The sequence below is a fragment of the Alligator mississippiensis genome, chromosome 2 (assembly GCF_030867095.1).
Source record: "Alligator mississippiensis isolate rAllMis1 chromosome 2, rAllMis1, whole genome shotgun sequence".
Classification (NCBI taxonomy): domain Eukaryota; kingdom Metazoa; phylum Chordata; order Crocodylia; family Alligatoridae; genus Alligator; species Alligator mississippiensis.
The window spans coordinates 13,294,361-13,358,683 of record NC_081825.1 but is presented as its reverse complement, the minus strand read 5'-3'; the positions used below and the strand labels follow the sequence as shown (position 1 = coordinate 13,358,683).

The 64,323-nt window shown below is 49.4% G+C and overlaps 2 protein-coding genes and 2 gene segments (V, D, J or C); all 4 read right to left on the bottom strand.

The window, feature by feature from the left end:
* Positions 1-1,672: 1,672 nt before the first annotated feature.
* LOC109280841 (immunoglobulin kappa variable 3-11-like) lies at positions 1,673-2,385 on the bottom strand. The segment is given in 2 exon segments: positions 1,673-2,142; positions 2,318-2,385. Coding segments are annotated over 2 exon segments (519 nt in total).
* A 1,205-nt stretch (positions 2,386-3,590) lies between these two features.
* On the bottom strand, positions 3,591-23,362 carry LOC106737957 (immunoglobulin kappa light chain-like). Its single transcript, XM_059723449.1, has 4 exons — positions 23,302-23,362; positions 22,732-23,067; positions 7,745-7,984; positions 3,591-3,688 (listed from the first exon to the last, which is right to left on the bottom strand). The coding sequence occupies exons 1-4, from the start codon at positions 23,348-23,350 to the stop codon at positions 3,591-3,593; spliced, it is 723 nt and encodes a 240-aa protein (XP_059579432.1). The 5' UTR covers positions 23,351-23,362.
* An 8,043-nt stretch (positions 23,363-31,405) lies between these two features.
* LOC132248899 (immunoglobulin kappa variable 3-15-like) lies at positions 31,406-31,891 on the bottom strand. The segment is given in 2 exon segments: positions 31,406-31,788; positions 31,882-31,891. Coding segments are annotated over 2 exon segments (393 nt in total).
* A 10,064-nt stretch (positions 31,892-41,955) lies between these two features.
* On the bottom strand, positions 41,956-49,777 carry LOC132248476 (fibrous sheath-interacting protein 2-like). Of its 2 annotated transcripts, XM_059721447.1 has the most exons (5): positions 49,716-49,777; positions 47,579-47,704; positions 43,126-45,969; positions 42,574-42,649; positions 41,956-42,109 (listed from the first exon to the last, which is right to left on the bottom strand). In XM_059721447.1, exons 2-5 carry the CDS (start codon positions 47,639-47,641, stop codon positions 41,970-41,972), a joined length of 3,123 nt encoding a protein of 1,040 aa, XP_059577430.1. In that variant the 5' UTR covers positions 47,642-47,704; positions 49,716-49,777; the 3' UTR covers positions 41,956-41,969. The 2 variants fall into 2 exon arrangements, with proteins under 2 accessions (XP_059577430.1, XP_059577429.1); XM_059721446.1 differs by lacking the exon at positions 41,956-42,109 and having other exon boundaries at positions 42,120-42,649.
* Positions 49,778-64,323: the final 14,546 nt, after the last annotated feature.

Here is a 64,323-nt window from a genome sequence, read left to right as displayed (position 1 = left end):
CAACCATGGAGGAAGAGGGCAGGGAGGGACCTCTGGAGGTCACCTAGTCCAACCTCCCGCCTGAGGCAGGATCCTTGTCCAGCCCATTATCAAAACTGCTCAGTCAAATGATCACTGCAAGGCTGTTCCCTGCCCTCAGCACACAGCTCTGCTCTCCCCATGACAAGCCCCCTCCCCGAGACCCAGCTCCCCTCTCCCCCTGCCCCACACTCACCCCCCAGTGTTGTGGGGCAGGGAGCAGGCCCTTGCCAGTGCTGAGGAGATGACAGCACCTGTCTTTATGGGAAGGAGATGGTGCTGTGCTCCCAGAGAGCATCCAATCCTTCCCATTCTCACACCATGCTGACCAGCCCTTGCACGGGGCCGGGAGCCCTCAGCTCTCTGTGACCCAGGTTCAGCTCCTCACAGGTTTCTCTCTGTGCCCTGCAGGTTTGGCCTTGCCTTGCACCAAGGATGTGCAGCCCGACTGCCTCCTGCTGTCATGGGCTGGGAGTGACCCCTGGGGATGGATGTGCTGCACCGGAAGGGGCACATGTACAATTTCTGGTCTCCATGAGCTGGTCCTGACCAGTTGAGCAGATCCAGACACCATGAGACACATGCTGCAGGGACCGTGGGGAGGGGCTCTGCCCCAGGTGAGAAGGGGCTTGCCAGGGGACTTTTGGAGCAGAGACATGCATTTCCAGGGAAATGGTTTCCATTGTGTGCTGTAGCGGGAGCAACTGGGAAATGAGGAGAAGGGTCTTGTTGTGAGGAGCCCTGGACACCAATGAACAATACTGCACCCTGCGTTGGGGCAGTGGAGATACCCTTGGTCATCAGGAGAGCCGTGGAGGTGGGAACAAGCAGCAGCTGATGGAGACAGACAGCTGGCTTCATCCTCCCCTGTAGTGGAGCTTCAGAAATACTTGGCTATGCAGTTGTTCCTCCTCCTTTATCTGATCACAACAGCAACCCCATCATTGCTGAATCACTCTAAAAGCTTGGCATGGGTAATAGATGCATTTTAACAGCATTGACTTTCAATGTGGATTGATTTGTTGGTCTCCCAGCAAGAAGGAGGATTGTCTATGTAGTTGCTAATTTGTGTGATTTGAGAGCTTCCAGGCATGGAGCCCGTGGTTCCTGACCTTTGGGTTAGCAGACTGGTTTGAAATGTCACAGCGTTGCTTGGTGGCTGGGACCATTTCATATTCAGGGCTGTAGTGAAGGCTTCTCCTGAACCCTGAATGTTTAAGGGAAGTTTCCACTATAGCCCTGAAGCTGCAGGGGTTGCACACATCAGGTGTCACAAGCCAGTAGCTGTGGGTCAATGGCACTGAGCTGATCACCTGTGCTCATGGGAGATGTGCAGATGAACCATGTCACCTGCTGTCATGGGTCCAGCAGGGCTGGGCTGCTGAGCATTTGACAGGCGTTTGCCCAGAAAAGTGACTGTGGTGCTGGAAGGGGCATCAATAGTTTAGGAAGCAACACTTTGGCCTCTAGCTCTGCACTCAGTCTGTGAATGCCTGTGCCATGGGGAGCTGGGGACCTGCCCTACAGGAAAAAAAAATCAAGTCTTCACCTCTCAGGGCCCTCAAATGTCCCACTAGCTGGCTGCCAAAAATATTCATCTGGCTCCTCTTCCACTTCCAGTGGGTGCAGCAGTCTCAGGCACTATTGCAGCACATCAGTCTCTCTGTGTGCCGGGGCTTGGAGGTGCTTGCTCCTGAGTAGTTTGCATAACTTCCTGCTCTTTGTTTGCATGAACTCCCTCGCCCTGGTCACAGCTGCAACCAACACCAAGCACAGAGACCAGGCTGCATAACCAGGAGGTTTTTGTATGGGTCTGTAGCACTGTGATGGGGGAGCTCGCACGCTGCTGACAGTAATAATCTCCAGCATCCTCGGGTTCAACCCTGCTGATGGTGAGAGTGAAATCAGTGCCAGACCCACTGCCGCTGAACCTGTTGGGGATCCCAGAGACACGGCTGGTAGAGTCATAGATAAGGAGCTTTGGGGCTTGTCCTGATTTCTGGAGGTACCAGCCTATGTAGTTGCTAATGCTGGTACTGGCCTTGCACTTGATGGTGACTGTGTCTCCAGGGGATGCAGCCAGGGTTTCTGGAGTCTGAGTCAGAACAACTTCACCCAGGGAGGCTAGAGAAAGAAAGAGAAGGTGTTCAATATTGGCCAGTTATTAGAGTCCAGGCATGTTTAATACTGAGATCCATGCTTCCTGCCAGGATTCACTAAAAAGGCAGTGCAAGCAGAGCAATTTTATTTGGGCATGGTGCTGCCAACAAAGCCTGTTCCCTTTGCAGAGATCTCTCACCGGGAGCCCACAGCAGCAGGACCCAGAGGAGCTGTGCCGAGCAGATCATCTTGTCAGGCCTCAGTGAGAAATGCTGGTCAGCTCCGCAGGCCCCGCAGAGAAGATCAGTTATAAGCACTCAGCCCGGCTGCAAGAGCACTCTCCAGTATCCATGCAAATGAGCCCTCACACAAATTGGCAGCACTGAGCAGTGCGGGTGTTTTGTGTTCCTCTGGGCAGGACTGGTGTCTGTTGATGGGCACATAAAGCTGATGTTGTAACATGGCTGGTTTTGAGCCTGGAATAGTAGAAGCTGCTCCCCGGATGTTTCCATGATGCTGAACCTTGCAGGTGACTCTCCCAGGCCATGAACCAGGAGTCCTGAGCATGTTTTGTGTCCTGTTGCCTTTTGGCTCTGTCCCCACACATGCTGGTGTCTGTATATTCACCCCAGGATCCCAATCCCAGGAGGATGTCAGCCTGATGCCCTGCCCTGACCCTCCTGACAAGCAGGCCCTTGCTGTAGGACCATTCACACTGGTCCCTGCATGGGGCTGCAGGGTCAAGGCTGTGGGAGCTCCCCCAGGCTGTGCTGGACACAGCTGCAGTCCTTGATCCCTCACCAACCCCAGTGTTGGGTGGAAATAAAACTGAAAAGCTCTTGGAAAGGGGCTGGAAGGGCAAAGCAGGTGAAGGTGAACCCTGGAGGAGAGCACGCTGGCACCACTCATCCCAGGGCCCAACAGGGCTGTGATCCTCTTTTTGGCTGAGGGGCTTGTGGAGGTGCTGTGCAGTGGGATGGCTGTGCTCTGCTGTGCTCCCAGTGCCAACCAATGGAAAGGGATCCCTTTCATGGGGGACAGTACGGCCTAGTGCAACCCTCCACAGGAGACTGTGGGTCTGTGCCCCCTTGCAGCTGCACAAGTGGTGTCGGTGTCTTGGGCACGCATCTGCAGGCAGCAGGTTTACTTCCCCTGAGGGCCAGCTCACAAGCCCGCACACATGGACTGTGCACACACAGGAGGCTGCTCACATATGTGGCGGTGCGTGGTCACTGTTTCTGGACACACTCATGTCTAAGTCATGAAACTTATTATTAGCAGGTGCTAGGATCACAGGAGAAAGGTGCTCCTCTGTGTTAGGCCCAGGAGCTGAGCCTTGGGGCACCTTCCTAGAAAGCTGGGTTCTGGGCACCCCACACTCAGATGGGGTTGGAGCACATGTCTCTCTTCCCTCCTACACAGGGCTCTGACCACTACACCACCGATGAGGCAGCATCCAGCCCCTTCTCCATCTAACCCTGCCCAGCAGGCTGGCACACAGTGAGCTCTGAGTGCATGAGCGGTAACAGGACATTGGGCTCCTGTGGGACCGTGCACACTGGATGTAGATCTAAGGGGGAACAAAGCAGAGATAAAAAGCAGAGGACAATGGGCCCAGGAGTCAGGAACCACAACATGGCAGCCAGGCCTGGGGTCCAAATGGGGATGGTGGTTAACAGGCTGCAGGGACAGTAACCTCAGAGCTGTGCAACCAAACCCTGATCAAAGCTGGGAAGCAGAGATGAAGAGCAGGATGGGCGAGGAGCAGAGAGAGATCAGAGCTGACCCTAGGGCTGCCTGGCCTGGATACATTTCCATCCTCTCCCCAGCCTAAGGTAAGGGACATGGTCGGTCATGTGTTGCTGGCTAGACTGTAGCGGCTGGGTGGGGAGTCAGGGGTGATAAGCAGGCTGAGCCTCGTATGCCAATGGGGGCTTATCTAGATTTTCTGTATCCACAGGTCATCATTACAGACTGGCTGTGCTGCTCCTGGATAAAAACCTAAATCAAGGGCTCAAGGATGCAGCTTGAAGGCAAGTTGTGAAATCTCTTTCACTGGGGGGATTTCAAGACTGGTAGACATCTGTCCAGGGCAGCTTGGACATAGCACACCCTGCCCCTGTGCAGCAGATGGGACAAGACGGCCCTTGAGTTCTCCTCCGACCTCAGGGATCTATGATTGCATGGTGGGCGTTTTCCTCGCTGAGGAGCTGCCTGGCAATGACTAAGACCTTGACATGTGGGTATCACAGGCCCTGCGTGAGAGATGCCATCCATGAATATTTTCTCCTGGGAAAAGGGATTACCCACAAATCAATGACTCCATCTGAATCTAACCAGCCTTATTACCATGATTGTTCTTTCCATATTTTTCATGCACATTGTGTGAGAAGCAGCCTCCTCTGCTCCTTTCCACCTCATTCTCCAGTTGCTGCAGCACTCAGGAGGTTTTTGTACTGCAGTGTATCACCGTGAGAGGGCGATTGTAGACCTGCCCACAGTAGTAGTCACCAGCAGCTTCCACCTGCACCCCGCGAATGGTGAACTCACGAGAAGAGTCCCAAAGGCCTTTGTTACTTGCTGTTCAGCATCTGGCAAGGTTGCTCCCACATTCAGCAGAAGGAGGGCTTCCACATGGTAGGAGCTGCTGTGACCTGCACGGGGGACGTCAAGTCCCAGGGCACTGGGCAGGTGCAGAAGAGCGAATGTGCTTGTTTTGCCTCAAATGCAGCCTTCACTTACAGAGCTCAAAGACAGGACTGGAAAGTGCACAATGAGGTGTTTGTAGCTGCTCAAGACAAAGAGGAAATGCCAGCTGATGTGTTTGGAAAGCAGTGTGTCAGCATAAGCACCTGGCCTGCAGTTCCTGGCCACACATCACCTCTGATCTGATTTGGGCGGAAGATGCCTGCCCTGCTCTTACATCGGTCAGAATGAACCAGGTCCGGAGTAGCCTGCTGGGAGGATTCGCAGTCACATCGTGCCCTCTCCTGGCCAGAGGCTGCTATTAGATGAACCCGTCTGCTTTCCAGGAGGTCTTAGTGCATCTTTCTCTGATAGAATAAAGACCCATTGGGAGTATGCAGGGCTTTCTCCTTGGAAAGGTGTTCACATAATGAAACTCAGTCACCTCTCAGCCTTCTTCCCAGGGATGCGTGTGATGTGATCAAGACAATCTTTGTGACTATCTGAAGAGCCTGTCGGTGGAAGAAGCTGTCTAGGGAACTTGTGGATTCTCCTTTGCTGGAGGTTTCAAAAAGAGATTGGACAAGCATTGGCCCTGGACAATCAAGGAGCAGCAATGCCTGGAGTTTGCTGTGAAGAGCAATAGCTGGAAGTCCAGGAGAAGCCCCCTCCCCTCGCCGACACAGCGCTGGGAGATGATGGGAAGAGCTGTGCAGCCCAGAGCAGGTGACATTGGAGAGGACCATGTTCAGCAGCAGAAGAATGAAACAGTGCTTCAAAACTGACTTAGTTAGAAAAGAAAAGTAAAGAGATGGGACAAGTGTGCAGAGATGACAGGATGAGAGAAAGGGGACTTATGGCTCTCTAGTTAGGGTCTGTGATGTGTGGAGCTTTGTTTGCTGTCCCCGTGTTGCAGAACAGGGTGGAGGGAATTCGGTCTCCTCCTGCCTCTGGGCTTTGCTGGTGGCCACATGGGGCCACGGGGGAATTGTTTCCTTTCCTGCTGCCACAGGTATTAAGGGCTTTTTGGGTTTTTTTACACTTTCTTTTTTTTTACACTTTCTTAGAAACCCAAGAGGCACCTGAACACTGTGCCAGACACCTCTGGGCATGTGGACTATGAGATTCCAGTAATTATCCATAACCAAGTGAGAAAGCCAACATGTGGCTCAATGTTCTGTGACGGGTCGGCAGAGTCACTGGCCTGGGACTGCAGGAAGCAGCTGGTGCCGGGAGCAGCAGGACTGAGCAGAGCAGGGGATTTTGTACGGGGCTGTAGCACTGTGAGTGGGGTATCATAACACTGCTGACAGCAATAATCTCCAGCATCACCAGCTTCCACCCGGCTGATGGTAAAAGTGTAATCAGTGCCGACCCACTGCCACTGAACCGGTCTGAGGCCCCAGGTGGCCGTGATGTAATGCCAGAGATAAGGAGCTTGGGCGCTTGTCCTGATTTCTGCTGGTACAAGGCCATGGCTTCATAGGTGTTGGAGCTGGCATTTGCAGCTGATGGTGACTGCATCTCCTGGAGACACTGTTAGGGCTTCTGGGGACTGAGTCACAAGGATGTCCCCGCTGGACTCTGCCTGGGAAAATACTATCAAAACAATAACAATAAAAAAAAGACAAATAAAATCAGGTGTTAGTCTTAGGAAAAGGATTTTCCATTACAAGTATGACACCAGCTTTTCCCAGCTTTATTTACAAAATATTATCAAACAGGGATGTCAAAGCCAGATGATTACCCCATTGCTAAATTCACCTGTATTGTAATTATGGCAGCAAGTTTTTATTCTGGTGGCTAATCTCTCTCTTGCTGCTCTTACACTGAATCCAGAGTATGAGGAGCCAGAGGCGCTGTGTCTGTGATATCGTCTTGACTTCTCTAACCCAGCCATAACCTGAGGGCATCAGGCATTAAACTGGACTGTTTATAGCAGCTCCCCAGAGCAGGTCGCAGTCACTGGGGCAGCCGTATGCAAACCAGCAGCTCTACATATACGCTTCCCTTCCTGTGCCCCTTTGCAGACAGGAGAGTGCAGGAGCTGTAGACGACTGGACAAGAGCAGAGCAGTCCTGTTATTTCCAGTCCACGCATGTGATTATTGTCTCTCTTAGGACCAGATCTGTGTCCATCTAACCCCGGTGCCCTCCGTGTTGTCACTGCTCATCTACAGGGGGGTCAATGAGAATCCAGTGCAATGTGTCCTTAAAATGTCTTCCTCCATTTTTCAGGTCATTACCTCCCCTCTCTCCAGCTTTGATCAGTCTCCTCTGCTTTCCTCTGAGCCCTTGTCTGACTTAGCAGCCCCATCGCAGCCTAACTGCTCCCTTCAGCCTCAGTATCACCTTGTCTCATGGCCATCAGTATTAACATGCTCCTTTGTGTATACAGACATGTAGGCTAACAGGATCAATAACATCTATGCAGGTTTTTCTGAGTTGTGTAGATTATATCAGGAGCAAACAGAAGTCATGTTCACCCTTCGGTGGAGGGAGGCAACCAGATGCCAGCACTGGATGAGGCCAGAAGGCAGGGTCGCAACTGCCTGCATGCTGCAGATTGCCCAGGGCAGCTGATTGCAGCCCAGCGGGGATATCCCGCATTGTCTATCAGGTGTACGACTCCCCCCGCTGCCATCTGTCAGGCAGGTCTCAGCTGCAGGCAGCTTGTGGAGGGAGGCGTGTTCACCCCCACTTGGTGGCATGGGGGTCCCTGGCTTTGTCCAGGGCGGAGGTGACAGGGGTCCACCCCCAGGAGGACATAGGCAGGAGGAGTGGGTTCTGGTTCCCTGGCCTATGACTGCAGGAAGCAACTGGTGCTAGGAGTAGCAGGACTGAGCAGAGCAGTAAGGTTTTTGTACGGGGCTGTAGCACTGTGTGAGAGGCACTATAACCCTGCTGACAGTAATAAACTCCAGCATCCCCAGCTTCCACACGGCTGATGGTGAATGTAAAGTCGATGCTGGACCCACTGCCGCTGAACCGGTCGGGGACCCCCGAGGGGCGGTTGCTTGTGCCATACAGAAGGAGCTTTGGAGCCTGCCCTGGTTTCTGCTGGTGCAAGTTCATGTAGCTGCTAACACTGGAGCTGGTTTTGCACTTGATGGTGACTGTGTCCCCTGGAGACACCGCCACGGACTCTGGAGTCTGAGTGATGACAATGTCCCCGCTGGAGCCTGCGATGAGGGAACATGATAATATGAAAAATACATGAGACAATTTAAGTGTGACCCTGTTTATGTGAATAAATAAAATATCTTTTAAATTGATGATGACCTTTTAGAAAACAGTTATATTTATGCCCGTGAAGACAGCCAGTGGACTGAAGATCTATCCTGCAATAGTTAAAACAATTCAGTCATTTGTAAAGTATCATAATCCTAATCCACATTCTGGCTGCATATTTTCCACTAATTTCTCTGCTATTCCTGTCTTACCCTTTGCCCAGAGCACGAGGAGCCAGAGGAAGTGCGTCTGCCACAGCATCTTGCTGCTTCTGCACCGACTGACACAGAGCTGAGAGACACCAAGCGTGAAACCAGACCCTTTATAGCTGCTCCCCAAAGCAGGGCGCAGTCACTGGGCGGCCGGATGCAAAGCAGCAGCTCTACAGGCGCCTCCCTGGGGCCCAGGGCAGATCCTGCAGGGCAGGGGCTAGAGACAGCCCTGATTCCTGGGTGCAGATGCCATTTCCCAGCAGGGAAAGCTTCACTCACCTAAATGGGAAGACACGACTTTTCCATTCCAGGAGCCTACAGTCTTGGCACAGCTCTGCAACCGTGTAACCCCGTAGCCTCCAGTGGCTCCACTGCTGATCCACACTTCAGTCTGTCCAAGACTCTCCTCCCTGCTGCCTGCCCCGTTTTCCCTCTCACTCGGGCTGAGGTTTCTCTTCTCTCCCCAGTCTCTGTGTCTGCCAAAGCACCTCCATCCCACTCTTCCCCACTATTCCTCTGGCTCCCTCCTTCCTCTTAGCCTCTCCCTTTCCTCCAGTTTATTCCCTCCCTGATATAGGTACACTATCTGCTCTTCTGTTGCAAACCTCCTCCCTGCTACTCCCAGTGTGACCCTGTCTCCTTTTCCACATTACCACAGGACATCACACACATGCTGGGTACCGTCTTTGCTGTGATTTCCTCTCTTCCAACCCAGCCTTGCTCCTCCAAACAGGGTTCAGCTGTTTAACTAAATGGATACTGCTCCTCCCATAGCGTCAAATCTCTGCCCATTCCTCAATCCTCACGTTGTGCTAGACGTCTACACCATAAGTGTGTGAATGTAGAAAGACTTACTTTGTACTTTAAGGGAGCCCAGACTTCTCCACACCCTCTGCCGTGTGGTCACTGCTCTTGTCCCACAGTAAGTGAATGCTAACCTGGGGCAGCTTAGCCATTACTGCAATAGCCCGGGTCACATACCACTCTTCAGCCTCCACTTACTGTGGGATAGGAGCTGGCACAGCGCAGGAGTGGTTATCACAGAGTACTGGATATGCAGTACTTCTCCCTCACCTTTTAACCTGCTGCAATGTGCTTGTCTGCTTGTCCCTTCTGTCTTGGGACCAGGTCTGCAGCTGTTGCAGCACTTCTGGAAGCCCATTACCAGAAACACAACTCAAAATAAAGTCCTAACCAGTCTGAAGCCATGGGTGTTTGCTGGATCTCACAGGGGTGGGGAGACTGTGCCATGTCTTTCTCTAGCAGGGACATTGCGACTAGGAGCCAGCATCAGGCACAGATTGAATGTGGTCTCCCTGCTGCTCCGCTCCAGCTCTTTTGTGTACACTTGTCTGAAAGGAAACAGGAGCAGACTGTGCCAATAGTGACACCAATGGCAACAGTTTTGAACCTTTTCAGCCAAGTTCTGCCCATCTTGACCCAAAGGGGCCATTGTTACCATTGTAAATGCCACCTGAAAGACCATCAGGCAGGGTGTTTTGATTGTGACAATTATTTGGCACTAAAGATAAAATGGATAAAGGGTATCATCAAAATGAAAGTCCAAGTCATGCTTTAAAATGTTAGTGATCTCATTCTTTCCCCTCCTTTCCCCTCCTCTATCTATAAAAGGCGAGTAGATGTTTATTGGGGATGTTTGCCAAGGGAATAGGCTGGCTGGCTACTCAAAGCCCCTGTTTGAGTGTTTGGTTTTGTACAGTGCCAGGTCACGGTAAGACATGTGACTTTCTGGGGCTGTTTTTACCACTGGGATTCACACACACAGCTCCTGGAGCTTGGAGCAGCTACTGAAAGTGTCAGCAGCCTCTTTTCTCTTGATCCCATCCTCTGCTGTCTCTCCTAAGTCCATCTCCTACCTCGCTGTCTGCTCCCTCTTCTTCCTATTTGGTGGGTTCCTTCCCCACCAAGGTCTCTCTTCTTTCCATCCCCATGGGGTGCACCACAGACCTTCCTGTCACTCAGGTCAATAATGTGGCTGTAATTTCTCCCCACACATGGCCAAGATTTGTAACTCTAAAGAGGGGCAGTGTCTGAATGGGCTGCACCTCTCAGACAGTGCTGAACAGAGTCTGCTGCTTTGAGTGTGCAGGTGGAAAGGAGGTGTGAGCTGAGTGACAGCAGTCACCTGTGTGCATCTGGACCCTCGCGGAGGGGCTTATTGCTTCGGTGGCATGCCGGATAACCTCCCTGTGCAGTGGAGATGATCCCTGGTTGGATCACACATGCTGCACTGTTACTTAGCACTGAAAAGAAACCCAGGTTGTGTTATGGTCTTTGACTTGTGATGGGGTTTGCACTAGCTCCACCCTCGCACAATGATATGAGGATGTTGGCTTTGTCATTGCTTCATCACTGCAGGAGGGATTGTCTGAACCTGATTCAAAAGTCCTGATGTTAGCAGACAGATTTTCTGGGACCCCCATGGGCTTTGGGGCCTTCAAGGCTTTTGGACTCCTTCCTAGCACTGAATCCAAAGTAGAGCAGTCCAGTCGTGTTTCCTTTCCAGAGCTCTTCTCAAGTACCAAACGTCTGGGTATGGGTCAGGCACAGCTGCTGTGTCCTGCTGTCTGTGCCAACCCTGCGGGAAGGAAGAGGTTTTTGTGCTGAAGTGTAACACAGTGAGAGGGAAGCTGTAATCCTGCCCACAGTAGTAGCTGCCTGCATCTTCCACCTGCACCCCGCGAATGGTGAAGGTGAGGTCACTGCTGCTGTGTGTGCCGTTGAACCACTCAGGGACTCCGGGGATGCAGCTCGTTGCATGGTGAATCATGAGCCGGGGACTTGCCTCTCATCTGAACAGGTACAAGTTCATTTCTTTGCCGACGGGGCTGGAAGGGTTGCACCGAATGGTGACTGTCTCCCCTGGGGACACTGCCAGGGAAGCAGGGGTCTGAGTTACCACAATGTCTCCGTTCAGCCCTGGAAAGGGGAGAAAGAAGACGGCTGTTAGTGAAGAGCTGCTTCCAGCTCCTGCAGGTGCCAGCCCTTGGGGGTCATCACAAGGCAGTTTAAACAGATTTGCTTCTAATGCTTTTTAAGTCCGAGCCTTTCAGATTCCCAGAGCACCTGAAAACCTGAGCATCTGAGTTTAAATTTACAACCAGATGTTTTCCAGCTCCTCTGGTTGTGGTGAAAACTTGCAGACATGCCTGAGTGCATCCTAACGGCTCAGAAGTGAGGATGCAAAGAAAAATAAGCCAAGGGTTGAAAATAGCTTCATGCTCAAGACAGTCTCATCTTTTTTGTGGGGAAGGTGCCTGGCCCATAAATCTTGAGCTCTTGATGATGACACTACAGACCTGCTGGAGCTGTGAAACCTGCAGAAGAGCCCTGATCTACCTTCAAACACAGAGAAAAGGAGCCAGAGCACATGCAGTTGTAAAATTATCCTGCTTCAAGCTGACTTTTCCCACTAACAACTGTTAACCTGCAGTCAGGGTTTTGAGAAGTGCCTTGAAGAGTTGCCAATGCTGTTTGGCTTCATTGTTCTTGCAGCAGATGTCTGAAAAATCTCAGTCTCTCATCATTACCATTGCATAGCTTCAGGACAGCTTCAAGAGGTGCAAATCTATGGGACTGGGGAGCTGAGCCCCTGGGAGCACAGCCCTGCTTCTCCCCTCTCTCCCACCATCTGCCTGCTGGCTGCTTCAAAATTCAAAACAATTGATTTCACTGTTTTCAAGCTCAAAAATGAGTTGAAACATTGTTGAATCAAAACAGCTGGTGACTTTCCCACAGCCCTAATATGCACCCAAAGGATGACCCTGTTCCAAAGAGTTTCACGTAAAGATGCAGAAAAGTGCCCAAGCTGCTTCAAAAGGTTTTAATTTGAAAAACCCAATCAGGAATCAAAATCATAACCGCTCCCACCCTTCCAAAACCAAACCAAACCACATCAAGCCACTCCAGCAGGTGCTGGAGCAATGAAGAGTATCAAGGCAATTGGCACCTGCTTCTAAGTCATGAGTGTCCTTTAGGTAGCTAAGCTTCGGCTGCTGAATAGATGCAGAGATGCCATGGTCTGATTTGCCAGGCAAATAATAGATGCAGAGACCCATGCCACTTCTGGATCTATTCAGAAGCCAAAGTTAACCTCCTTTGACATGCTATTCTTATCCAATATATACAGAAAAGTAAAGGAAAATTTCCAGTAAGTATTTCCAATGATATCATTCAACATCACTAAGGGTATACAGATAAGTAGTTACTATATGGTAAGCCAGGAACCAGAACCACATCCTGGGGGTGCTTGTCCTAATGGGCAGCCCACCTCGGGGATGGCTTTTTCAACCCTGCACTCTACAGAGGCCTGGCACAACTGGGGAGTCCTCAGGATGCCCGCGCGAGGAGGAGGGGTGATACCCAGTTGGGTGAACCAGGAAAGTTAGGGTCAACAGCTAGTTTACAGTGAAGCCAGAGGAACCATTGGCAGAGTACAACTGGATATAAAAAAGAAGGGGGGGGGGGATGTGGGGGGAGGTGTCAGGAGGCAGCACACCAATGAGGAACCAATTATACAAAACTAAACCAATCCCATCAGATATCGTACAACATATCCACAATCAGGATAAAAGTCTTACAAAGTCCAGGCACAGCTTTACACAATATAAGACACATCTACCCCTGGATTCCAGTTAGCGAGGGGGACCTCAACTCCTACGGGTTTAACCAGGAGGGATCCTTTGTCCCAGGGCTTCCCTCCAAGGGGAGGGGGCTTGTTTCAGCAGCGCCTCCCCTGCGGGACCCGACTCCACCAGCAACTCGCAGTCCTCTCCAAGGAGCTGTCGACCGGGCCTCAGGGTCCTCCGCTCAGTCAGATGCCCCCCAGCACTGTCTGCCTCATGCCTGGCTCCACTGTTCCCCCCACCCCCCACCCCTGATGCCCACCCAGTCTTTTATATGACTTCCCTACGACATGGGGCTTGCTGGGGCTTCCCCAGTGGCTGGGGGATGCAAGCCAGGGTGGGCACTGCTGCAGGGCAGAAGGCCAGGAAAGGGAGTGCCGGCACTGTGGGAAGGTCCAACTGGCCCAGGAGGCTGGGGTTTGAAGATGAGGTCCCCAGCTGAGACCCTGTGCATGACTTTGTGGCCCCAGTGCTCATGACAGGGAGACAGTGTGTGCGGGGCGGGGAAGGGTGGTAATGAGGACTTGCAGGGATGTTTGATGAGCAGCTGTACTCTCAGCCTGGGATGTGATGACAGCTCCTGGGATCAGCACTCATGTCACTGGGCACAGGCTCCATCCCTCAAATTCTCCTGTGGGGAAATAATTAGGATTAAAATCAGTGGGTGCCTCTACATGTGCTCTGATGAGTTCAGGTATTGCCACAGCAACATGTGCATATTTCATAGATTTCGCAGATTTCATAGACATGAGGGCTGGAAGGGGCCTCGGAAGATCATCGAGTCCTCCCCCTGCCCAAAGGGCAGGAAGTCAGCTGGGGTCACAGGATCCCAGCAAGATAAGCATCCAGTTTGCTCTTGAAGGTGTTCAATGTGGGCGCTTGAACCACCTCCGGTGGCAGGCTGTTCCAGACCTTGGGGGCTCAGACAGTAAAGAAATTCTTCCTTATGTCCAGCCTGAAATGGTCTTGTAGTAGTTTATGACCATTCGACTCAGTCGTCATCCCTTGGGGTGCTCTGGTGAACAAACGTTCCCCCAGATACTGGTGGTCACCCCTGATAAACTTGTAGGTGGCCATCAGATCACCCCTGAGCCTGCGCTTTTCCAGGCTAAAGAGCCCCAGGGCTCTCAGCCTGTCATCGTAGGGTCTGCTTCCCTGACCTCTGATCATGCGCGTGGCTCTTCTCTGGACTCTCTCAAGCTTCCCCACATCCTTTTTGAATTGTGGAGCCCAAAACTGGATGCAGTACTCCAGCTGCAGCCTCACCAAGGCTGAGTACAAGGGGAGAATGACGTCCCAGGACTTGCTTAAGAAGCATCTACGGATGCAAGCTAGCATTTTGGTCGCTTTACTAGCCGCAGCATCGCACTGCAGGCTCATGTTCATCTTGTGGTCAATGATGACCCCCAAGTCTCTTTCTTCCATAGTGCTAGCCAACATAGCACTGCCGAGCCTATGAGGATGCTGTGGGTTTTTTTTCCCAAGGTGCAGAAGCTTGCATTTATCGACGTTGAACACCATCAGATTCCCGTCCGCCCACTTGCTGAGCCTGTCCAGGTCAGCCTGGATCACCCGCCTGTCTTCTGGTGTGAATGCTTTGCCCCAAAGTTTGGTGTCATCTGCGAACTTGGCCAGTCCGCTTCTGACTCCAGTGTCCACATCATTAATGAAGATGTTGAACAGTATGGGTCCAAGGACAGAGCCTTGGGGGACCCCACTGGTCACAGGAAACCATGATGAGTGACTTCCATCAACTACTACCCTCTGGGTCCGACCACGGAGCCAATTTTCCAGCCAGTGGATCGTGGAGGACCAAAGGCAACAAATGCCCAGTTTCTCCAAAAGAGGTGATCATGGGAAACCAGATCAAAGGCTTTTTTGAAGTCAAGATATATGACATCGATCTCTTCTCCCTTGTTCAGGTGATAGATCACCTGGTCATAGAAGGAAATGAGATTGGTCAAGCAAGACCTACCTACAACAAAGCCATGCTGGCTATCCCTTAAGATGTTGGTGTCGGACAGTCCATTAAGGATGGCCTCTTTAATAAACTTTTCTAAGATCTTCCCTGGGATAGAAGTCAGGCTGATGGGCCTATAGTTAGCTGGATCCACTTTCCTCCCTTTCTTGAAGATAGGCATCACATTGGCCTTCTTCCAGTCTTTGGGCACTACACCAGAGTGCCAAGAGTTTTCAAAGATCCATGCTAGAGGCTGGGCTATGATGCTCGCCAGCTCCTTGAGTACCCTGGGGTGAAGATTGTCAGGGCCAGCTGACTTGAAAGTATCCAGCTTCTCCAGATGTTCCTTCATGAAGTCAGCATTAATGGAAGGCAGGGTATCACCCTCACCCGGACTTCCCTGTCCCATAGCGGGCATGGGCGTCCCATGAGATTGATGAAAGACCGACGCAAAGTACCTATTTAATAGGTTGGCTTTTTCCTGGGCGTCAGTTGTCAGTCGCCCCATCTGGTTCAGCAGGGGTCCAATGTTTCCCCTGCTTTTCCTCTGGTTCCCCACATATCTGAAAGAGGACTTTTTATTGTCCTTGATGCTCAAAGCTAGCTGGAGTTCAGTTGCAGCCTTGGCTTTCCTGGTATGCTCCCTACAGGACCGGAACAGTGCAGAATAATCCTCCTTGGAGGTGACTCCCATCCTCCATCCTTTGTAGGCCTTTCTTTTTAGCCTCAGGAGGTCTGCTAGGTCCCTGGAGAGCCAGGGGGGCTGCTGTGCCCTCTTGCTGCCTTTCCTCCGAGATGGAATAGACTTAGTTTGTGCATTGAGGATCGCTCCCTTGAGGAGCAACCACTCTTCTTGAACTCCCCTCTCCCTGTGGTCACAGTCCCTTAGGGCCTCACTGACAAGCCTCCTGAGCTTGTCAAAGTCGGCTTTCCTGAAGTCAAGGACTTCCGTGTTGCTGACTGACTTGCCAGCTTTTCGGCAGATGGTGAAGGTGATCAGCTCATGGTCGCTGTCACCCAGCTTCCCATCGATCACTAGGTCGCCGACTAGGTCCTCCCCAGTAGCCAGTACCAGGTCGAGCAGCGCTTTGCCTCTCGTTGGCCCATAGACTTCTTGAGTCAGATAGAGGTCATCCATGCACGAGAGGAAGCTTTGTGACCGCTCAGGTTTTGCTGAGCAATCCTCCCACGAGATGTCCGGGTAATTGAAGTCACCCATGACAACCATGGTCCTGGAGCATGCCGCCTCAGACAGTTCCTGGGCAAACTCCTGGTCAAGTTCAGGACTTTGAGTGGGAGGTCTGTAGTAGACTCCCACCATTGTGTCCCCTGTGCTGTGTTCCCCATGGATTTTAACCCAGAGGGTTTCCAGTCATCCACCCTGGTCGCCAATATCGGCTTGCAGGGACGCATAGCTTTTCTTAACATTGAGAGCTACACCCCTGCCCCTTTTATCTACACGATGCCTCCTGTACAGGTTATAGCCATCTATACTCATGGTCCAGTCATGGGTGGAGTCCCACCAGGTCTCTGTTATCCCTATGACATCATAATTGTTTGCATTAAGCAGGAGGATGAGCTCCTCCTGCTTATTCCCCAAGCTTCTGGCATTTGTGTACAGGCATGCAAGTGTCCCCTGGGGGGCTCCTTCCCTGCCCACAGATTTTACCAGGGCTGGGGCAGGGGTGGGCTCCCTTAAGTGCCTTGACCCGCTGGCTTTGCAAGGATTGCTCAGCGGGCCAGTAGTGGTGGTAATCCCCCCATCCCCCAGCGGCCTTAATTTAAAGCCCAGTGGAGCAGGTCAGCCAGTCTGGCTGAGAAGAGCCTCCTCCCTAGGGGAGAGAGGTGGAGGCCATCTCTTCCCAGCAGCTCGCTGCCTCTCTCACCAAAGAGCAGGCTGTGGTCATGAAAGCCAAAGCCTTCCTGACGACACCAGTGCTGCAGTCTTTGGTTGACCACATGGATCCTCCTCTCCCTCCTCAGTCCATAGCCTAAGACTGGGAGGATCGACGGGAACACCACCTGTGCCCCCAGACCCTTAAGCCCCGCTCCCAAATCCCTGTAGTGCCCCATGACCTGGCTGGGAGTGCTCCGAGCAGTGTCATTGGTGCCCACTTGAATAATGAGCATGGGATAGTGGTCTGTGGGTTTGAGGAGCTTTGGGATCCTCTCCGCAATCTCCCAGATGCAGGCCTCCGGGAAGCAGCAGACTTCCCGGGCTAAGGGGTCAGGGCGGCAGATTGCCCCCTCCGTCCCCCTCAGGAGGGAGTCTCCCACAACAAACACCTTACATTTTGTCTTGGGGAGAGCAGGGGCGGGAGCTGCAGTTGGGCCCATGTTGCCTATGGGGGCCGGCAACTCAGCAGGGTCAGCTGGAGTGGCAAGAGGTGCGTACCTGTTGCTCAGCTCTGGCGGGGCAGGGCCCTTGGTGCGGCAGGCCTTAGGGCCATTGACCACCTTGGTCCATGCTCCTGGCTGGACAGAGTGGGAGGTCCCGGAGTCCTCTTTTGGCCTGGAGGGAGACTGTGGCCTACCCTCCGCCTCCCGGGGTAGAAGGGCCTGGCAGTAGGAGTCTATCTCCTGCTCTCAGTCCCTGATGGCACGCAGTCTCTGGATTGTGGCCTGGAGCTCCTCCAGCTGGCGCGCCAGAGACCCCACAAGGGAGCAGACCCCACAAGGGGAGGTAACCATGCTCCCGGGCCCCAGAGCCTGAAAAAGGGACAGGCAGCCCCCGCAGCTGAGAGCCAGGGGCTCCGTCTGCGTGGAGCCCGGAACCAGGGGCTCCGTCTGGGTGGCCGTCTCTGGGGTGCCAGAGGGGGGGCGGGGGGGCGCAGAGCCTGAGGGGATCCTCGGGGTGTGGCACGTGCCCATCCGTGTCATGCCTCTGGGAGGCTGGCTATGGCTGGGACTGTCTAACCTGCGGGGCACGCTGGCAGGGTCCTGGACCCTCCTGTGTACCCTGCCGTGCGAACTCTGCGTTAACTCACATGCCGGCAGAGAAGCACGCCTGTTTGCACAGCCTGTTCACGTGGCTCCGGTCACGTGGCTCCCTGGGGGGCTGGGCGAAGTAGGGGCCTGGGCGGGGCTTGACCCGGCCCGGCTCCACTCAGCCGCCTCCTCCCACTCACTAAGGGGTTACCCCCTCTCTCCATGGGCCCTGCTTACCTCTGGCTGTGCTGGGGGTCGACAGGGGCTCCGTGGCTGCTGGCGGGTTTCTGGGGGGCTTCGGGGGAGCGGGGGCGCAATGGGCTTTCACCCGCGTGTCCCTCATGGCTTCTGAGCCTAACTGGGGCTTTTTCCCTGTTGGCGGGCCCTTTTAAGCTGCGTGCATGCGCAGTGGGCCTGCCATCAAGGAAGCTGCTCTTTGGGCAAAAGGGGGGCCTGCCCGGGATTTGGGGGACCCTGCCCTACTGGAGGGGGACAGGTGAGTACCCCCCCACCTCTCTCTCTCCCTGGGGGGCTGGGCCAAGTAGGGGCCTGGGCGGAGCTTGACCCAGCCCAGCTCCACTCAGCCACCTCCTCCCACTCACTAAGGGGTTAGCCCCCTCTCTCTGACTGCCCCTGGGGTTTAAAAATGGCCACTGGGGCACTTTAAATAATGCTCATCAAATGTCTCGTTGAGTGTCCCGTGAACATTTTTTAAACATGCAGTTGTGACAGCTGAAATTATGTCTGTAATAAAGGTGTTTGCTGAAGGCCCTATGAAGATTAGACCAAGTGTTTTTCTATATTTGTTTAGATATTAAGCTGTAAGTTGTTGCTAAAAGCCTAATTAAATTTTAAGATGTAGTGAGGCCTTGTATAAAGTAAGGCCTAGTAAATTTAGCAAAGCCTTGAAGTAGTAAGGTGTTGTGGCGTAGTTAAAATTACCTTATCAAAGAAATGCAAGGCTTGTACTCCTAATTGGTCAGTCTAAGGACAGTTGAAGTAAAAGGAATCTGAGTGGTCATTCGTTATCAGTATCATTCAGAAGCTATATATGAGCTGGAATATCTGGAAACCATTCAGAAGGAAGATACAGCTCTGTGAAAAGGATTAGTTAGCTGTTGCATGGATCAGTGGGCCTGTGGACCTCAAAGAGCCCAAGGACAGCAGTCCAGGGTCCTTCCCAGTACCCCTTTGGACAGTGTTGTTCAGGGACTCCTGACTTTGCTGAACTTTGAGGAAAAGAAGCTTGCTGTGTATCAGGCATCAGAGGGGACTGCCGATATGTTGTCGATGAGAATTGCTTTTGTCTGTCATTGTTTGTCTTCTTACTACGCGTAGTTGTGTTTTTGTTAAGTCAAGAAATCTTTCTTACCTTTCTACTCCCAACCATACTCTCAATCCCGAACCCTCCGCAGGCGGCTGGGACATGCAGGGAATTAATACATATGAAGCTGCCGTGTTTTAATTAGAGCGGATGTCTGGGAACCGTTCTAATTAAAGCGTCCCCTCCCCGCTGTGTGTCTAGGCACCCAATGAATCAATCTAAGTATGAGCAGTCCCGTTACCACAATTTTTCCTTCTCGATTTTCCAAGCACACTGTATCAGAAGCAGCTCCCCTGCCCTCGATAGTGACTGTCTCTCCAGGGCTCACTGTCAGGGAGGCTGGTGTCTGTGTTATAACAATGTCCCTACTGGATTCTAGGAAAGAGGGAAAAAGAGAAACCTTGGGGTGAATCTGCTTTTGCGGTGTTGGCCTCCAAGTCCATATTAGGCAACATCTGTGCTACGTACCTTCAACCATGGAGATGAGGAGTCAGATCAGATGCACCCATAACATCATGGTGCTTGACTTGGGGTGCTCCAAAGCTCACTGTTGGACAGCAGGAGCTTATAACCCCTCAGATCCGGCATCTTTTAAGGGTTACATATGGAAAGACATGTATATACGAGGTTCAGATAAAAGATGCTTAAGGCTTCCTGTCCCCTTCATGGCTGCATTGTCAAGAAGACACAGCTGCAGGTCATGCTAAAGGAGGAGTAGGTTGAGCAGGGGTCCAGGGTCATCAAAACAGCAGGAGTTTGGTGCTTCTAGGGAATTTAGCACTGAAAGGGCCAAGTGGCTGATGGGAGTTTACAGAAGGGTTTTCATCACATGTGCAGGAAATCTTGGACCTTGTAATTTTCAGCAGAATAATGCAGCCTCCAGGTGCGGATGCTCAATTGGTGTAAATGGAGAGTGCAGAGTGTCCCCAGGGCAGGAACTAGAGAAAGAGCATTATTGCAGTGTTCACTGTAGCAGGCCCTCTTGATTGCTCAGGGAAGTGAACGGAGAGATGTTAAAGAGGTTTTGGATTTGATGCCATCTCTTCAGAGTTGCATTTTTAATGGTCCCAGCACCATGGAGGTGCAGAGCACAGAAGTTCAGATATCTGGTTTTCATCTCGCATGCAGGAAATCTTGGCCATTGTAATTTTCACCAGAATAATGCAGCCTCCATGTGCGGACGCTCAGTGGGTGTAAATGGAGTGTGCAGAGTGTCCCCAGGGCAGGAACTAGAGACAGGGCATTATTTCAGTGTTCACTGTAGCAGGCCCTCTCGATTGCTCAGGGAAGTGAATGGAAAGATGTTAAAGGGGCTTTGTATTTGATGTCCTGTATTCAGAGTTACATTTTTAATGGTTTCAGCACTTTGGAGGTGGAGGACACAGCAGTTCATTGATCTGGACAGATAGACCGATGCACTATGCCAGCTTCATCTCTCTCCCACCCCCAACCCTTACAAAGTTAGAAGAAGAAGAGCCATGCAGAAAAGAGCTTACCTGTTCAAGGGCAGAAAAAGGCACGAAAGCCAGTTGCTTCACTTTCAGTAAGCTCACCCCGTGTTGATGGAGGCAAATCTACTACAGATGTTAACATTTGGCTTGAGTCGGGACAACCAGGAATGTGTTTACCTCCACCAACTTGCAGAAGGGTCAACACCACATGAACAGGCACATTCACATATTCTCATATGTCTTGACTCCAAAGATCCTGAACTCCCTCCTGGGGGATGCACATCATCTTCTTTATTTTATTTTATTTTATTTTATTTTATTTTTTAAATTATGTGTCTTGGGCCAAATCAGTCGAATCCATTCAGATTTGATCAACTCAGCAGAGCTCAGATGTTCAAATCTGTGTCATCATCTCAGCTTCGATTGCCTGTTGATGCCTCATTTCGCTGTAGCCTGGTGAGTGCTCCCTACCTGCTAGATCTAAGGTCATAGTTCAACAAGGTCCAGCTGTTACTAACCTCTGTGACAACACACCTGTTAATTTAAATGCTCCTAGAAGATGATTGCTGACAGCGGAGCAGTGGCTGCTCAGTGTGAATGTGCTGGTTGCTTGAGAGGAAATCCTGCTTTTCATTAGAGCATTTCCACATCGCTCTTCAGTAGAGAGGGTCACTAAGACTCTTATTTATTGCTCAGTATCTGGTTCCTCATTGGAGGAGGGTTTCTAGGTGCTAGGCACCACTGTGCTTTTCATGGGGGATGTGCAAGTCCAGGGGCACCGAGCAGGTGTATAGGAGGTAATGTGCTTGCTTTGGTTATGCTGGTCTCAAATGAAGCCTTCACTTCTAGCACTTGAAAACAGGGCTGTAATGTGCACAGTGAGATCTTTGCACCTGTTGAAAAGGGGAAATGCCGGCTGGTTTGCTTCGGAAAGCAATGGATAGGTACATCCATTCTTCCTGGAGCTCCTGGCCACATATCACCTCTGATCTGATTTGGGGACAAATTTCCTGCAATTGTCTTGCGTTATCATAATAAGATTATACTGAGAATATTTTGAGCAAGAATTAGCAGTCTCATGATGCTGTCTACTGGCCAGAAGGTGCCATTAGATTAACCAGATTATTTCCAAATTAGTTTTATATTTCTCTTTCCCTGTTAGGATACCTTTTGTATGTACCATTTTACCAATAGGAAGGTGCTGATTCAGTGAAACCCGGTCTCTTCTCAGCCTCCTTCCTGGACAGGGATGTGTTTGATGCAGTGTCATCCTGGGAGAGGGCAGGGACATGTTTGCATGGAAGATGTTTTTCCATTGCTCCAGACTGCCAGGGTGACACAGCTCACAGCAGTGGCAGGCACTCACCTTTGCCCAGGAGGCTGCTGGTGAAGGCATCTCTCCAGGAAATGATTTTGGGACCCATATCTCCCCTAAGAATGACAGGGATCCTGCTGTCTCTCATCGCAACCCCAGGATACATGCCAGGAAATGACAACTGGTGCCTTCCTGCATGAGCTGAGCCATTGGGACACAGAAGTGGGAAGGTTCATAGGAAGAGAAGGGGAACAAGCAAGAGGGAGCCTGGCTCTGTGCCCAGGCAGGGGGACACGGTTCTGGCAGGGAGTGAGGCTTTGAATTCAATTGCTTTGGCATGACACAGGCACAGAGGAAACCGTATAAATAGCCCTGGGACAGGGCACAGACTTCCCCACATGCTGCTTCACCTGCTTGAAACTGCCCCGCTGTCCCTGGCCTTGTTAGCGTGGAAAAGCAGAGGATCAGCTGGAGGCATCAAGGCATTCCAGCACAATAGTGCCTGGCCCCTCAGTGTGAAAGTCCAGGCTAAGACAGGGAATGTCTACCCGATGCACATGGATGTGTCAGAGGATGAATAAGACTTGTGCCTAAGGAAGCAGAAAATCCCAGGGGTAAATCACATGGGTTTGTTTCAGGTAAATAATTCTGAGTAACACAAAGGAGAGGGCTGAGCAGTTTGCCAGGAGTTCCTGGGTGTGAGGTCTGTGGGGCCAAGACAAAGATCTGTGACTGAGGGGGAGAAGTGATGCGGAAAAGCCCTAAACAAGATCAGCCCCTGTTCATGCTGTACCGGGGCAGGAGAGTCCCTGGCCTGTGGCTGGGCAGGAAGCAGCTGGTGCCGGGAGCAGCAGGACTGAGCAGAGCAGGGAGGTTTTTGTACGGGGCTGTAGCACTGTGTGAGGGGTATTATAATACTGCTGACAGTAATAATCTCCAGCATCCCCAGCTTCCACCTGGCTGATGGTGAAAGTGTAGTCGGTGCCAGACCCACTGCCGCTGAACCGGTCGGGGATCCCGGAGGGGCGCTTGTTTGTGCCATACACAAGGAGCTTTGGAGCCTGCCCTGGTTTCTGCTGGTAGAAGTGCATGCTGTTGCTAACACTGGAGCTGGCTTTGCACTTGATGGTGACTGTGTCTCCTGGGGACACTGCCAGGGACTCTGGAGTCTGGGTCACAAGGATGTCTCCGCTGGAGCCTGCATGAGGGGAAATGATTGTGTAGAGAACACATCAAGAAGCAAAATGTGATGGAGATTAGCAAAGGGACGTTTCCCCCATCACACATTTACTTTTAATATCCCCATTTACTTTTAGAAAGTAGTTAAATTGACCATGGGATACTCCTCCATGGCATTCAGAGACATTATACACTGTCTGAGTTTCAGGACCAAACAAATTGTCTGCGCCAGGCTCTGTTCTGCTGCCCTTACCCTTTGCCCAGAGCACGAGGAGCCAGAGGAGCTGAGTCTGCCACAGCATCTTGCTGCTTCTGCACCGACTGACACGGAGCTGAGAGACACCAAGCGTTAAACCAGCCCCTTTATAGCTGCTCCCCAGAGCAGGGCGCAGTCCTTATGCAAAGCAGCAGCTTTATGTAAATGTGCCTCCCCTGGGCCCAGGGCAGAGCCTGCAGGGCAGGGGCAGACACAGTCCCGCTCTGTCCTGATGCCATTACAAACAGTGTTGCTCCCCACGGGGATCAGGACCAGGTGCAGGTCTCTCATGCCAGGGCTTTGGCTCCTGTCTTCCTGAGCAGTTCTACAAAGGGCCAAATCAGCCAAATCAATACCAAATCTGCAAGTCAGTGCAGAACCAAACTTGGACATGTCCAAACCCCCAAGCCTCCAGGGGTTTCATGCAAGTAGGACGCCAGCCAAAGGTGTTAGAAACATCTGTATCTCAGATCAGGGCGGAGGACATTTGCTGTGGTAGGGCCACTTACGGTTCTGGACTAACTCATGGGTTTGACCTTTATTTGTCTGATTTGGCTTGGATCACAGCAAATTAAAAAAATAAAAAAGTCTACAGAGGGCTTTGTCTCCCCATTGCACTCAGGAGACTCAGTTCGCATCTGCTGTGAAATCAATGAGTCTCAGGTGCTGTTTGTGGACCATCTGACCTCCTCTGCTCTGCCTCCCTGCTGACCATCCCCATCCTGCTCAGTGTTTCCCTGCTCCCAGTGCTCAGACACAGGTTGTCATGTGGACAAACTGGGAGCGAACACCGGGCTCCTTTTTTATGAGTGAAGAGCTCCCACGGCCGCAGGGTCAGGATGTCACCTGGGGATTTCACCGTCTGCTCTCCAGTCCCTTCCACTGGCCCCCACTAAACACCAGTGTGGGAGGCTGGAAGCTCAGGCCATGCTGGAGTCCTGCCCTGCGCTGTGTCACCCTGTGCCCCGTGTGGCGGGAGGAGAAGGGGATGTAACACATGGCCAGTCTGACCTGGAGAAGGAGACCCGGCTCTGGACAGTATGAGGATCCTCTGTCAGCTGTCAGCTGCCGCTCACTCTGGGGTGTCAGGGCCAGGGCTGCTCAGTGCCTCTTACTGCATTTCTGAGCTGATGTCCCTCCTGACCCCTTCATGTCCCCTCCATGCTGTCACCTGCTCATGGACACTCAGGGACTGGACTCTTCCCGTCCTGCATCCATCTATGGCAGTCAGCCCGGGTGCCAGGGTAGCATGGGGCACTGGACAGCCTGTGAAGGGAGCTTTTCGGAGAGGTTAGACAAGCAAGATAAATGCAGGCTGCAGTGTGGAGATCAGCTCAGGCTCTTCCCTTCCAGCAGCTCCCGCTCCCCCACTCAGCGCTGGGATGCTCTTCCCTGCCGGCTGCTCCTCACCCCTCCTCAGGCAGGGCAGCGCTACGATAAGTAGATCTGATTTCACATGTGGGACCACTCAATTCCCCAAGCTGTGGAGGGGCCTCAAGTTTAAGAAGCCTGAGAACCACTGATCTGTCAAGATGTCTGTGCATGCAGCCTGGTAAATGAAGAAGTTTGTTTAGGGGCCAGACTCACCCCAAGGCTTTGGTGTTTGACACCACTGATGATGTGAAGCACCTGGAAACCAAACCTCCTGGGCTGCTCGTCCTGGCTGCATTGGTGTCCTGATCAATCTGCACTTTTCAATGCAGTCTAGGTGTCTTGGGGCAAGATATCCTGGAGCAGCAGGAGGCACTGTGCCCTGGAGTCCAGATCTCCTTGAGTCCAGCTCTTTGCCCGGAGAATGGAGGAGGCCAAACAAGATGGCTGGGGTTGTCCTGCTGCACAGAAAGTCTATGACAGTAGAGTAAAGGGGTAAAAAGTTTCCCTGCTTAAGACACTACCCAGTTTGAGAGGGCTGATTTTTGAGGGAAAAGGTGTGTGTGGAGTGTAAGTAATGATATTATCTGGAAATACAATGTCTTTGTCATGACAGCATGGGAGGAAGCTGCTCTGCTTAAGACATGGGTCCAAATTCTGTAGGGCTCCTCTTTGTGGGAAAAGGAGTGCATGCAATGCACACAAATACCATAATAGAAGAAAACCTGCATGGGGAACTTTATAAAGCAAAATGCAATTTTAAGAGACAGGTAAAGAGAAGGACACTGGGATGTAACCTTGAAGGAGAAAAAAAAAAAAAATGCAGGGAGGGTCACCTTCCCCCAGAAGCAAGGACAATACAGCCAGTGTAACCCGGGTGGTATCCAGACAACGTACCCCCACTCCAATTGAAGTGATTTAGTGAGTGTTGGTGCGCTATGGAGGGTACTATCACTATTCCCTGTCCCCTATAGAGTAGAGCCCAGACCAGTTGGAACGTAACCGTATACAGGTTTAACAGGGAAGGAGCCAGGTAAAGATATGACCCAGAGGTGGGAGGGGGCAATGGCTGCAGGGGAACAAGAGGGGATTCAGTAAAGGGAAGGTACACATGTATATCTAGCAGAGGCAAATCAACTACAAGCTTGAGGCACAGGGTTTCACAAAATATAACACGCAGGTTAACACAATATGAGCTGCAGGTAGTCTGGAGGGGCAAAAAAAGGAAGAGAAACCCTCCTCCCAGGTGGGGATTCCCTCCTCAATCCACCCATGCCATAGTTACTCTTGGTCCCTTGGCTCATCTGTGGGCATCTGACCTGCTCCAGAGCCAGGGCCCGGGGCCATGCTCTCCCCATGCTACCCCCCGTGCCACAGACACCATGCACTGCCCCCCTCCAGGGCTGACACTGCACACACAAGGGACTGGCGCTGTGGACATGCAGAGTTCCTTGATGGACGGGCCATGCAGTGCCCTGCTGGACCGGCCATGGGACACTGGCTCCAGGGCTGGGCTGGATGAGGACCCAGGCTGTCTGTGCTTGTAAAGCTGACATGCAGGGCCAGTCTGGCAGGGCACCGCATGCAGAGCACACCCTGTGCTGCCCCCGGTGCTGTGGGCAGTGAGAGCGAAGACGAGTCCAGCCCATATGCCGCAGGCAGTGCAAGCCCTGGAGTGAGGCCCACACATCTGCATGTGGCCCACAGGCTGAAGCTGGTGCTGTGAGCGCTGCTTGTGCCACAAGGTACAGCACAGGGTGTGTGCTGCATGTGGGCAATGTGAACAAGGTGCAGGGTGAGGATCCTGGATGCTACTGCAATGCAAGTATCTGCTACCTTTTGATTGGACTTGTGCTTAGGACTGAGAGTGGCTGATCCATGAGACCATTTCTGTCACAACTCAAAAGCTTTATTAGCATACGCAACTGCAACGATTTATTGGTATTAATACAGGCAATGCTTGTGCAGCCTTGGCTTCAGGAAGAACAGGTCTGCTGACCAGGCGTCTCTGCTTTCCTGGGGACTCTTGATGAGTTGTTTCTTTCCGCTAAGCTTTAGGAAAGGTCCAGTTTGCTGCTTGGCCCAGGCTGAATATTTCTAGATGGTTGATTTGACAGACTACTATTTGATTTCTAATTGGTTTTATTTAAATATCTTTGTTCCACTGGAACTTTTGGAACTGGATGGAACCAGATTTAAATGCCCTGGGAAGGGCTCAAGGGATCAACTTAGCTAAGGTTGTGTCTTTTTGGTGTCTGACCCCAGTCTGTGAATGATCTGCAGCCCTGAGGTCCATGAGAAATTGAGGAAGCTGATGGGTGCAGTGCATTCATGTGAGCAGCACTTGGCTGTGCTGCAACGGGTCAGGATCATCTCTGGCCTGTGGCTGGGCAGGAAGCAGCTGGTGCCGGGAGCAGGAGCACTGAGCAGAGCAGGGAGGTTTTTGTACGGGGCTGTAGCACCATGAGAGGGGTGGTGTTATGTGTCTGACAGTAATAGTCTCCAGCATCATCAGCTTCAAAATGGCTGATGGTAAATGTAAAGTCAGTGCCAGACCCACTGCCACTGAACTGGTCGGGGATCCCGGAGGGGCGGCTGTTTGTATAGTAGAGAAGGCACTTTGGAGGCTGCCCTGGTTTCTGCTGGTACAAGGCCATGCTGCTGCTAACACTGGAGCTGGTTTTGCACTTGATGGTGACTGTGTCTCCTGGGGACACTGCCAGGGTTTCTGGACTCTGAGTCACAACACCATCCCCACTGGTGCCAGCACAGGGAACAGGGAGAACATAAAAATAACATCAGGCTCTGCAAATTATATTCTGATTAACAACAGGAAGAGAGCACCACCGACACCTTTTTTTTTATTTGTTTCTCCAACTTTCTTTCAGGAAACTTAGGAGTGATCGGAGTAGGAAGCCCCTCCATGATATTAAGAAATAGTGGGCACTACAAAAATCTATGGTTTCTGCTTGAAATGTCCCCAAGTAGCCTGGCATATGAATCACAATCCTGACTATGTGCAAAGGCATTATAGTCTAAATGATAGTAGGACATCTGCTCTCTCAGCTGCTCCCTCCCCTGCTGCTGCCCTTACCCTTTGCCCAGAGCATGAGGAGCCAGAGGAGCTGAGTCTGCCACAGCATCTTGCTGCTTCTGCACCGACTGACACGGAGCTGAGAGACACCAAGCGTTAAACCGGCCCCTTTATAGCTGCTCCCCAGAGCAGGGCGCAGGCACTGGGGCAGCCGTGTGCAAAGCAGCAGCTCTATGTCAGTGCTTCTTCCCTGGGTGCCAAGGCAGAGCCTGCTGGAAATAGGGTGGACATAGCTCTGATCTGTGAGTGCAGCACAAATTCCTGGCAGTGAGGGCGGCGCACACACTTCAGGGGAGTGCTGACATCTTCTTTCCACGGGCCTGGTTCTTCGTTCTGAATCCTGCACTTTGCTCATCTGCTGCATAGCTCCATGTGCATTTGAACAATTAAAATGTTTTGACACTTACCCATGTTTGAAATGTTTCTAAAACAGACTGTTGGAAACATGGACAGGCCAGAGCGCATCCAAATCACTGCAAAAGCATGCAGCAGCAGCGCTTGTAACGTGAGGGACAGAGAAACACATGCAGTCCTTGTGTGGGATGTCATCTCAGCCCCCTCCACCCACCATCCAACAAGGGTCCAAGGCCACCAAAATGGCAACAGCTTGGTGCTTCTAGAGTGTTTAGCACTGAGAGGGCCAAATGGCTCATGGGAGTTTCAAGAAAAGTTTTCATTGCTCTCTGGTGCATGTGCAGAAAACCTTGGCCATTATAATTTTCAGCAGAATAATGCAGCCTCCAGGTGTGGATGCTCAGTGGGTGAAAATGGAGTGTGCAGAGTGTCCCCAGGGCAGGAACTAAAGACAGGGCATTACATATCCAAACCCCCAAGCCTCCAGGGGTTTCCTGCAAATAGGACACCCGCCAAAGGTCTTGGGAACACCTCTAGCCCCAGATCGGGGTGGAGAATATTTGCCGGTGGTAGGGCCACTTATGGTTCTGGACTGACTCATGGGTTTGGCATTGATTTGGCTGATTTGGCTTGGATCATGCCCAATTAAAAAAAAAAAAAAAAAAGGCTACACAGGGCTTTGTCTCCCCATTGCACTCCGGAGACTCAGTTCACATCTGCTCTGAAACCAGTGACGTTGAGGTGCTGTTTGTGGGCCATCTGACCTCCTCTGCTCTGCCTGCCTGCTGCCTATCTCCATCCTGCTCAGTGATGTCACCTGGGGGATTTCCCCATCCGCTCTCCAGTCCCTTCCACTGGCCCCCACTAAGCACCAGTATGTGAAGCTGGAAGCTCAGGCCATGCTGGAGTCCTGCCCTGCGCTGTGTCACCCTGTGCCACATGTGGCAGGAGGAGAAGGGGACATAACGCACGGCCAGTCTGACCTGGAGAAGGAGACCCGGCTCTGGACAGTGCAAGGATCCTCTCTCGGCTCTATTGGCTTCCGCTCATTCTGGGGTGTCAGGGCCAGGGATGCTCATTTCTGAGCTGATGTCCCTCCTGACTCCTTCATGTCCCCTCCTTGATGTCTTCTCCTCCTAACAGCCAGGAGAAGACACTGGCTCTCACCCTGCATCCATCCATGGCAGCGATTCTCAACCCAAGCACTGCAGCAGCCTGGGAAACTGGGACAGCCTTTGAAAGGTATTTCCAGAGTCCAGAGCCCCCTGGGAGCAGCTCCCTGCCCTGGGCCTGGGAGGAGACCGAAGCCATGACCGGGGTTGTCCCTTCTGGGCAGAAGGGCTTTGACTCTGGAGCAAGGGGCATGATGGCCCAAGGTCTACGCCATGGACCTGGCAGTCAGGAGGGCCATTGTGTGTGGCTGGAAGCAGGCTCCTGGGGGCTGTTGGAGGTTTGTGTGGGAACTTGGTAGCAATGAAAGATAAAAACTAGAAACCCCCCAAGATAGGGAGCATTTCAAACCAAGATACAATCCTTAGAGAATGAAAAAGAAGGACACAGGTCAGAAGTGGGCAAGAGAAGTTCGACAAGCTGCAGAGGTAAGTACGGTGAACCCAGAGATTTGAGACTTCAGGATACTTTGAACAGCGCCAGATCAGATAAGGTAAGGTGTGCACTGCCAGGGGACTCGGGCACCCCTCAGTCCACCCCATAATGTTTCCATTGGCGGAGAAATATGAAAAGAATCAGTGAGAGCTGACAGCTAGTGACCTGGGATGGATATATGAAATCCTGGAGTCACAAATGTGTCACAGCGGTGCACTGCTGGATTAGAGGACGCAGTCGCAGGTAGTTTAGTTGCTTTCATTTGGATTTCCAAACTTCAGCATTGTTTTGTTTTCTCGTGTGCTGGTTCACAGCTTTTCTGGGATAGTGTTGCTTGTGCCAAGTCTAACCGCACTGCTGTGTCCTTTCAGCTCAATGAGTTACACTGGAAACCTGTGTCTTGGATACGCACAAAACCACCCATCTGTCACAGAGCTGGGTACTATGCATCTCAAAGGTAGTGTGCACGTGTGTGTGTGTGTGTGTGTGTGTGTGTGTGTGTGTGTGTGTGTGTGTGTGTGTGTATGAGTTGAAGTCTGTGTGGGTGTGGACACAGATGTGTACTTGGGGTCTTTTCCTTTCAAGGTGCCCATTTAAGGCCAACCTGGCTCCAATCCACAATTTTTAGACTCACAGTGAAGAAGCAGGAGTGTCCCCTGCACTGGCAGCCCAGACCCTGCTGCTTTGTGCAATGCACCACTTTCAGCATGGAAATGCCCCTGTGCTGGGACTACTGGAGCTCTGGCTGTTTCCAGACTAGTCCCACCCCAGCAACAGGATTCCCTGATTGCTCCATAAGGATTTGCTACAACATGGGTTTTCAAGCTGTTTTCCTTTGCAGACACCTAAAATAGTTGTAATCAATATGTGGAGCCCTTTGAATTGTAAGTGTGGGTGCGCATGTACTTCTGATTCTTCACAGCCATCTTTCACAGACCCCATAGACATAGCTTGCCCCACACAGGGCTCTGCGGACCACAGGCTGAAAAGGACAAAGGAACAAGGTGCCAGGCACCCGGGTGCAGGTGGCCAGGCCTGGGGGCAGGTAGGGGTCAAAGGGCCCCAGCTTCAGAGCCTGGGGGCAGCAGCTGAGTCAGGGTTTGTGAGCAGAGAACAGATCAGGAACCAAATATCTTGCAGGAGCGTGGCCGTGGAACAAGAAAACCCCTAGAAATGCCCTTGCCTGTTCCTTGCTCTGTCCTGAAACAGGGGAAGTGTCTGGTCAGGTGTTGCTGGCTGGGAACCGGACACAGGGGGTGGGATTCCTATCCTAACAGGTGGCCTGGGCGGGCTTTTTGATATGGGTAAGATGCTTTCTGTGATGCAGGAATTGTGAGTTGCTGTTTTTGGTTCAAGACTGTGAGCTTAACACCAGGAAAGCTTTGGACCTTTAATGGTAGATGTTGAGCAGAGTCTGGACAGACGTCTGGTTGAGAACAGGGCATCCTGCATCTGTGCAGGGGGATGGACCACATGGGCATGATGGACTCTGCTGGCCCCGGGACTACACAAACACTGTCTTGTTCCCTGGGGAGCTGCCTGACAAGGACCAAGCACCTCTGCAGGGAGCGGGGCTGAGGCTTGGCCCATGACAGGTCTTCCAATCAATCAGACAAGCTGAGTCTAACCAGGCCCATGGCATTGATTGTTTTCTCTAAATTTTCCAAGCATGCTGTGTCAGAAACAGCCTCCCCTGCTACTTTCTGCTTCATGCTCTGGTTGCAGCACTGAGGAGGTTTTTGTACTGCAGTGTATCACTGTGAGAGGGGTGCTGTTGTCCTGCTGACAGTAGTAGTCACCAGCATCTTCCACCTGCACCCCGCGGATGGTGAAGGTGAAGTCGGTGCCACTGTAACTGCCACTGAACCGGGTGGGGACCCCAGTGAAGCGGCTGTTTCCATCATAAATGAGGAGCTTGGGAGTTTGTCCTTGCTTGAACACGTGTAATTGCATATCATTGCTCATGGAGCTGGAAGCCGTGCACTGGATGGTGACTGTCTCTCCTGGACTCACTGTCACAGAAGCTGGTATCTGTGTTATAACAATCTCCCCACTGGATTCTAGGAAAGAGGGACAATGAGAAACCTTGGGGTAAATCTGCTTTTTTAGTGTTGGCCTCAAAGTCTATACAATGCAATGTCTGTGCTGCCTACCTTCAACCATGGAGACGAGGAGCCAGATCAGATGCATCCATAACATCATGGTGCTTCTTGACTTGCTGCACTTCCAAATCTTACACTCGTGAAGCAGGAGTTTATAGCCCTTCAGAGTCCTACAACTTTTACAGGTTGTGTATGGAAATATATGCAAATTGAGGCTGGTCTAAGTGATGCTTGTGGCTTCCTATCCCGTCACGCCTGCATTGTCAAGAGGAAGCAGCTGCAGGCCACCCTCCTGCTCTTCCTTTGCTTTGCCAGGAGGCAGGGGCTCCTCTACACAGAAGCAGTTTGCTGGCACTGAGGTGTTAAACACTGTGTGCATGGAAAGGTTCACCGAAGGTTACAGAGGAGTTTTCTACGCAGCCAGATGCACCAGCAGGAATCTTGGCCCCAGTCATTTTAAGCAGAGAGATGCCGTCTCCAGGTGCAGGTCACTGTAAATGGAGCGTGCAGAGCGTCCCCAGGACAGCAGGTGCAGCAGGTCCTGTCCCCTGCACAGAGAAGTGACAGAAAGGATGTTCAGGGGCTTTGGGTTTGGGTTGGTTTCTGCCAAGTGCCTTTTCTGAAGGCCTCAGTAACATGGTGGTGGGAGCACAGATGTTCCCATGTCTGAACAGAGACATTGTCATTTCTGAAGTACCCACAGCTTCCTTTTCCCCCTAATATCAACAGAATGACATAGATCAGGGGTGTTCAACCTCCTGCTGACTAGTTGGGAAATTTGACATTAGGATTCCCCCCTGTGAGGCTTGGGCTGGTCTGGGCCACCCCCCGCCTTCCTAAACCACTTCACTATCCGTAGAGCCTGGGCCATGTCCCCTTCCCTCCCCTGCACCTGCAGCTCCAGGTTGGGACTGAGCTGTGCCCCCACCCTGGGGCTGGGCCATGCCCGCTCTCCTCCCCTCTCCCCCCAGTAGCCAGATGGGGCCCCACTGCACACACACTCAGTGCCAGATCAGGACCACCAGCTGGATCTGTCCCGTAGACAGAGCGGGCACTGGGCAAAAAGGTTGGATACCGCTGGTACAGACCATGCACCAAGGAGCTTGCACTTTACTATGAAAAAAGGTGGTAGGTAAAGCACCTGCTTCACTTTCAATAATCTGGTCCTTGTGTACTGACAGAAACTCTCTTCATTATTCTAATGAGTTTGCCCCAGTTGAAGACAACCAAACAACCCAGCAGAAACTGAGCTCCAGCAAAATTCCCTGGGGTCACCACCACGTGGACAGGCCTATTCACAGGCACATTTCCAGAGCCAGCGTCTGAACCCTCATTTGATATCTGGATTGCAAAGAACCTGAACGCCCTCCTGGTCTCTGCACATTATCTCAGCCTGTAGGTGCCTCATCCTGTCCTAGCCCTGAATGTGCTCTGTGCTCAGCGGAGCTAGTTCCACATGTGCAGAATGACCAGGTCCTACTGAGCCCGGTGCTAATGCTTCTGTTGGCATTAATGGTACCAGGAGAATCCCAGAAATGCCAATATCTTGATTAAAACCTCTGCTTTTTGAGTGGTGGTAGCAGATCTGCAGTTGCTATTTATGGCTTAAAATACATTCTGGTATCAGTTACCACACTGCCACATCATCCCTCCGTAGAACAGGTCACTACGGCCTCATTTGGCGATTAGCTTCTGGCAAGATGAATCCCATATTTGACAGGACAAGGAGGGCATCTAAGTGACAGGACCCGCTGTGCCCTTCTTGGGGGATGTCAAGTCCAGGGTCACTGGGCAGGGGCAGAGGCCCTAAGATGCCTGTTTTGGTTACGTCTGCCTGAAATGCAGTCTTCACTTCAGAGCATGAAGACGAAGCTGTAAAGTGCTCAGTGCATGTCTAGCTCACTTGGAAGGAGCTAGACATGTTCTGTTTGCAGAAAAGGCACATACAAAGTTACACGATAGCAGTAGTCAAATACCTGAAGGGCTGCCATAAAAAAAGAGGGAAAGCATCGTTTCTTTTCCACTGCAAAGATTATGATGCAGACCAGTGGATTGAAGTAACGGCAAAGTGGGTTTAGCTTGGATATCAGGAAATACTTCTTCCCTCTTTGATCAGTGAGGTGTTATGGCGGGCCAGTAGGGGGCGCTCCTGCTTTGATCCGCCCACCTCCCTGCGCCCGACCACCTTCCAGGCTCCGAGTGCCTCCCTGGGGTGCCTCACGTCCGGCCGACCCCTTCCCTGAAGCACACCCGCTAGCCTGGGGTTCCCGCTGCCACCATCCAAGGCTCTGGACTCACTTCTGGCTCTGCGCACCTTGGAGAACACAGGCCTGATTTTCCAATAGGTACTAGACCCAATACAAGCACTTGGGGCCCTTCCCAAGTCAGGGGCTTATTAGGAAAGTCTCCCTTAGTCCACAGACCTAAGGGGCCTCCTCGTTATTATTTAGACCCACCCCTCAATAAGTCTCCCACGCTGGTCACAAATGAGAACTTTATTGATTACAGGGGTAGGGCGGAAACAGGGTAGAAGGTAGAACCATATCAGAGGAATCCCATAGAGCAAACCAGGGTGGCTGAGGTAGCTGTTTAAACACGCATCAAGGTTACCGTAAGCTAAATATCTAATCGGATCTCGAGTAGCTTACTCACTCTCATCGTCCAGAGGTGGTTGGCGTTTTCCTCTGAAGGCAGGTCACTCTTGGAGCATGCGGTGATGAGGAGAGAGCCAGTTTCAGATTCACCTGGATGACTGCATGGCTAATGGCTGCCTTCTTCCTGGCCCAGGCCCTTAAATAACCTCTCTGACCTCAGCAGCCCGGTCCAATTGAAGCTGCCAATACTGGCCACAAGCCAACCAATCTCCCAAGCATCCCTGGCTACCTGGGCCCGTGCGCAGGGCCAGGCTTTTCCCCCTGCCCAGGGGGCCAGAGCATTCAGGCACCAGGCTTTTGTCATGTAGACAAGGAGGGAGATCCCCGCCCTGAGGGATTCAACATCAGCCTCTCAGGCTGGCAGAGACAGGTCTCTGGAGAGGGGCACCGACGGTGGCATTTCTGCCACAGGTGTAGGGAAGTTGCGGACTCTCCATCACTGGAGGTGTCAAGAAGAGGTTAAACAGCCATTGCCCAGAGCTGGTGTAGATGTAGCTGTGCCTGTGCTCTGCTGTGGGGTTTTACCGTGCTTTGGGCCTTTTCCAGTTAAGCCATGCGGCAAAGGGGAATTTTATTTCCTGTTTTGTCCCAGCCGCCTGCGGAGGGTTCGAGATTGAGAGTATGGTTGGGGGTAGAAAGGTAAGAAAGATTTCTTGACTTAACAAAAACACAACTACGCGTAGTAACAAGACAAACAAAGACACACAAAAGCAGTTGGCATCGGCAACTTATCGGCAGTCCCCTCTGATGCCTGCTACACAGCAAGCTTCTCTTTCCCCAAAGTTCAGCAAAGTCAGGCGTCCCTGAACAGCACTGTCTGAGGGGTACTGGGAAGGACCCTGGAATGCAGCCCTTGGGCTCCTCGAGGTCCATGGGCCCACTGATCCAGGCAACAGCTAACTAATCCTTTTCACAGAGCTGTATCTTCGTCTGAATGGTTTCCAGATATTCCAGCCAATTTACAGCTTCTGAATGATTCTAATAAGGTACAACCACTCAGATTCCTTTTACTTCAACTGTCCTTAGACTGGCCAATAACAATACAAGCCTGGCATTCCTTTGATAAGGTAATTTTCACTATGCCACAAGGCCTTACTACTTTAAGGCTTTGCCAAATTTACTAGCCCTTACTTTATACAAGGCTTCACTACATCATAAACTTCAATTAGGCTTTTAGCAACAACACACAGCTTAATATCTAAACAGATACAGAAAAACACTTAGTCTAATCTTCATAGAGCATTCAGGAAGCCCCTTTATTGCACAGACATTATTTCAGCTGTCACATCTTTTTGCTACTAAGCAATAGGATTTCTTTTCTTTCTTCTTTTTTGAAACCTTCTCTAGGAGCATTGGGTATTGGCTGAAGCCAATGGCTGGGTTTTTGATTGGCGTCTGCCACTGCTTCTGGTGGGACTTAACTCTGGGAGGTTTCTGTCTGCAGGGTCTTGCCCCTCCACTCAGGGCCAGAGCGGAAACCATATTTGGGGTGCAGAATGAATTTTACCCCATGGTCAGATTGCTACAGGCTGGGGAGAAAGGGAGAGGGCAGGTTTGCTTTCCTCTGCAGTGAGGGACATGGCTCCCTTCCTTTGATCTCTCATGCATATTTGAACAACTTTGCTGCAGCAGAGCATTGGCCACTTTCCTCTCCCAGCTGGATCTGTAGCAGCTTAGGGTGTTATGTCTTGTGTTGTTTGGGTTGACTGTATAATTTTTCTGCTAGCTTGCTAATGGCTTTATAGGGGATGGTTTGGACAGGGATGATCCTGCCTCAGATAGGGTTTGACTAGATGACTTCTGGAGGTCCCTTCCAGCCCCACTTCTCTATGTTTCTATGATTGTAGTTGTGCTGCACAGGATGCCAAGAGTCTGCCAGTGGCTCCAGTCCCTGTGATCTTCATCAACAGAAAGGGTCAAACCGAGCAGAGTGAAAGCAGAGTGTGGCACTATAGCCTGGTGGTGACAGCACTGCCCTCAGAGGGGAATGCTAGGCACTGACTCTGCTCTCAGGATTGTTTTGGCCTTTGACCAGTGACAGCCATGGGTGAAATGAAATTCTAACAGTAGGGATAAAAACCCAGGACTCCTCCTCCCTGGACAGTGCCCTCCTCCACGGCCACAGTCAAGTGTCATCTTGTTCCTGCTGCTTCTCCCAGAGAAAAGGAACGGCTGTACAGTGGATGGTCCAGGCTTTGTCCTGAGTTGAGAGGGAAAACCTAAATCATGGAGATATTCTGGGCCATAAAAATGCCAAACCACCCTGATTTGAGCCAGTAGGGCAAAAAAAAAAAAAAAAATAAAACTTCTGGGAAGGAAAGAAGTCCCAGTCTGGCAAACATTCTGCTTTATTAAGCTTCTGAATCCTTCGGAATAAAATGATGCAGTTGTAATGCAGCCCCCATTTCATGTTCACAAGGACTTGCAGACTCTGCCTCCTGTGTGTGAGTTTCTGCTCCTGGTTGCATTTATTGCAACCCTGTTGTCAAAAGGAAGTGAAATGGTGCAGCAGCTCCTCTTGCCAGGCCCAGGACCCTGGGGAGAATCAGTACTGTCCTGCCCATGTTAGTACTCAAGACACAACTGTCTAATGGAGATATTGCTTTAGTCCTGGTTGTTGGGTTTCTGCTGGAGGAACCAGAGGGTCTGAGCTCTGTCCTTGCTGCTGCACTGATTTGCAGAGCAGAGCTGGCTCACGGCATGAGATGCCAGAGGTCTGGGAGGTTACAGACCAGTCACCACACAAGCAGGGAGGAGACTATGAGGGGAGAAACTGGCATCGCCCAACTGAAGCCGGCCAGCTGTGTAGGGACTCCTTCCACCGCGGCTGTTCTCCTGCATGGAGGGGCCTGATGTGGGCCACAGGCAATGTGTTCCCCTTCCCTGGAGAATCCTTACATCTCTTAGTGCCCCACATCTCCACCCCAGGCCCGTGCTGGTCCCACACCCGCACATGCCTAAAGCAGAAGCACAGGTCAGTGCGGGCCCCAGCAACGAGGCACAGGATCATTGGTGTCCTGGGTTAGAGGCATGGGGCACAGAGGACCCCTTAGGTCTCATGCAACCACATGGGTTTCCCCACTTATAGAGAGGTGCACATGTAGATCCTGCAGTGGGTCCCCACAAGGTGGGGTAACCCTGACTTTCCCTTCATAAAGAGGTGTGCCCTGGGTGTCTGCAAGTGGAAAAAGACAGGTAGATACTCCATGGGCTTAAGACACCTGATCTTACCTGAGGGGCACAGCATCTGAATACGATGATCACCATTTTAAAATGTAAAATGTAAAGGCAGGAGACATGCTTGCCTTCCCCACTCCCCCACCCCAGGTGGACAAGGAGTGCCTTGCCATGGTGGCACAGGGCTCCCAGGGGGAGGTCAGCAGGGCAGGGAGCCCCAAGGCCTCAGCAGGCAGCCCACATCTGCAGCCCACATCTGCCCGTGCTCTATGCACAAATCTGGGGTGGGACACGGCCCCCATGACTCCCTGGGGGGTGCATACAGCAGCAGGAGGCTTCCCCTCCCTGCCCCCAACATACCCTGTGCTCCTTTAGATGAGCCATCCACTCCATGCCCTGGCCCCATACACTGTCCTGGCTGAGCAATGCCCCCAGCCCCTGCCCCGCTCCCTCCCTCACCATGGGGGCCTCAATTTGAGTCCCTCTCCCATGCCCCCTCCCCCACCATTGATTTACCTTCAGGGAGGTGCTCTCCACACTGCCTGGCTCTATTCCTGGCCATGGGCATGTGTACAGGCATTCACATGCATGTGGCACCCCAGGCATCCCACTCCCAGCAGCCCCAGGCAGCGCCTTGCAGGCTGGAAGGCTGCCAGCCTGCAAGGGGAGACCCACCATTTCCCATCAGTCCCAGAGCCATGCAGCCTGGAACTGGGACTTGAGGTTCCCATTCTGGGACTGTCCTGCCCAATTAGGGATGGGTGGTCACCCTATATCCAAACTCTGAAACTCCTGGAGCACCTGCCCTGGGGGCTGGAGAGTGTCCGCGTGGCTGGAGAGTGTACCTGCACACTCCTGCCTTAGGGAAAATAGATGTTTGCTGCAATTAAATGGTACTGTGTATTACTATTTTTCACAGCCACTGACATGGTATGACTAAGGGTAGGGATGTCTATTTGCTTTCATTTGTGGCACCAGAAACAGTTTTATGCATCATGAATGCCATGTGAGGTGATGGTGGTTTCTACCTGGAGTGTGCAGAGCCCTCAGCATTCCCATGGGCCCTGGGCTGCCCTACTGGAAGATGGTTCAGGGGTAAGATATAACCAGTGATGTTTGCAGCTGCAGGAGAGACCTGGTTGATGGAAATATGGGCAGCACCTGGTGCTGCTGTAATGGGGCAGTCCAGTTGGCAGAGCAACTCCCCCCGCTGTCACACATTTACACTATAATTAGCTTACACGATACTTTACACCCTTCATGAGATGACTATGTCCAAGCCTCCCCTGTTCGGGACACCCCTGCTCCCCTGACCTCCCTCTCCCAGCACCAGCCCAGCTCCTTCCCCTCTGTCTCTGGACTGTGCAGTGCAAACCACTGCAGTGACCTTCATCTTCCAACCTCAGAGCCCCTGAGAAGACTCCAGCCAAAAACCCTTCAAAAAGTCCAACCAAGAGCCTTTCAAAAAGTCCAGCAAACTCGCCTCAAAGAAGTCCTTCCAAATCAATGTGATTGCTATTTACACTATAAATACATTCATGTAGCTATATTACTCATCTATAATTGATCGAGTATAAAAATTCTGGGATATTTCTGGTGAAAATAGGGTTTCGAGCCTTGGTTCAGAACCTATCCCCCATTTATAAAATTGGTTCTTATGAGAAAATTGTTTCCAAGGTACAACGTTTCCACTTAAGACACAGTTTTCAGGAACCAAGTGTGTCGTAAGTCCGAGGACTGCCTGTATAGATAAAAGCTAGCACAAGAAGTAAATGAGATGGAAGATTACATGCCTGTAAGGAAATGGTTAAAGACTCCTCAGACAAAGGTCTCCTTTGGTACGCTGCTTTCCCTGCAGAGAGAGTTAAAGGTCTCTCAAGTCAATTGAGACTTAGAATTAAGACTGGGTGGGGGTTGTCTCCACCAAATTACTGGTTATATGTGGGATATATATATACACATAGGGGATACTACCCACCCTTCTTATAATGGATGTAAAATACTGGGAATACAACTGTAATATATAGCATATGGCATAATTACATGCATTTGCAAACTGTGTACTAGCTGAAAATTATATTTCAGTTTGTTTGGCACCCAGAGGTGCCAAAGGTCACACAAAAGGATGGTATGAATATCTGAATACTGACAGGTGGTTTAAATTACAAATAAGATGAAGATGTCTTCTGGAATGCAGGAACCACACTGAACTATTTCCATCTATGCAGAAAGAGTACACAACATCTATCAGTCTGCACCTGATTGGAAAAAAGAAAAAGCTTTAATTTGAGTTTGAACTTCTAATCTGTTTTTGGTGTCCAAGTTAATATTTTGAAGTCTATTTAGGTTCCAATCTGGCTATGTTTGCTCAGTTTGGAGAAGTATATGAAATGGTTGGTACAAGAAAAATAAATAAATAAGTAAATAAATAAATGAAATAGCAAGGGGCTTTTTGATTATCTGTACTTAGCCTAAAGGACCACATGATCAACCTTGTGTGTGTGTTACCTTTAGACAGCAAAATGGATACTGGCTTACATTAGAATAAATCATTTAAAGGCACGATCTGTTGCGCTCAGTGGGTGCCATTATGTTTGGCACTATAGAATCCGTTTCTTTATAGTAAGATTTCTTTTTTTTTATGGGTTATATTTTGCTTATGTAGCTTTATAGTGCCATATAAATGAGTTATAAGTACAGGCAAAATTTAGCTGGGCAAGTGAAAATTTCTCTCAAATGACTTAAAGAAATAAAGGGTTACACATTTGAGGAAGCGAGAGGTTTTTGGTGATATTGTTCGTTGGACTAACAGTAGAACTGGAAGAGGTATTAGATAAGCTTTTGGTCAAGAAGTACCATTTCTCAGGGAACTGTCATCAGTATATGCATGACCATAGACTCTTTCTGTATTACTCTTGTAAGCTTGGCAGCTACCCAGGAGCAGGGAGACAAATTCTCTTCCTTGAGCTGTGATAGCACAGATATTAATGACCAAGTGGTAAACAAGTGTTTCAAAGAAACTACTGTTTTGGCCCTTTTTCATTAATAACATTTGAGGAATGTGGTTGTTTTTTTTAGTGTCTGAGCTAACATTAGAAACATTTAAAAATGAATAAAGTTTAAAAATAAAAAAGGATAAGACACATTAGAGTAGCCAGAGTAAGTAGGAAGAGAACCGCAAGTGTAGAAACATCCCAATCACAGGCACCTCTGCTTACTTCACTAACGCAGGTTTGTCTGACAAGCAGTGCTTTACTGACAGGTTTTATGACTTTGGGAATTCCTGCACAGGAGCCATAGAAAATCTAAACATACTGCAAAGCTGCAAATTCATCTTTGGCCGGTAGGTGATGGCAGGTCCCCAGCAAGGCTATAATCAGTTAGCAGGGCTACAGGAAACTGGTGGAACACATGCCCTACTGTTCTCATTTGCAAAATGCTTATTTCCGGGGAAGGAAAAAGCTTGGGGCTTGAGGGGAGAGGGCAGAAAAGGGAGAAGCCTTTGGGGTTAAATGTTGGGGATGAAGTAGCAGCAAGGACAAGGGAGTGACTGAGAATGGAAAGGTAGAAGGGGGAAATGTACTGTTAAGATAGACTACATCGAATACAAGAACTGTACAGTGATAAAAATGATATAAAAGCATGGAAGGTAACTTAAGATTTTGTATTAGAATGAGAGTCTGAAGCTGGGTCTGTGCAGCTTCACGATATGTGATGGAAAAAGAAGAGCAGGTTTATGGAGTTGGCACAAGCATGGAAATGCAAGAGCAAGTCCTTTTCCATAGCGTCTCATTTCCATTCTCATTTGTCACTAAACACTGTTTTTTTGTCAATCATCTTTGGAGTCCACTACCACTACCTAAAGCTCTCTGTAACTATCTCTTTACAAGAAGAGCATACGCTAAGGCAGATTTTATTTTCTTGACAGTTAATCACTCTAGGGTTACAATATTTCCAGGATTAAAACAGAGGACACCTATGGGGGGGAGGGGTGGGATAGCCAGTGGGGGGTAGAGGGGAAGAGGGGGAGGGGTATATATATATAGGGAGGGGGCCAGTGATATGCCTGTGCCCAGCCTCTGCCCCTCACTCCTAAGCCCCTGCCCCCCAGCCCTGCCAGTGCCTCCTACTCCTGACCCACAGCCCCCTGCTTCCCACAGCACCGTCTTCTCTGTCTGCCCTCTTGGTTGAGTTTAACTACATGAGAATGAAGTTGCAAACGATCACAGCATGCAATTATCAGCCTCCACCAGACCACATTTTTTCATAACTTTATTTATATTTTTTCCTTTTTTTTCCAAAGCAATGTTAATGTGTAGGTGTAATTTCTGGTGAGACTTTCCGAAGTCTCCTGCGGTGTGGTAGGCACCTTGAAAGGAAAGAGTGTACTCTGGATAGAGCATTTGGCATCTTTATGAAAAACAAAGACCCTTGTTTTGGAGCAGCTGCTGTGGAGAAAAGAGAGCAGTCACTTAATATAGAAAAAGAAAGCAAGGGTGTCCAAAGGTCATTTAGTCCAATGTCCTTCCTCAAGAAACAAGCCTCTCCTGTGGACAGGATTTGATTTGGTACAGGGAAACACATCTGGATTTCTAATCCAGTCTTGTTATCACTCAGACATTGCACTTAGCCAAAACTGAAGTCTACAAGCAGAGGGACTAAACCCTGTGTGCTATGAAGGTACATGTTAGGGTGGGGCGCTGATAACCAGTTTGGCTGGATCCTCTGCCTAACTATCTCTTTCCTGCAGTGTTACATGTGAGGTGGTAGGTAGGGCAGAAATGCTGGTCTCTGGCTAGGTCAATGACTGTGGATTCAGGAGGCCTAGAATCACTTCCTGGCTTAGCTACAGACTTCCTTGTGACCTCGAGTACATCACCTGACTTAGCCAGCGTCACTTCCTCATGCATACCTGTATCATCATCCATGTCTTCTGATGTGGGAGATAGTTGTTCATTCTGGCTAGCGCCTGCAGCCAGCGTTTCCAGCTGCTCCATGGAAAGAGTAAAAAACCAAAGAGTTAAGAAGGACTCTGTTTGATCTGTGCTCCTCCGGATTACACCGCCACAGAATGAGGGACAGGCAGTGGTGGGGGGCTGTCCTCCCAGCCACGGCTCCTGGTGGTGCCAGGAATGGCCAGGTGAAGCCCGAGTCCGTGGGTGGAACGAGGCCCCTTCTGTCCTACCTTCTGAAGTCAAGTGTGGAGCAGTCTTGCCTACAGGAGCCTCCGCTCAGCCCCTCCCCTGCCTCCTCTGCTTTCCCCAAATCCCAGCTAGTGAGGGTCCTCCACACTGAAGGCCCACTGCAGGCTCTCTAGGAGATGGTCTACCACCTCTACAAGAGCATTCAGCATTCACAGTAGATGGGCTTTCAATGCCACATGATCACCTTAACAAAAGATCCAGTTAGAAGCAAGATGGCATTCACAAAACAGGACTGCTTCAACCTTATTCTTTCTACTTACCTCCCCTGGTCTCACAACTGGTTGTCCTGTGCTACCCCGAGAAGAATAACTGTTGTCATTTCTCTGCGCCTCAGACATTGAACTTGCATCTTCAGAACCTGGGATTGTTTCTTCACAACTCCAGGTCTTCAGCTCGTCACTAATGGACACTTGGGAAAGGACCCTGTCGGCAATTCTGCCTGGGTTCATTGCACTTTGGCTTGGTGTTGCTGGACTGTCACTCACAGCCTGTAAAAAAGGGCACTGAGAGAGTTCCTCAATTATTACTGTAACCATTTCTTGAGGAAAAAATGAATCAAAACCTGTTATGTCATCATAAAGTTCTTGCTCAGATCCAGATTTTTGTAGCATATTCCTGGAAACAGAAAGAACAACTTCATTAATTGCATCGTCACGCTCTGGAGGGAAACGTTCATTTGTGGCTGCCACAAGTCTGATTTGATGTTTGGACAGGCCTTGTTCCATGGCCTCTTTAAGGTCCTCAACTATTTCAGTCACTTTGGATCGTGATAAATGTCTTCTGCAATTTGGGCTTGTGCCGTCAGTTGAACTTAAGACTTTGGCAAGGAATCGACTTAATACTTCTTCCACAAATGTCACGGGTACCACAAGAATAGGTGGGTTAAAAGGCTTTGGCATTGTCTCTATCCTGCCAAAATCAGCAGGGGATTTCTCAACAATCCTAACAGCTTCTGTTGTTGAAGCTGAAACAGGCAAAGTCTCCCCCTCTGAACTGCCTTGAAATTCAGGTTTGGCAACTTCTTTTGCTATGGAAGCCGCTATCCTATTAGCTAAAATATCTGTCTTATCTGTCAGGTTTCCGCAAACAAAAATGTCAGAGCCAGAATGGTCTCCAGTGCTCGTGCAAGCCAAATGGAGTATGTCTCCCATAGCCTGCCTGTCTTCAGTGCCTAAAAATTCATTTTCATTGATATGTTTGTTCATGTTCATCTGGTGTTGTGACAGGACTGCTTGCAAAGCATGCAGGATTTTTCTAGTTGCTCCATTCAGTAACAACATCTTTTCTGTGTCCAAATCGGCAAAGGGAAAGAGGGAAGAAAGTGTTGACATAAGGTTTGCTTCTAGTTTTTCTATGATGAGAGGAGCTATCTTACTAAGATATGATGATAAACTGTTTGGGTTATGCAAAGGCTCAGTACCATTTCCTACAGTAACTTTTTCAGCAATCTCGTCAGCTTCAGCACAGTGGTGAAGCAGTAATTCTTCGGAAAGAGAGCTCTGCAGTGGATGTCCAGAAACCTCTTGGACGACCAGGTCACAAAGAGCTTCAGAAATAACCATGCACCCATTTCTTAGACAGTTCTGCATATTGAGTCTAGACTGAAACTGTGTCAAAAGCTTATTGTAGACTGAATCAGCAATTGTTTGAATCATGTCCTCCACCCTGGAGTGCGGCTGTTCAGTATGCTGGCTAGAAGAGTTCTCATCTTCAGAGATTTTTGCCTTAACTTTACTGATTATCTTCATGTGAATTAAGTCAAATTCTGCAAAATCCATTTTATTTTCTGGAGAGGAAGATGTGCTGGCGGTGGCAGGGAGAATGTTAGATAAAAGCCCGCTGATCAGATCTTCCAAAACTCTGTGGCATACCCCCAGAATAGATGGTGTGGGACTGTGGCCTCGGGCGTTACTTTTGGTAGGAGCTTCTAAAAGCTTTTCAGCATCAATTTCTCCAGGTTCTTGAGGGTTATTCGGAACTGAAGAGGGTGCCTTTGCTTTTTCCTGTTGGCAACCATTAATTTTTCTCCTTATCAAACCACCAAAGCTCTCTGCTGGCACACTGTTCTTGTCTTGCATGTCTGCAGAAACTGAGACTTTGGAAGCTCTTTCTTGCATAAGGTCAGATAAACTGGTATGAATAATTTTGGCCGTCAATGTGTCTATGTCAGGGGAGAGACCCTGGTCTTCAGAAGGCTGCAGGTTTGTGGCCTGATGTTTGGAAAGCTTATTTAGGATTGAATCAGCTCCAGCTGTGGCGATACATGAGGGATTGCTTCCAGGGACTGGAATGTCCTGAATATGTGGGATTTCTGATAGGACTGATTTGCTTATTAGTTCATCATATCTCTCTCTAAAAAAAGCATCAGCATAAATACTGTTGTTGTCTTGCATGTCTGCATAAACTGAGACTTGGGAAGCTCTTTCTTGCCTAAGGTCAGACAAACTGGTATGAATAATTTTGGCCGTCAATGTGTCTATGTCAGGGGAGAGACCCTGGTCTTCAGAAGGCTGCAGGTTTGTGGCCTGATGTTTGGAAAGCTTATTTAGGATTGAATCAGTTCCAGCTGTGGTGATACATGAGGGATTGCTTCCAGGGATTGGAATGTCCTGAATATGTGGGATTTGTGATAGGACTAATTTGCTTATTAGTTCATCATATGTCTCTCTAAAAAAAGCATCAGCATAAATACTGGTTTGTGACTGCAGTGTTTGAGGCTCAATTGTGCAGGTTGTCAGGGGCTTGCTGCAAGCTCCCTGCATTGCTACTTCCTCTTTGGGAAATACCTTTCTAAGAGATGGGAAGAAAGGCTTTCTTGCAAGGTGCCTTCTTGTTGGAGACTGGCTAGGTGCCTGTTGAGACAACAGTGGGGTTATTTTACTTCTCCTCCCTCTCCTCATACATCCCGGTGATATGCTGGGTGCTCTGTTTCTGTCTGTGAAGACAAAGTTTTTGGCATTGCCCTCATGATCTCCCCTGTCTCTCTCAGCGATTTTTCTTCCTTCATATTGAATTATTGCTGGATATATTATGCCTGTGACCTCAGACACAAACCACGTCATTATATTTGTAACTTCGTCGGTGATGTATTTGGTCTTGTTTTTCTGTAGCAGGAACAAATGAGAAGGGACAATAAATGTGTTAATTCACTCCTCCATTCTCCCTTCTGTACATGGCGACAGCTGTCTAATGGGCGCGATTCAGACGTTTAGGATAAACAATACCAGCCCCCCATGAAAAGTGACATGTGTCACCAGAGCCTTTTGGATAGGGTGAGGTATAAAACTTACAGAATAAATATAGGAAATAAAGAAACAGCCAGTTTGGGAAAAGTCAGTGAAGGACAAACTAGGATACAGGTTTCTTGTCCTTGAGTTTCTTTCTGAAGGGCCAAAGTGCAGTCTGAAGACCATGGAAGAAAATTCTGCCCATCTTGTAGCCCAAGAGGGGTTTGTTACTGATTTTAGCAGGGCCAGGATTCCCCCACATGAGTGTAGAGATGACCTATTTTTCTCAGTTTACCCTATTACAAGTGTCAGGGGGGCTAGAAGCTGGATATATGTTTGGACACACTCTGTGCAAAGGACCCTGTGTCCAGAGACTCTGCCACATTGGGACTGTCTCTAGCCTCCTCCTCCTCCCCGCTCCCCGCCCCCCCGCAAGAAAGCACTTATCAACTAGCTCACTTCTTATGGAAAAGAATCAATTAATTTGCAGCCATTTTCTCAGTATTGCACTAAAACTCCAAAGTCGTGTCCTCCCTGGGCAGTGCTGCTTCCTACTCTTTCCCAGACTGCAGTGCCTTCTATTGTTTTGTCACTCCATTGTTTCCCTCGCTGTTAAGAAATGAGTATCTGTCACACAACCAATCACAATACAGCACTTCTAGTGTTATATTCTGCTCACTTGTTTCCAAAAACAATGTGAAAGATTGTGTAAGACAATGCTATTTGGTGACTCTTGCACAATAACACACGTCATGGCAGGGTGCACTTTATCTTTCATTTGTGGCATCATCAGCTTCCACTTTTGACGTCTCCCCATGCCCTGACTTCTTACCCAAGAGGACGATCTATTCTTGTTTGTGCCTTTTTAGCAATTGGCACAAATCTAGGCTGCTGATTACCTGACATGGAAAACAAAACATTTCTAGGATAGTCCTAAATGTGGAGTGTAAACTGCTTGCAAGTCTCGGATCTGTGTTCCAGACTATGCTATAAAAAAACAACTCAGGGGGTGAATAAGGGTAAAAAGCTTGGCCCTACTGAATTAAATGGGAGTTTTGACATTGGTGTAGCCACAGTTTTGCCTGAGGTACATAACCATTTTAATGGAAAGATGGTGCAAAGACAGGTACGACAGTGGAGACAACCCCTGGAGATCAGGACCTTGAGCAGGACCTTGAGAACTCTGCTCATCAAATTAAAAACCTGACAGGTCCAGTTTCCTTCTGTGTTGTACCCTGATCCTACAAACATGCATGCAAGTGGCTATGAAACAATCACAGGAGAAGTCCTATTGAGCTCCCTGGGATCACAGACGTTCTTGAAGTAAAGCATGAGCATGTTGTTAGATTGGGGCTGTAGTCATCACCTTCTTTATGAAATTCAAAATAGAATTGCCAGCAAAACCATTGGTTACTATTGACTCTAGCCATTTATCAATTTACCGATGACCTATATATATAAATTGTATTGTGACCTTGTTTCTAACCTTCATTGCTTTATGAAGCATATGTCGTGTCCTTTTGCTCTGTCGGTTTCTTTGTCCGTCCATCCGATATGTCGTCTAAGAAGCTAATGAGTTTTTTGTATTCCGTGAAAAACCTGGCAAAATCTCCTGAGAAACATGTAAGCAGTTGGTTAAGATCACTTCTGGTGCAATCGATTTATCTCCCACCTCCTCCTTTCCCTGGGTTTCTTTTTGCTAAAGCAATGGTAGCATTTTTTAACAAATTCCAAGAAGTTGCTAATACCATTGGTGAGCTATAGCTTGGGGGTTTGCAAACTGTTTCAGTGGAGTGTATTGCTGATGAATTAACACAGGCCACATCCTGTCTTTTTGAAGGCACAATGAGAGTGGAAGGATGCGCTTTTCCTTTATGAGCCAGGAAGGGGAGCATGCTCAGTATCTCTCTTTTCTGTGAGATGTTCTAAGTCACCTTCTCCACACATTTTACAGTAAGGTGCTTGGATGCTTAGCAAGGAGCCAAGAATGAGGAACAATGGAACCAAGACAAGGCCAAGTTGGAGGGGACCCAAAAAGAGTTGAGGCTTGTTGGGGAGCGAGAATGGGCACATGGCTCTGTGTCACTACGGTGCACCCCTGTCCAGATCCTGGGATAGACCTGAATATCCGTGAGTCTACCCCACTCTTCTGCTGCCAGCACATTTCTGTGACCTTTACTTGTAAAGTGTGCCCCTTCTCCCTCCCCCTCCCTCTCTCTCCCTTTCCCCCTCCCTCTCCCTGTCCCTTCCTCCCTCCCTCCTCTCTCTCCCTCTCCCTCCTTCTTCTTCTCCTTCTCCCTCCCTCTCCTTCTTCCTGTCCCTTTCCCTCCCCTCTAGACTGGTGGACAGAGAGATAGACAACCCATTGTTGCTGTCAGTTCCCGAGTCAATTTAGATGGCAGAACCCACTCCTAATTTCTGTCGATTGCCACTTATTGCCCCTTTTCTCCTTGCCATGTACTGATGCTTGGCCCTTATTTGCTGCCTTCCCTTTTTCTTGCTTAATGCAGAGGGGCTTAGAGACAAAGATTTTTCTGTCTTGAATGTGGAGTCACGGCTCTTTGGCCAGATGATGAACTATTTTCCTAGGATTCTCCATTTCTGTTTGTATTTTTTGTAATGTTTTCCTCCTATCAGTTGTGTTTCACACTCTCTTCCACTTGGGGGGATTAGATGATTAGGAACACTGATTATGTGATGTGATGTGATGTCATGGGCATATAATTACAGGCTTAAGCTCTCCTCTGTGACAGCATGGAAAGTAATTGGATCACAATCACCTTGCGCTAAGCAACCACCTGGCCATTGTGTCCTAGCATCAAATGCTCTGCCCCATGATTGGCTATGTCTGTCTCAGTTGAATGAAAGCCGTATCTTTCCTCCCAGTAGGGTTGGAGTATTGTTGTAGCCATGAAGGTCTGGGCAATATGCTAGGATCAAGGTGATTTTAGGGATCTCTTTTCTTGGACCAAGCGTATAGGTGGGAAAGAATTCCCCACTTCAATGTCTATTTTTCTGGCAAGTTTTCCTCCCAATCACAGTCTTTTTGCTTAGTTAGAGAAGTTTCTGGGCACCAGGTGCCCTTCTTCTGTGCCCTTGTCTAACATCACTCCCAAATGTTACGCCTGGTCCAATAAAAGACACCTCCTTTGCTTGATCGCCAGTGGATGAGACTTGGAGCAGCCCCTTTGTTTGCAGTGCAGCAGCACCCAAGTCAGAGTGACAGACAGCTGGAGAGACAGAGCGAGCTGCAGGGGAATCTGGGGATCAAAGGTCCCTGCCCATCAAAAGGGGACAACTCCGGTATTTTGTCCTGAGCCCAAACATTCCTGGGGGCCTGAACTGGCTGAGATTTGGCAGAGCTCATAACTGGCTTTTACACCAAAGTGACTTGCTAGGGCCCTGTGGCCTGGGCCTAAATTACAGACTGTGACTGAGAAGGGCCACAACCCTGAACTCATTAACCGTGGGGAAGTATGGGGGAATAGGCAGAGAGAGGAGCCCAACTGCACCACCTGGCCCAAACCTGAGAGTTTCTGGGGGTCGCACCTGTGGGGTGGGAGGGATACACAGATAAGAGAGGTGGCCCTGGGACCAGAAATAGGAAGCAGATTCTCCCTTACCTGTAGGAGCTTCAGCCAGAGAGACCTGTCACCATGAAGGTGTGTTCAGGTCTGAGCCTCTGGCCTGGGGATCTGGAATGTATCCTGCAGGCTGATGTCAGCCCTCTATGAGGTCACTGTCTCTCTGGCCAATGCCTGATATCCTACCAATGCCCCTCTATGACCTCACTGTCTGCCCCACCCTCCCCACCCAGCTGGGCTCATCCCCTACCTATAGCCGTCCATATAGTCATCATATAGTCTTGCAAATCCTGTGTCCCATACTTGACAGTGCCCAGTGCTCAGTGCCAGAGGCTGGAGAGACCAGTACAAGAGAACCCCATCCTGGTCAACGTGGGGACTAGTCTGGGCAGAAGGGGACAGTTCTGCCAAAGTCCATGGAGTGAGTGCAACCTGCCCAGCAGTGCGAGTGACAAAAACCAAGGGTGTTTATATACATGCTCTGGGAGTGTGGAAGGGCAGTGCTTTAGTTAGAGTGGCTCCGAGAGCCATCATGTCCATCAGTGTCCCCACGCTAAAAAATGGTGATGGGGGCACTTCAACTATAGCTCACTGAAAGCTTTAGTTAAAGCACCCCCGACACCATTTTTCAGCACAGGGACACTGATACACGTGACACTGGAGTCTGCTGGAGTAATTACTATGCTCCAGCAAGCTCAAGTCAGCTTCCACATGCTGTAATTACAGTGTGTCAGAGCAGCCTTGCTGTATGTTAGAGGTTTTCAACAAAGGGTACGTGTACCCCTGGGGGTACTTGGGATGGCTTCATGGGGTATTCAGCAGTGGGCACCGCTATTACCATGCTGCTGGCACTTCTGTTGCTGCTGTGCCACCGCCCCCCCACCCCCCGGTCATCGATCAGCTGCTGGGGGCCGCTCCCCCACTCATCGACTGGCTGCTGGGGGACCCCCCCAGTCGCTGATCAGCCACTGGGAGCCCTTCCCCCTGCTGGGGGACTGCTGCCTTCTCGACCAGCTGCCGGGGGTACGCGGAGCCAAACAGTCATTTCCTGTGAGAAATGAAGTTAGCTCAGAGTTTTACTGCTCTGAGACCCAATGGAGCTGTCTTGCAGGACTCGGTTTCAGTGGGGCTCAGTTCCTCCAACCACTAAATCAGACAAATACATATATACACAAAAAGATTAATGTGATGCACCTGACCTGGCTGGGTTGATCAGCATGTACAGGCTAACATCCTCATATGCCAAGAATCAGTTCATTAAGGTAACAATACACTGCAGTCATACACAAGCACACAGGTGAACAGAATACCTCTGAATCCATCTGGGTGTCCAGATGATACCCTCATGGGCCAGCATTCAGTTCATTAGGGCATTTCTGAGCCAAACTGGGTCAATCAACCTGTACAAGCTGATCTCCTTATGTGTCTCAAACTCAGCACTTCCCAATCTTTTGCCCTAACTGTCCTAGTAGTGGTAGCCTCTTGATGAGTGGACCCCACCATATTTCTGGGCTTCACAGGGATTTTGGCTTAGGTAAAAGAAGCGTTGCTGCAGAGGAAGTGGGGAAGGGAAGTAGAGAAGGAAAAACACATCTGGTTCCCTCTAGTTTGACTATAAAAGTTATTTATTGTGAAATATATGAAATTTATGATGGCACTTGTGGTAATAGACATGTGAGGGAAAACAAACAGAACAATTACAATATTACCTTGGTTTAATTGAGTATTTGGGGAAGTTCAACTAATAAAATTTAGGTTCAGAAAGCTATCCTAGAGAGAAAAAGAAAGAGTGGGAGAGAGAGAGAGAGAGAGAAATGGAGAAAGACAAAGAGGGATTGAGTGCTGGGATATCCCTGTTCCAAGGCACTCAGGGGTTTTGTTGACAGGCAAAGTTCCCAGCACGAGCCTTGAAGATTAAACAGGCGATGGACAGAAATGATCTGTTTCTCCCAAATCTCGAGAACAACAGTTGATGGTGTCACAGAGATTTCTCCCTCTTGAAGCACACTGTTTTCTGCTTTACAGCTTTCTTATACTCTTAGTCTAGCCTCTTCAAAGCATTCTTCTAATTGTGTAAATCACAAGGGACCTAAGGCATAATAGACAGGGAAAATCCTGTTATATAGACAGTTTTAATTTAAATAAATTACCTTTTTCAATGACAAGAAATGGCCACCCAGACAGGGCCCATGGTTCTGGGCTTCATGCAGACGCAGCCCCTGGCTCTTGGCTGTGGGGGCTGCCTGTCCCTTTTTCAGGCTCTGGTGCCCAGGAGCATGGCTACCTCCCCCTGTGGGGTCTGATCCCTTTTCGGGTCTCTGGCATGCCAGCTGGAGGAGCTCTAGGCCACAGTCCAGAGACTGCGTGCCATCATGGAAAATGAGCAGGCCCTACTGCTAGGCCCTTTTCCCCCTGGGAGCCAGAGGGTAGACCACAGTCCCCCTCCAGGACAAGGGAGGACTCTGGGACCTCCCATTCTGTCTGGCCAAGGGGTTGGACCATGGTGGTCGAGGGCCCCAAGGCCCGCTGCACCAATGCCTCTGCCCCTCTGGAGCTCAGCAACAGGTACAAACCTCTTGCAGCCCCAGCAGAGCCTGCTAAGTTGCCAGCTCCTACAGGCAACATGGGCTCTACTGTAGCTACAACCCCTGCTCTCCCCAAGACAAAACACAAATTGTTTGTTGTGGGAGATTTCATCCTGAGGGGGACTGAGGGGGTAATGTGCCACCCCAACCCCTTAGGCCAGGAAGTCTGCTGCTTCCCAGGGGCCCACATGTGAGACATTGAGGAAAAGATCCCTAAGCTCCTCCAGCCCACAGACCACTATCCCATTCTCCTTATTCATGTGGACACCAGTGACATGGCTCAGAGAGCTCCCAGCCAGGGCATGAGGTGCTAAAGGGATTTGGGAGTGAGGCTAAAGAGTTTAGGGGTGCAGGTGGTGTTATCTTCAATCCTCCCAGTCTTGGGCTATGGGTTGAGGAGGGAGAGGAGGATCCGGGTAGTTAACCAAAGACTGTGGTGCTGGTGTCATTGGGAAGGCTCTGGCTTCCATGACCACAGCCCGGTACTTGGTGAGAGTGGCAGTGAGCTGCTGGGAAGAGATGGCCTCCATCTCTCTCCTCTGGGGAGGAGGCTCTTCTCAGCCAGATTGGCTGACCTGCTTCACCGGGCTTTAAAATAAACCCACCCGAAGGTGGGGGGACTACCGCCACTGCTGGCTTGCTGAGCAACCCTTGCAAAGCCAGCAGGCCAGGGCACTTAAGGGAGCCCACCCCTGCCCCAGCCCTGGTACAATCTGTAGGCAGGGTAAGGGCCCCCAGGGGGACACTTGCCTGTCCATACACAAATGCTAGGAGTTTGGGGAATAAGCAGGAGGAACTCATCCTCCTGCTTAACACAAATAATTATGATACCATAGGGATAACAGAGACTTGGTGAGGCTCCAACCATACCTGGACCATGGGTATAGAAAGCTATACCCTGTACAGGAGTGATTCAGTAGATAAAAGGGGCGGGGGCATATCTCTATGTTAAGGAAAGCTAATGATCCCTGCAAGCTGATATTGGTGACTGGGGTGGATGACTGGAGACCCTCTGGGTTAAAATCCTTGGGGAACATGGCACAGGGGACACAATAGTGGGAGTCTACTACAGACCTCCCACCCAAAGTCAAGACCTTGACCAGGAGTTTTCGCAGGAACTGGCTGAGGCTGGAAGCTCCAGAACCATGGTTGTCATGGGTGACTTCAACAACCCAGACGTCTCATGGGAGGACCACTGAGCAAAATCCAAGATGTCGCAAAGGTTCCTATCGTGCGTGGATGACCACTACCTGACCCAAAAAGTCTACAGGCCAATGTGAGGTGAAGCACTGCTAGACCTGGTACTGGCAACTGGGGATGACCTCACCAGTGACCTAGTTATTGATGGGAAGCTGGGTGACAGGGACTAGGAGCTGATCACCTTCACCATCTGCCGTAAAGCTGGCAAGTCAGTCAGCAACAGTGAAGTACTTGACTGCAGGAAAGCTGACTTTGACAAGCTCAGGAGGCTTGTCATTGAGGTCTTAAGGGACCACAATCCCAGTAGTTGATCCTGTTTCCATTCCATCTTGGAGGAAAGGCAACAAGAGGGCACAGCAGCACCCTTGACTCTCCAGGGATATAGCAGACCTCCTGAGGCTAGAAAGAAAGGCCTAGAAAGGGTGGAGGATGGGATCCAACTCCAAGGAGGAATATTCCGTACTGGTCCGGTCCTGCAGGGAGCAAACAAGGAAAGCCAAGGCTGCAATTGAACTCCAACTAGCTTCGAGTATCAGGCACAATAAAAAGTCATTTTTCAGATATGTGAGGAGCCAGAGGAAAACCAAGGGCAATATTGGGTCTCTGGTAAACCAGATGGGACAGCTGACAACTAACACCCAGGAAAAATCCAACCTATTAAATGGGTATTTTGAGTCGGTCTTTCATGAGTCCCATGGGACGCCCATGCCCGCTACGGGACAGGGACATCTGGGTGAGGGAGATCTCCTGCCCGCCATCAATGCTGATCTTTTGAAGGAACACCTTGAGAGGCTGGACACCTTCAAGTCAGCCGGTTTTGACAGTTTACACCCCAGGGTACTCAAGGATCTAGTGAGAATCATAGCTCAGCCCCTGGGATGGATCTTTGAGAACTCCTGGCGTTCTGGTGAAGTGCCTGAAGACTGGAAGAAGGCCAATGTGGTGCCTATCTTCAAGAAAGGGAGGAAAGTGGATCCAGCAAACTACAGGCTCCCCAACCTGACCTCTATCCCAGGGAAGGTCTTAGAAAAGTTTATTAAAGTGGCCATCCTTAATGGACTGGCTGACTCCAACATCCTGAGGGATAGCCAACATGGGTTTGTTGTGGGTAGGTCTTGCTTGACCAATCTCATTTCCTTTTATGACCAGGTGACCTATCACCTGGACAAGGGAGAAGAGATTGATGGCATATATCTTGACTTCAAAAAAGCCTTCGATCTGGTATCCCATGATCACCTCTTGGTGCAACTCGCCAATTCTGGCTTTGGGTTCACCATGATCTGCTGGCTGAGAAATTGGTTCCATGGTCAGACCCAGAGGGTGGTGGTTGACAGAAGTCAATCATCATGGTGCCCTGTGACCAGTGGGGTTCCCCAAGGCTCTGTCCTTGGACCCATATTGCGCAAGATCTTCATTAATGATGTGGACATTGGAGTCAGAAGCAAACTGGTCAAGTTCACTGATGACACCAAACTCTGGGGCAAAGCATCCACACCTGAAGACAGGAGGGTGATCCAGGCTGGCCTGGACAGGCTCAGCAAGTGGGTGGATGAAAACCTGATGGTGTTTAACACTGAAAAATGCAAGGTTCTCCACCTTGGGAGGAAAAACCTGCAGCATCCTTATAGGCTCGGCAGTGCTACACTGGCTGGCACTATGGAAGAAAGAGACTTGGGGGTCATCATTGACCACAAGATGAACATGAGCCTTCAATGCGATGCTGCAGCTAGTAAAGCGAGCATACGTTGGCTTCCATCCATAGATGCTTCTCAAGCAAATCCCAGGAAGTCATTCTCCCATTGTACTCAGCCTTGGTGAGGCCACAGCTGGAGTACTGCATCCAGTTTTAGGTCCCACAATTCAAGAAGGATGAGGAGAAGCTTGAGAGAGTCCAGAGGAGAGACACGCACAAGATCAGAGGTCAGGAAAACAGACCTTACAATGACAGGCTGAGAGCTTTGGGGTTCTTTAGCCTGGAAAAGCGCAGGCTCAGGGGTGACCTGATGGCCACCTATACGTTTATCAGGGTGACCACCAGTATCTGGGGGAACATTTGTTCACCAGAGCACCCCAAGGGAAGATGAGGTTGAACGATAATAAACTACTGCAAGACCATTTAAGGTTGGACATAAGGAATAATTTTTTTTCTGTCCAAGGTCTGGAATAGCCTGCCATTGGAGGTGATTCAAGCACCTACATTGAACACCTTCAAGATAAATTAGGATGCTTATCTTGCTGGGATCCTATGACCCCAGCTGACTTGCTGCCCCTCAGGCAGGGGGCTGGACTCGATGATTTTCCAAGGTCCCTTCCAGCCCTAATACCTATGAAGTCTAAGAAGTCTATTAAAATGTATTTAATGTATGAAAACAGGCAAGGAAGTCAGCCTCTGTATTTTCCAATAGCATCACCACATCTTTGATAATTCCTATTAATTTTCAATACTTCCTCCCCTGCTGCTGCCCTTACCCTTCACCCTTCACCCAGAGCACAAGGAGCCAGAGGAGCTGAGTCTGCCACAGCATCTTGCTGCTTCTTCTCTGACTGAAACAGAGCTCAGTGACACCAGGTGTTAAGCCAGCTCCTATATAGCTGTTCCCCAGAGCAGGGCGCAGTCACTGGGGCAGCCATATGCAAAGCAGCAGCTCTATGTGAATGTTCCTCTTCCTGTGCCTTCCCTGGGGCACTGCAGGGAAGGAGGTGGAAACAGCATTGCTCTTGGACTGTCCACACCTCTAAGTGGCAGTGAGAGCAGACAACACAAGGTAATCTAGTCATTTAGGTCTGTGATGGGCAAGTTTGTTTTTACCCTGAAATAAAGTAGTTTTCTGTAGTATACTGTCAAAAATAATTTAAATTATTAAATAATATTAGCTTTGTAGCTAAACACAAGGCATGACCTGTGGCCTAGCAATGTTGCTGACCACAAGACAGAATGATCTCTAAGCCAGCCATTTTCTTATGTCAAGTGCCTTAACCATTTTGTTAGAAAAAGCAAAAATTAAGTCTGTGTACTGAGTACCAGCTGCAGCTAGGAGTGAGATAAGATAAGGGAGGCCCAGAGGGAAAAAGATGGTACAGCAGAGTACAGAAAAACAGATTAGAATGTGTAAAATAACACTAACTTTTTCCTTTGGAACAGTACTGAGATTTGTAATGCACCATGTACGGAGATGATTACCATAAGTATTGCATATTCAATAACCTTGTAGTTTCTTTGTTAAAAAATGTATCAAAGACAGCCTCACCCTTAAGTCAAGGCCATTTTACCTTTTTGCTGTTTTATGGTCTTTACTCAAATAAATAAACTGCAGTTACCCCTTCACCCGTATTGTCTGGTCTCTAAGCCTGCTAGACAATGAACACCAGGGAGTTTTCTCCCACGACAATTTGGCACCCCAGATGGGACTCGTCTAGCTTGGAGCCTTTGGAGACCTCCACCCCCTGACACCCCAGCGTGCACCAGGTGAGTTCACCTATTTGGGTCAGTCTCGGGAGGTGGATGGTCCCCTCGGGACCAAGAAGGCGGGATACTTAAATCGGGTGAAGGGACGGTGCCGGTGAGTACCTCAGTTCTGTATGTTTTTGGTTTTTGGTTCAATTCCTGGTTGCTCCAGGGTTTTGGTTTCTGGTTAGTCCTTTAGAGATACTTTGGTTTTTGTTTTATTGTGGGTTTGAGTCCCACCTTTGGTTTTTGTTTTATTGTGGGTTCGAGTCCCACATTTGGTTTTTGTTTGATTGTGGGTTTGAGTCCCACCTTTATTTCTCTAGAGGACTTTGAGAGCAGTCTTTAAGGGTATCCGTCTGCTATTTTAAAAGCCATTAGGGCAGCAGCCTAGCCAAAAGGCAAAAGACACAGATAAGAGGTAGAAATGCTGTTATAATGGCCAATGACTAGGGTCTCGGACTCAAGACGCCCCTCCTCACGGAGAAAGCCAGTGGGGTCCGAGAACACTGGTTGTTGTACGTATACAAAACAGCTTCTAGGCAGGTAGGACTTAGGGAATAAGACTGCTGGTACTTAGATATCATCATGGGTTCCGGCCAAGGAAAAGCTATTCCCGATTCACCCCTTGATTATATGATTAGGAATTGGAAACACTTAGAGGGACGGGCAGGACTATCCAAGTCTCGTATGGCAGAACTCTGTTTGACTAACTGGACGTCTTATACGTCTCAGTTAGATTTGGGAAAACAATGGCCAGAAAATAAATCATTTGACCTAAATTGCCTGGCTGCCTTACAAAAAAATTTAGAGGACCTCTGCCCCGGTCAAATGAATTACTGGTATTTATGGGACAATGTTATCCCCAGGCCGGCCGTGGGACTGGGAAATCCTCGAGAGGCATCGCCTCGATCGCCTCTCTCGGAATCCCCGAGTCCCGGATCTGGAGATGGAACCAGAGCTCCCTCTCCAGATTCCAGTTCCCCCCCTATTTCAAATTGCACTCGTCATAAATTGCCCAATCTTCAATTACCTCTAAGAGAATACCCTGTGCCTGGTGAGGGTAGAGGAGTTATACAGACACTCTGTTCTCCACCACCGACCTCTTAAATTGGCAAGAAAATACCCCCAGGCTCAGAGATGATCCCGAAGTAGTTCTGAGGCACTTCAAAACCATCTTCATGACTCATAACCCCTCCTAGTCAGACGTCATGCAGCTTCTCGAAAACCTTTAAGCTCAGACGAGAAAAACCCAAGTGCTACACCATGCCGATCATTTTCTAGCCAATCAGCATCAGTAAAACTACCCCCTGCCCAATGGCATACCCAGGCAAGATCCAGACTAAAATTAAAATGAAAAAGGGGGAAGAATTCAATATGAATATTAAAAGAAAATATCTTAAAAGAACTTAGAAAAGCAGGGGATAAAACTACAAACTGGTCTAAAATAACATCTACTGTTCAGAGTCCAAAAGAACACCCTTTAGACTACTTTAAAAGACTCTGTAAAGCCATACGCCAGTATGAAAACATAGATCCCGAGTCACCTGCCACTTTGCTTGTGTTAAAACTTGTATTCATAAGTCGCCCGTAGCTTACTTCTCTGCACAATTAAATCCAGTGGCAAAGGGGGGAGTAGGCTGCCTTCGCTCAGTGACAGCAGCTGCAACAATAAACGCAGTAGCCCTCCTCCTCCTCCAGAAAAACACTCAACATTTTCTCATCAAAGAATGAACAAATATGAAGCCACACTTTTAATAGCCACAAACCTAGTCATAGAAAGATGCAATACCCTGAATCCGGCTACTCTATTACCTCTACCTAGTGACGGTGAACCAGGCTGCATTATTTTTTCTTAGGCTAAAATGCCGAAAGTTTTTGCACGTGTACTATAAGGCAGGGAAGAATAAAACTGCTCGTTTCTCAAGAGCTATATGGCATGTTAGGCATGATGTGTATTACTGCAAAAGTGTTTGTCACGGTGTAAAGTTCTGAATGTCCTGGAATAGTTTCTCTCTAGTGAGTTTGATGGGTTTTTGCTTTCTGTACCTGATCTTTCGTGAAATAAAGTAGCTAAAACACAAAAAAGGACAGAAGGATAGATAAAGATAGTGTTACCTAAAGCAGCCCTTAAACCTTATCTACAACAACTCCATCAAAGCAAGCATTTAGGTTGTAAAAAACTTGCTGCAATCACTAATAGACTGTTCTACGCACCCGGAGTCTACCAAGAAGCAAAAAACTTTAGAACACTGCAGTATATGTAAAAAGTTTAACATCAAAAAAAAAAAATCAGGGCCCCCTAGAGCCCACCCCTGGGCCTATACTCCTTTTAAAAGACTACAAATTGATTTTGCTGATATGCCTAAAGACAATGGGTACAAAAATCTTCTTGTAATTGTAGATCAACTCACGGGGTGGGTAGAAGCCTTCCCCACCAGAACAGCTACAGCACAGCAAATAATAAAAGGGCTCCTTAATGAAATTATACCCAAGTTTGGTCCACCACACGTCATTGAAAGCAATCAAGGATCACATTTTACTGCTGACATAAACAAAACTCTGACCAGCTTCTTAGGAATAGAATAAAAATTCCATTCCCCTTGGCACCCAAAAAGTTCAGGACAAGTAGAGAGAATGAATCAAACCCTGAAACAAAAATTGAAAAGCTATGTGCTAAAAGCAGGTTAAAATAGACTAAGGCTCTCCCACTAGCTCTTCACCCCAGGAGAAAACTAAAGCTCAGCCCTTACAAGCTACTGTTTGGACACCCTGTTCCCCAACATTCCCCTTTATTACCGGCTCACACTTTCTCTCTTTTAGGCAATGAAGGACTCACCTTTTATATTTTATCTCTACAGTTTCAGTTAAAATCTCTCCATAGATATGCTGTTTTAAGCCAACTCTTACCTGCCGATGTTCCAGCACATCACGTAGAGCCTAAAAACTGGGTGTATATAAAAACTTGAAAACAGTCTCCTCTTAAACCAAGGTGAAAAAAAACCTTATCAAATCCTCCTCACTTCCCACACCACTGTAAAGGTAGCAGAAAAAGACAACTGAATTCATTATACTCGTACAAAAAAGACAAAAGTTTCCCCAGAGCTCAGGATCGGCTCCAATGCAAGCTTCCCCGACCTGGAAAAGGGAAAGCCAGAAGAAGACAACTGCGGACTTTGCGGGAGCACTGCTTGTCTACCTGACCATGACAAGGGTAGACCAGAAGCAGATGAAACATCAAATGGTTCTTGGATTAGTAGTCCACTTTCAGGCAAAAAACTCAAACTGACCAAAGTTTGCCGATGAACTATCACCCTTTTGAAATACTGCCAAACCCAAAGAGAAAAAAACGAGTTTTAAGTGCAGTGTCCTTTAGACACCTTCAAAACCAAACATTTCAAAACTGTTACCTGTCCTAAAAAAAACTGTCATGGAAAAAAACATGCTGTAAAATCTGGAATCAGGTCAGGTAAAAACTTTATTTCAATAAGCTAAAGGGAGAGACAGTTAAAGAGAAAATTTCCCCTGTTTCTCTGCCTTACAGCAAAAGGCAATTAATCTTTTGTAGATTCAAGACAAAGAATTTCCCAAACTAGCTTTTCCTGCCTTAGGGCTATCTGTTCTGTGTCTTCAAGACAACTTTACAGCCATCTTCCTCTTATCTAAAGCATCTCTCTCTGAAGCCTCGGCTATCCTTTGCTTCTACAGAGTAATCACCAGAGCTGCAGGGTTGTTTATACTGTTTATGCTGATTTCTGTTACAATATGGCTTTTATAACTATGTTATTTCTAATCTTTCTGTTTGCTGGAAAAATAAGTCTTTTACAGGGTCAACTATAGCTACCAGTTGTTACAAATGTGCTAATCCTGGCACCCGCAGTTTTCCTGTCTGGATAAACAATTCAATCAAACTCTCTGAAATAGACGAAAAAGTCAACATTGCCCACTGGTATCCTCCCTCACATTGCTGTAGTTCAGCAGAAAACCATAATAACTGCTGGGCATGTAACCATCTCCCTCTCCATGCTCAAGGAGGAATTCCTATTATTCCCACCCCCTAGGGAACAATAGAATAACTTCTGAATCCATCTAGTGACCCCAATCTCCCTAACAAAACTTAAAAACAGAATAAACAAGAGTACTACTTAGTTGTGCCAATAGTTGAAAATTGGTGCTTCCATGTAAACTGTTCTAAAAGTTCCTGTTTAAACTTAGGTACTAACACATGTCGTCATTATTATACTGATTTTACTAGAAAAGATTGGCGTAATAATCATACACAAACTCCTACCTTTTACAGCTCTTACAATGACTTTTACAACAAGGAAGACTTAACCAATGGCATTAATCCTGAATACAAACCTATTCCCAATTTAAAGAATGCCCTGTGGTATTGTACATATCATGATACCTCCCGGGGACAGTGCTTTTTCAATGAAACTACAAATCCTTCCTTTAAATCAAAAGGTGAATGAGGAGTGCTAGGATTAAAAAATGGTGGCCGTCTACCCCACAAGTATTCAGGCCTCACTGCATTAGAGAGGCAATATTGGATCTGTGGCTCTTACGCCTACTATAAAATCCCTGCCAAAGGAAAAGGTATCTGCTATCCGGCACTGCTAAGACCCTCTACGTCCTTCGCCACGCGCCTTCCACGGGGCAGGTGATGAAACAAGAGGGATTTTTCAAAAAGCTGAGATATGCTAGAAGATAATTTAAAAAAAACATTTACCACAGGAAAACTTATTGGGTACTCCCTAGCCTCTATACTCCCTGGAATAGGTACTTCCTGTCTTGGACGATACACCTTGCGCCTCCAAGCTATAATTAAAATAATGGCCCACGAATACAGGGTAGGCCACCAAAAACTTTCAAAAGCTGTCGCAGCTTTAGCTGACACTCAAAAAGAACTCTGACAAATGATAATTCAGAATCGCATAGCTCTTGATTTCCTCTTCGCTGCCCAGGGAGGTGCTTGTGCAGTCATCGGACCAGAATGTTGTGTATGGGTTAACAGCTCTTTTACCATAGTTCAAAACCACCTCAATGATACAGCTGTACATATCCAAAATGCCGAAAATGTAGCTAAAATCCTCAAAGATACATCTCTTAACTGGTTTACTGGTTGGTTCCCTTCCCTTATGGGATGGCTTAGACCTTTTGTGCTAAGTATAATTAAAATAGTTATAACTATAGTCTGCCTGTTATGCTGTTTTCAGTGTTTGTGTTCTTTGGGACAACAGATGATGCAAAGACAAGTAAAATGTATGGTCAGTTCATACAAATACCTAGCAACAATCATCAAGGCCTAACTCCACAAGAGCATTAATACTTAAAAGTGTGTTCCAAAACTTTTGAAAGTTTGGAACAAAGGGGGGATTGTGATGGGCAAGTTTGTTTTTACCCTGAAATAAAGTAGTTTTCTGTAGTATACTGTCAAAAATAATTTAAATTATTAAATAATATTAGCTTTGTAGCTAAACACAAGGCATGACCTGTGGCCTAGCAATGTTGCTGACCACAAGACAGAATGATCTCTAAGCCAGCCATTTTCTTATGTCAAGTGCCTTAACCATTTTGTTAGAAAAAGCAAAAATTAAGTCTGTGTACTGGGTACCAGCTACAGCTAGGAGTGAGATAAGATAAGGGAGGCCCAGAGGGAAAAAGATGATACAGCAGAATACAGGAAAACAGATTAGAATGTATAAGATAACACTAACTTTTTCCTTTGGAAAAGTACTGAGATTTGTAATGCACCATGTACGGAGATGATTACCATAAGTATTGCATATTCAATAACCTTGTAGTTTCTTTGTTAAAAAATGTATCAAAGACAGCCTCACCCTTAAGTCGAGGCCATTTTACCTCTTTGCTGTTTTATGGTTTTTACTCAAATAAATAATGCAGTTACCCCTTCACCCGTGTTGTCTGGTCTGTAAGCCTGCTAGACAACAAACACCAGGGAGTTTTCTCCCACAACAGGTCCTCTAGTCTCACGCCCTTTTCAGTGCTGGATGATCCCTGGTTAAACAATCCCCAGCTAACCAGCTCTTGAAACTTCCAAGGGTGCAGAGTCTACCGCTCCTCTGGGCAGCCTATTGCAATGGTGAAAAACTCCTATAAGGTAGAAAACTCCTCTTGAACTGCAATCTAAAGCTCCCCAGCTGCAGTTTGAGGCTATTGCTCCTCATCCTGTCCCTTTTAGCCACAGGGAAAAGACAATCTCCATCCTCTCTATAATCACCATTCAGGTATTTGAAGACTGTTCTCTATACTTCCACCCCCTCAGCCCTGCTGTCTTCTCTTCCTCAGACTAAGTAACCCTTGGTCCTCAACCTTTCCATATAAGCCTATAGGATCACACACTGTCTGTATCCTACAGGTCTGTCCCCCGTAATGCCTCAAGGCTTCTTCTTAGTTATTTCTGTAGCAGCATTAAAAATGGACCCACCTGAAATAACAGGAAGGGCTGCCCTGCAGAGGGACAGAGCACAGAGGCAGAGTTTTTCCCAGCCAGGACACAAGTGACACAGTTTGCCCTGAGTGTGAGTGAAGCTGTTTTGGAGGTAGCCCTCTTGGAAATGAGAGGGATGATGTGACCCCAGCAGGGTTTGAATGCAATACCTGGGAAGAGTCCTGGCCTGGGCTTGGCTGAGAGGCTGGGATAAAATAGGGGAACATTTTCCCCGGGGGCAAAATAAAACAACAGGGAGAGAGAGGGGGTGAGAGACAGGCTGGAGCCCAGGGAGGATCTTCCCATGGCCGTCTCTCCAGGAGCCCCTGCAGAGCCCTGCAGAAGTCACAGCAGAGGCTGCACTGAGCGCTGCACTGTGTTGGGACAGGACAAGAGAGGAGCTGCCTGTGTGGAGCCTGGGAAGACCCTCCTACAAGCCCTTTGTGGCTGGGGGGGTGAAGCAGGGGAGGGGGATGCAGGGCTTGGTGGGACTACTTGGGACTGCCCTGGGCTTTTCACCTGGTAGTGAGAAGGCCCTGGGGAGGGGCAGGCTCAGGTGCTGGAGGGAGCCCTGGGCTAGAGGGGCAGGGACTGCTCCAGGCCCCAGAAGCCCCTGGGCAGGCAGGGTCTAGGGAGGGGCTGTGTTTGCCCTGTGCTGTGAGGCTGAGCTGGGCAGGGGAAACTGTTACAACCAGCAGCCCAGCCACTGCTCCCTGCTGAGCCAGGACAGGGGTCTGGGCAGGAATCAGCTCTCTTGCAGGGACAGGAGAAATGGAGCCACCACCTGCTGCATGAGACCCCTGGAGCTCATGCGAGAGATGCCAGCACCACGCAGCACCCACAGCTCCTGTGCAGGGACACAGATGCAGCCCTGCTCCCTGAGACACCCCACCAGGGGCAGTGCACACAGGGTCCTCAGGCCACAGTGCACAAGTTATAGACTGTGGAAATTGTCACAACCCA

What these genes read in the sequence shown, in the direction of transcription:
- LOC132248476 (XM_059721446.1), bottom strand. Translation starts at nt 47,641, where the DNA reads ATGGACGGACAAAGAAACCGACAGAGCAAAAGGACACGACATATGCTT. An exon ending in TGCTTCATAAAGCAATGAAG is followed by an intron (nt 45,970 to 47,578) that starts GTTAGAAACAAG and finishes TTCCTGCTACAG; the next exon opens with AAAAACAAGACCAAATACAT. An exon ending in CAGTTGTGAGACCAGGGGAG is followed by an intron (nt 42,650 to 43,125) that starts GTAAGTAGAAAG and finishes TCCATGGAGCAG; the next exon opens with CTGGAAACGCTGGCTGCAGG.
- LOC106737957 (XM_059723449.1), bottom strand. Translation starts at nt 23,350, where the DNA reads ATGCTGTGGCAGACTCAGCTCCTCTGGCTCCTCGTGCTCTGGGCAAAG. An exon ending in CCTCGTGCTCTGGGCAAAGG is followed by an intron (nt 23,068 to 23,301) that starts GTAAGGGCAGCA and finishes CCCCTCATGCAG; the next exon opens with GCTCCAGCGGAGACATCCTT. An exon ending in CTTTACATTCACCATCAGCC is followed by an intron (nt 3,689 to 7,744) that starts GTGTGGAAGCTG and finishes GTTCCCCCTTAG; the next exon opens with ATCTACATCCAGTGTGCACG.